Source organism: Amblyomma maculatum, chromosome 9, assembly GCF_055883805.1.
Source record: "Amblyomma maculatum isolate TAMU_Amacu chromosome 9, ASM5588380v1, whole genome shotgun sequence".
In the NCBI taxonomy this organism is placed as follows: Eukaryota; Metazoa; Arthropoda; class Arachnida; order Ixodida; family Ixodidae; genus Amblyomma; species Amblyomma maculatum.
The window spans coordinates 21,222,165-21,294,253 of record NC_139352.1 but is presented as its reverse complement, the minus strand read 5'-3'; the positions used below and the strand labels follow the sequence as shown (position 1 = coordinate 21,294,253).

General features: G+C 47.3%; 1 long non-coding RNA gene across 1 annotated transcript; it reads left to right on the top strand.

Moving 5' to 3' along the window:
* The first annotated feature begins 18,809 nt into the window (after positions 1 to 18,809).
* On the top strand, positions 18,810 to 56,885 carry LOC146178551 (uncharacterized). The gene is made up of 4 exons (XR_014700980.1): positions 18,810 to 18,912; positions 20,989 to 21,033; positions 24,095 to 24,154; positions 56,779 to 56,885. It is a non-coding gene; the product is annotated as an uncharacterized LOC146178551 (long non-coding RNA).
* The last annotated feature ends 15,204 nt before the right edge of the window (positions 56,886 to 72,089 follow it).

Below are 72,089 nucleotides of genomic sequence, written 5' to 3'. Positions count from 1 at the left end.
GAGCAAGCTAGCCTAAAACGGTTCTAAAAAAAAAAAAAATGCAGCCTTTCTATTATCACACTGTAAGATTAATTTAGAACCGGACATAAAATAGTATATTGGTTAGCGTTTGCAATTAGTAAACCCAAAGTAAACCTAAATCCTGCCAGTGGTGCGCATTTTCTCTGTCAGCCCTCTTTCATTCTTAAATTTAAACCTTCTTTATTGCGTGACTTACTTCATTGTATTTTAGTTTCTATGTGTTATTAAAGGTATTTTTTCTCCGGGAGACAAAATGCCACCAGGGGGGAGCGTGTCAGTATGCCGCGCGCCATATGCACGTTTCCAGCTAAATACTGGGGTCAATAAAGTACAGCGCTGGAACGCTGGAATCCAGCGGTATTTGGTTTTGCAGTCATTTGAAGTCTCCTAAGATTCAGAAATCTTCTCTTCTCAGAGGGTCTCAAATGATTGTGCGCTTTTTATACTTCTGGAAATAGCATTTATTGGCGCCTTCAAACAACCTTTCAGGTAAGCTAGTGACCTACTCGCATGACAGCCAGTATAACCTCTCTACCCAAATTGCAGGACATAAGCCTCTTTGACTGATGTTGCATTAGCATTACCTTGCACTATCTGCGCTAGGCTATATATTGATCGTACAATAACAATTCTCCTAATGGTAAAATCGCCATCGTGCACGGCCCAAAAACTGTGTGTCGGCTCAACGGTTTAACGTCGTTATGAATAGCAGCACATTGATATTTAAGGTGACCTCAAGCCCGTTCTGCGCTTTATGCAGCAGTAAAGCAAGTACTGTGGAAGTGTAGATGACAGTTGAGACATCGAAACTCATTTGTTAGCTACCGCTATCATGTGTAATATGAGTACTGGTTACGAACGGGTCTTCCGGTGTCGCCAGAAGCATAGGCTCTTGTTCCCATTTGTGCTTCGCAATAGTTCCTTCGTAAGATAATTACTCAGTTATATTTCACAGAAGAAAGCACAGAACATGTATAGGCGAAATGGAGCAGGATTGCCAACCTATTCAGACTTAGTCAATTTGTAATTTAATTGCACAATTCCTCGACATGAGTGTTTTTGCGACAATAGTTTAATTTATCCTCATATTGTTTCATTATAGACAGCTCATTTCGCGAGTTTTTCACACTTTTACTCGCATTGCTGCGAATTTAACAGCATGTTTGCCAAAACGTGTACTTTGTGTGGTGTTGTGTTTTGACAGGTTAACTGATCACTCATTTTCCTTTGTTTTTTTTTTCGTCAACCAGGCGAAATGTCTACGATGAGCACGACGGGTAAGTTTATGAATATTTGCTTTTTGCTGACACCACAGACCAGCTTAGGCTGTTATCAACCCAGACTATACTCTTTCGTTTTCTCTAATGTTGGATAACATAAATAAGGTAGAAACGATAGTCCATAAGCATAATTTGGTTTTCCATACAATAAATGAATGCATGACTGACTGACAGTGCAGATTATCCTGTATCGTCACGACTGGAGTGATATCCGCAACACCAATTTATTTTTACATAATGTCCTGAATATCTATGCAGGGCACCATTAATAAGGGGCTCTATAGATAAGAATCAAATTCGAACAAAATAGAAAAACAAGATATAAAAACAAGGAAGGATATGATTAAAGTTACAAACACTACATAAGCGTGAAGCACATGAAGCGCTTATTCATGTACAAAGAAAAATGTTGCATTGTAACAAAATAATAAACAATGTTAACAATGTGATTGGTTTTATTCAGTTTTCAGTTCAGTTATTTACTGAAAAGAACAATAAAATATGCGCGAAATGATACGACTTTTCCTTTAGAAAATGTCTATATTGGTTCACGTACATTAAATCTGCTGCCAGTGAGGTTGTGAAAGGGTTACTCGTCCCTTTATGTGTGCAGAGTAATTTTTACATCACCGTGAGGAAGGATCTTCGTCTGCTGTCGGCTGGAAATGCCCGCTTGTATGCGTAGCTGGGATGTTACTTTCGATATTACAAAGCGTAAAGTACTGATTCATGAAACTTAGTCACAAATGAAGAAAGGTAAAAATATTGTTGGAAATTTTTTCGAGTAAACAAATGGCGGTTACAGTGACGATAGAAAAACTGATCAGTCGCCACTTTGTAACCAAAATGCCTTTTAAGGAGTTTAAAAAAGCTGAGAGGGAATAGAGATCTAGTAGAACTTACAGAAGGCGCTAACGGACTTTCAGTTGTGCCAGATTAGCACAACATATTATAGAACTTTTAAGCGCTGCGATATATTATGTGTGTTGCGTATTATAACCAGCCAGCGGCCACGGTCATTTGTACCTCAGCGCCACCATAATGGTGCAAATAGCCTCCCCAGGTAGGGAGACGAATTCTTTGGTGTTCCGTGTGTATACCGACAAGCCATCGATAACAAAACCGCTCCCATCGGCGTCTCGACTCTAACAATGGCGTCGAGGATACCACGAACCTGCCGGCCCTGACTCAAGCAACAAAGTGCTGCAGCCGTCATGAACGCCGCCCAAGAATCAGCACCGTTCATCGGGCGTCTGTCAGAATTCTGCACCACGACAGGAAACATGCCTATCTACCTTGAGCGATTAGCACAACATATTATAGAACTTTTAAGCGCTGCGATATATTATGTGTGTTGCGTATTATAACCAGCCAGCGGCCACGGTCATTTGTACCTCAGCGCCACCATAATGGTGCAAATAGCCTCCCCAGGTAGGGAGACGAATTCTTTGGTGTTCCGTGTGTATACCGACAAGCCATCGATAACAAAACCGCTCCCATCGGCGTCTCGACTCTAACAATGGCGTCGAGGATACCACGAACCTGCCGGCCCTGACTCAAGCAAGGCCCTGACTTTACCTTCGCGAGAGTGAATAGGCTGGACGAGCAAAGCAAGACGGACGTGCTTATCACTATACCGGGTGACGGCGCATATACCACTTTGCGGAACTTGATGTTTCCGGACGCTCCCGATAAGAAGACTTACCAAGAGATAAAGCAGGCGCTTCTGAACCATTGCGCGCAGAAGCGTTCGGTAGTCAAGGAGCGGTATAACTTCCATAAACGCGCACAGGGACTCCGGGAAACAGTTGATGATCATTGTAGAACTGAAGCGGTTGGCGACAAACTGCTCGTTCGGAACCTGTTGGTCTGAGGCACTCAGGGACCAGCTTGTCGTGGGTGTGCGCAGCGAGGCTATTCGGTGCAAGACGACAAGGGCTTAGCGTGGGATTGTTATCGGAAGCTGCTAAGAGCCACGCGAGGGAGATTCTACCAGGACCCAGCGTGACACGAGAACCGGAGGAGGAGGTCAGGTGGCAACGTGGCTACAGTGCAGGGACTGTGAAGTCCACCAACCACAATCGGCGACGTGGGACGGCGGGCGCGAGGAAAGTGTCCACTGACAAGGGCAGGATACCGTCATTATTTCGTTGTGGAGGTCACCACCACCCGCAGGACTCGGCACATGAAGGCAAGTTGCTACCACTGCTCTCGGACAGGACATTTAGCTAGCATGTGTGCTACAAGGCGAAGAAATTTCACTGGGGAAGAGGTACCTAGTTTGGAGTTGTACGCGCTAGGAGAAAGAATTCATCAGTACAAAATTGACATGAACGAAACGGGAAAATCATTGCTATGGAAATAGATATAAGCTCAGCGATATCTATTATTCCTGAAGGTGAATTTGTGAAACATTTTGGACATCTGCCATATCCGCGTGTGCCATTTCGATTACGGACATACAACGGCTCAAGTGTGCCACAGAAGGGCAGGGTCACTGTAACTAACTCACGAGGGCACTTATTTTAGACTGTCCCTAGGGTTAGCTGCAAATGAACAAGGACGCACGGTACCGGCATTGCTTGGCCGAAACTGGTTGAATCACATTCGCCTAAACTGGTCACAGGTTTTCCGTGTGAACGCAGTCACTAAATAGGAAGGGCTGCTAGACAAGTAAAAGGCCGTATTCACGGGCCCAATTGGAACTATAAAAGGATTCGTGGGCTGTATTATTTTGAAGCAGGAAGCACAACCTGTATTCTGTAAAGACTTGCCAATGCCGTACGCCCTGAAAGACGAAGTTGAAAAAGAGTTGAAGGAATTGGAAGCAGCATGTGTGTTTTATCCGGTGAGCGAAAGGCAATGGGCAACGCCTGTTGTAGCAGTTCTGAAGAGTGAAGGAGAAGCCGTCAGGCTGGGTGGTGACTACCATGTGTCCCTAAACCCGTGTATAACCGTAGCTCATTACCCGCTGCCGTTGAGGGAAGATGTGTTCGCGTCATTGACAGGGGGGGGGGGGGGGGGGGCTTGTTTCAGTGTACTGGATTTATCGAAGGCGTACTTGCAACTTGATATGAATAGCCCTTCGCAAGAGTTGCTAATTATAAACACACATCTCGGCCTTTTTCGCTTCAAGCGTTTATCGTTCGGTGTCGCGAGCGCGCCTGCCATTTTCCAATCGGTAATGGATCGGATATTGGTTGGCTTGGAGGGTACAGTGGGGTATCTCGGTGATGTTATCATAACAAGAAAGCCCGAACACGAGTGCCTGAGACGTACTGAACAGGTGCTACAGAGACTACGAATGCATGGCATACGTGCCAACGCCAATATCTGTCAATTTATGAAATACTGCGTCCGCTACCTAGGTCACGAAATTGATGCAGCCGGCATTCATCCCACGATAGATAAAGTAGAAGCCATATTGAAGACCCCAACCCCGACTAGCGTCTCCGAGCTAAAGGCTTTCCTAGGACTGGTAAATTTTTACGCTAGGTTCCTTCCTCAAACAGCAACCATCTTAGAACCACTCTACAAGCTGCTCAGAAAAGATTCTTCGTGGGAGTGGACAAAACAGTATGAGAGCAGCTTTCAGAAATGCAAATTACTTCTAAGCGAGGAGTCAGTGCTAGCTTTGTACGATGGAAACAAACCTCTCCGCGTGACGTGTGACGCATCGGCTTATGGCCTCGTAGTGGTGCTCGCGCATACTGAGAGTCACGACGAGAGACCGATCGCTTTCGCGTCCCGCACCTTTACAGCGAGCGAAAGAAACAATGCACACATTGAGCGCCAAGCTTTAGCTATAATCTTTGGCATTAAGTTTCACAAGTAGTTGCTTGGGGGGGGGGGGGGGGCAGTTCGATATAGTGACTGATCATCAGCCGATGATGCAGTTGTTTGATCCGAGAAGCCACGGCCGTCAAGTAGTGATTGCAAAAGTGCAGCGATGGAAAAATTTATTTCTTGGCCTCTTATCAGGATGTGATCAAGCACAAGAAGGGTCAACGAGTAGGCCACGCAGACGGTTTATCAAGGCTTCCGTTGGAAACAACTGGTGGCGACGAACAGAAATAAATTTTTTCCCGCCACTATCGGAGGCTCCGTTCACAGCCGAGGAAGTAGCTCAAGAAACAAGCAAGGGTGAGGTTTTGAGAGCAGTAGTCGACATGACGTGGCAGGGTTGGTCGCAAGAAACAGAACAGTAATACTGCCTTTATTTTAATCGTCGACATGAGCTGTCGATAGAGCAGCGTTGTTTGTTGTGGAACAGCCGGGTTGTTATCCCGACAGCTCCGAGGCCAAATGTTCTGTTTTTAATGGATGAGAGCCCCCCTCCCCCAGGAATGACAAAAATAAAAAATCTGGCCCGAAGTTGGATTTGGTGCCCAAATATTGATACAGATTTGGAGGACATAGTACGAACATGTGAGGTCTATCAAAGTGTGCGGAATTCTGCGCAGCCAGTAACCGTTTCAACATTGGCCAATAGCTGCATATCTTTGGGAAAGGGTTCATTTGGAGATTGCGCAAGTAGAAGGAAAATCATTGCTTCTGCTGGTAGATGCCTGCTCTAAATGGCTCGAAATAAAAGTAATGCATGACACATCAGCCTTGGCCACGGTGCAGGCGGTAAGGAGCAACTTTGAGGCCTGTGGCCTACCCAATGTTGTGGTGATAGACAACGACCCGCAATTCAGATGCAGTGAATTTCAACACTTCTTAGAGCAGAATGGTGTAAAGTCAATTTTCACGCCACCATATCACCGTCAAACCAGCGTTGCAGTGGAAAGACTTCTGTAGACCACAAAGAGGGGCATCTTCAAATTGCAGCTCGATGATGAGAGAACCGGTCGAAGGCGGTCCTTACAGCACCGCATTGATAATTTTCTGTTTTCATAAAGGACGCCTCATTCATTCACAGAATCAGCGCCTTGCGAATCGTTTCTCGGACGAAAAATTCGAATCAGGCTGTCAATGCTAAAACCATGCAAAATGACAGTGTGGGAAAACAGAAGTGAGAAAACTAAGCTCATGGCAGATGCGAGAAGGGGAAACAGCCGCGAGGTTATGCCAGGTGAAGAGGTATTTGTCCGCACCGTTCGCAACGAAAGGGTGAACTGGTAGCATCGAAAAATTGTTAAGATGATGTTAAAAGTGACTTTTCTGGTCCGGGTAGGTTGAGTTCTTCGGTTTTGTCATGCAAATCACATAAGATGTAAAGTGCAATCGTCAAGAGTTCCCTGGTATGAGATGCCGCTGTCTGCGAACGCAGAGCCTCAAATCGAGACGGTACCCAAAATTTCCCCACCGAGTGAAGGTACATTAGACACCGGCACGTCCGTGCAGTCGTCGGTACCATCGGGAGAGGGATCAGCAGACGAGCAGACTGCCACACAGCAACCAGTAGGACCATGGTCCCTGCGGTGATACATTAGGACCCGCCGAGTGCCCTAAAGGTATGGGTACCAATTATTGCTTGGTAGCGATCCAAAATAAGGAGAGGGAAAGTGTTGCGTACTATAACCAGCAGGGGGCCACGGTCATCTGTACTTCAGCGCCACCACAATTGTATAAATGGCCTGCCCAGGAAGGGAGACGCGTTCTTTGGTTTTCCGTGTGTGTACTGACAAGCCGTCGACAATAAACCCGTCCCCACCGGCGTCTCTACTGTAACAATGTGCAATATAGCATGTCTCAAAATGAATCTTTGGATTCTATATTCCTGACACCGTCTGCTTTCTAGTAGCTCTGTATTCCCATTAAAAGCAGCCATTTTTAAGCAAATGTTTTCATACCGTCAGTAAAGGAAACTTGCAAGAGCACTGCAACGAATGCGCGGCAAGGAAAGGAAATTTCCACTGTACGGCAAGAGCTCTGACGTTGCTGGCAAAAGCTATACAAGGGGCGTGCGATGTAGCGTGTACAGCATCAAAGCTCAGGCTTGCGCATTTTTCCGATGCAGTCTCCGAAGTGCCATCGGAAGATTTTTTTTCGACGCGGTTCTCGCCATGTAGTGGTTGTTAAAGATCCCTACCGGCCGCCTTGCACGATAGAGCATGCGGTTTCAAGAATTCGACATCACAGTGGTCTACGAGTTCGGCCTCAAGCATTCTGATGCATACTGCTTGTCATGAGCCCCTGTTCATGAACCGCCGAAAGAAGACGAGGACGCCTTCGTGGGACCGGTGCGCGCCAGTAGCTTCGCGCAGCATCAGCGCTGGGATCCTGAGTTGAAAGACCTGGTTCATTACCTCGAAAAAAAGATCACTTCTCCTCCTGCTGTGTTCCGGCATCATTAATCGTCATGCATCTTGAACAATGACGTCGTCATGAAGAGCTTCGCAGCCAACAGAACCGTGCAGCTTTTTGTTGTGCCCAAAAACCTCGGACACGAGATTCTGCATGCCCTGCACGGTGAGCCGACAGCAGGGCATCTCGAGTTTGCGCGCATGCATTGCACAGGATAAAAGAGAAATATTACCGGTGTAAGGAAGATAATGATACAGCGCCCACGCAAACGACGAGCTCTATGTACAAGTACTGTTCAAGGCCAACTCCTGGGGTTTGAGGCCGCAGGCTCCTTTTCTAAGTCGTTTGCGTGGGTGCTGTTATCATCTTCTTCCTTACACTGACCTCGTGTGCGTTCGACGTTGCTCATTATGTGAAAACATACCGGTAGTGCCAGCGACGTAAGACACCCCTGAGGAGACCTGCTGGGCTACTGAACCCGATACCGCCCCAAACTAAGCCCTTTCAAACAATAGGGATGGACCTCCTCTGACCCTTCCCAACTTCATCGACGGGAAACAAGTGGATCATCGTGGCCACTGACTACCTTACCAGCTACCCCGAAGCGAAAGTCCTGCCTAACGGTGCAGCAGCGGAAGTCGCAAAGTTTTTTGTTGAACAAATGCTCATCCGACACAGCGCCCGAGAAGGACTCATCACGGAAAGGGGAACAGCATTTACGGCAGAGCTGACGCAATCTATCCTTATTTATAGTCCTACAAAACACTGTCGTATACAACGACCTGCCAACCCCAGACAAACGGACTACGCTTGTATGCGGCCTTATACATCTGATTCCAGCGTACGAATCAGCTCTATATTTTTTGCTTGTTCATGCTCGTTGTTGCGAGACGCAGCTTTATCATTTACTTTGTTGCGGAAAAAGATTCGAAATGCATCGCGAAGGATTCCAGCCATGCGCTTGTATTTCTACAATGTTCCAAGTTATTCTGGTCACCAACAGCAGTTTTATCTAAATGTTTCTTCATCGCTTTTAAATTGAGCGCTGACGAGTGAAACGGGCATTCTTTGTTCGATAACAGCCGGGCACGATTGTTGCTATAGACACTGCCGATTGCTCAATTCTTTTGCGGGCGCAAATCAGCGCAACGAACAGTTTATTGAAGTGAAGTATACAAGCCCCCTCATTTGTTGGCAACGGCATTGTCACCACTACGTGACAATATGAAACAGCTCTTAACTATGAGCGGAAGTTATTGGTTACTACAAACCGTTGGTGGTTAATGAGAAAGAAATCACCCCATTTGAGTAATTGACGATGAAGTTTGTTTGCTGCAGTTTGATTAAAAGCACTCTGTGACATGAGTTGTCAAATGCCTTTGGAAAATACAAGAATATGCAGTCTGCTTATGAATTTTAGCGAGAAAGGTATTTATGGATATCTTATGAATAAAACAAACTCTAGGCATCCCAGGAATACTGCCTGCTAAACCCTGCTTATGAGGAATTAAAAGATGATGTGCACTTCTGTGAGGCGGAAAATGTTTTATGTTCTAAAATCTTACAAGAATAGAAGTAAGAGAGATGATAGTTACTTTGCTGGACCTTCCAGATTTTTCAATAACATGGTGGGAATTCTGGAACTAGGTTATCATGCATTATTTAACAGAGAAATAACAAATGTGCTGTGTTAGCACCCTCATTAAATTTAACATCAATACCATCACTGCCGGGGCAAAGGAAAGTTTTAGCAAATGTACAAGATTCTGAATGGCTGCTGTGACCATTGCAATGCCGTGGGGCATGCTTACATTGTTTGGAGTGGAAAGCTCTGAAATGCCAAGCCACAAGCAGAAGTTTTTAGTGTAAATTGTATTTAGTGTCAATTGTAGAACTCTCTTCGAGGTTCAGAATAACGGCCTGACTCAGAATAACGAGTCATTAACGCTGGCGCATCATACCCTCAAAAAGCTGTCTTGCTGCTTTATTGTACTCTTTTGAGATATCGGCGAGGAATATCACATGTTTCCCAACTTCTCCATATCTTTGTCTATCACAATAAATAGTGTAAAGTTTAATACGACTTAATATATTTCAGAAAAAAAAGTCAAGCTAAGAAAAAAGTGTGTTGCGGCGCGTATTCGGGCATAAATTTGACAAAAAAGGCTTTCCTAATAACGGTATATTTTACATCTCAATTTATAGCTAGCTTCATTGAAACTTGCTTAACGATTTTCATCGCAGCCTTTTTTTGTTTAAAGGGGAAACATCGTTGCACCTTCACATACCCTAAGTTTTCGCAACCCATGCACTAATTCAAGTGCTTATTTCTGCCAGATTTTTGAAAGGTTTAAACTTTGATCAAGCAATATCTTTTTCTTTCATCGCAGGAAGCGTCGATGCTGGTAAGACATTTTTGACTAAGCTGATTCTCCTTCCTGCCTTTAACTCTTCGTCAGTTCTCTCCTTCAAATGCTGCTGCTTCCCATCAAGGTTACTTTAAAAATGAAGCGTGACATGAAATTATAGAGTGCCTCCTTATGCCTTAGAAATTTATTAATTTTCGATTCAGTGACGCATTACATGTATTAATTTCAAGCAGGCTAGTACTTCAACGCACAATTTATTGAACCTGGAAGAAAGTATTTTGTTGGGGCACTGAGCGTGAAAAATAACTGTGCTGCGAAATAGGCTCAGCCAGTAAATTTTGCCCTGTTTCTAAGCAGTCCAGAAACGCACTTTAGGGAACTTAATGTGCTGGCCGCACTATATTGAAGCGCATGACATCGATGCAGTTGCCAATAGGCTTATCATTGTGTCGTCAAGCAATGTCAAGGCAACACGTATCATGCATTGTGAAGCAGTAACCTGGATCATAAGCAGTGTTACTGATGCATATTGGTTTCAATGGTTTCTAACAGGTAGTACTAGCTATTTGAGATTCTGGTAGGAGAGGGATGCTTGATTGCGCAATATTAACGCGATAACAATAACTACTTCAGTTCAGGGGAAGACCCGGCGCCGTTGTTGTGGTAGTTCTCGGAGCTGTAAGAACAATATCGCGATCATGCCTGTACCACACAGACGTTGATCAGGTCATTATTTGTAGGCGAGTTGTGGGACGTTGCGATACCACAGGACATTACGCAGTTGGCAGGATCATTATGAACAATCAGATCAAGAATCGAACTAAAGACTCTTGGATCCTAAAAGAGAAAGGTTACCCAATGACACACGCGTAAGCCAGTGCAGCTCATTAAAGCGGGGATTTATGTTTATCTCGTGTGGTTTTGAACAGAATCTGCAAATGTATGGCTGCCTACTAATGAGTATGTGCGAATAATGTTAGGGCAAAAATACAGAATTATTGATTACGCGAGGAGCAAAGTGGCGGCATGGGAAAACGCAACCCGGACAGCCGCAGTGGAGAGCCACTAATGGTTTCGCGTCATGCCTTCAATGCTGGAGATTAAGTGTCGCCTGTTTTTAGATTACAACTTGGTCACTCAAGCCTTTAAATACAAATGATCTGGCGGGTGACAGCAGGATAGCATTGTTAGGAGATGTATAATAATGAAGATAAGGGAAAATAAAAGCGAGGACAATATAGAGGGGAGCCTCTGTTTTTATTTGGAATGTTGTTCCAATAAAAACTGTTAGTAAAACTGTTTCGTTTCTCAGTGCAGAGTCTAAAAAGCACATCAAAAATTTACCGCATGATGCGCGTGATATACGAACATAGGACATCCAGATAAACCACATAGTGGTTCAACTTCAGCCGGGCGTTCGAGAATTGTATTTTAACATTGAGAATCTTGAGAATATTCTATATGAAAATATTTGTCAATGGTCGCAAAGTGGTGCATAAAATGTCACGTAATAACGCGAGTGTCATGGGGCACGTGACCTATAAGGAGAGCAGTAGCAGTGCTGTAACCGTGGTATGGTACCTGTGTCGTGAAAGCAGCTTCAACCGAGGCGATTCTTCTTGCATTGTAGGCCAGGCGAGGGTAGCGCCTGAGGTGCTCGTTATTATCTACATAGAATATTAAAGGCAACAATCGATAAAAATCAGGAAAAGTGCAAAGAAAGGTACCGTGTTTTTAAGCTTCTGGAGTAAATAGTAAGCATATAACAGTTTACGCACTATTACAACAAAGAAAAGTTGTTAGAAGAAAAGAAGAAAACCGCTTGCGTTAGTGTAATCCGAGCTGACGAGATCGATGCTCTATCAACTGTACAATGGCGGACGATAAATTTCAGGGAAAAGCATAAACTGCCTTGTGAAGAAATTTTATAATGCAGCAGCGGCGCCGCCGTCGGGCTGTACTTCTAGAGAATGGCCATCGCGACAATGTCACATCCATGATTCCGGAGCAAGCGAAATTCGATGCAAGTACTGAAAACACCGGAGCAGATTTCCGAAAAGTGAATGAGGAACATTCACAAACTTAGAGCATGCTTATCAGTGGACCTTCGCTGCTTAATTATTCTAAAATCATCGAGGGTGACGTCTCCCGTTCACGTCTCAAAAATTATCAAGACCTTGTTACTGTTTTATAGCGTCACATAATAACCAAGGCTCCGTTAATGAGACCAAGTGCTAGACGGAGTTTGAAAAAGTACAAGCCTTCGCTTCGAGAACTGTCTCCGAATAGCATCGTATGCTGTAAGGCTAGAATTTTTGGTTGGTTTGCGGGGTTTAACGTCCCAACGCAACTCAGTCTATGATTAACAATAGTTGAGAGGCCCACTACATCACTGCATCCCTAGTGCAGTTTATGAAGCCTATAAATAGCAAGGGAAAATTTGTTGTCCTTAAGCCCGTAGCGACTTCTAAACCACTGGTAGTCTTGTTGCGTTGGCTTCACGTGACCGCAAATCATAACTTCATTGTTAAGCTAACTGTGAAGTCTTCACTGCGCCTCCAGTAAGTTAAAGCCGAGGCAATGACGTAGTGTACTGGTTAGGAAGGTAGGCTTCAGCACCTAGGACGTTCAAAAAATAGTTTAGGCATTTTTTCCAATAAAATATTTCTGCGGGTACGCATTCAGTTTACTCTCAACTTTTGCAGTAGCAAGTGTGAGGTGAATGAAGAAACTGGCCTGAAATGAAAGTTGTGATAAATCATTTCCTATGCAAACATAATAAAAGCCATTGGATACTTACTTGGCTAAGAATGGTGCGGAAAAAGATATGAGACTCCTGTTTGCACTGTGAGTACCAGTACTAGCCGACCGTGATTTGTTTGCTGATGGGCCCGGATAGATAGAAAATTAGACAAAAATTACTACTACCTGCAATATTTACAACGCTAAAGCGGGAAGTTTAATTTCCTTTCATTTAATTTCTAGCTGAGCGTCGGTAAGTAAACACCTCGTAAAGGGATTACAGAGGTTACATCTTTTATTCTCACTCTTCTGCGAAAGCTGCTCCTGGAATGGAGAGCTCATGATAACGGTCAGTTTTGTTACTTTGAATAAGAGATGGAGCGCGCACATCGTACTGCCAGCACCATAAGTTGCTGTTCCAACGTTGATTCAAGCCGCGATTCCATGGTCGACTGGTCGACCCTAAGCCATGTCGTATGTAGCGCATGATTAACTCTGCATTGCCTTTTACAGTCTGATATGGGTTTCGTGTTTTGATAGACAGGACACCGCAGTCATGCTGCATATTCATTTTGACCTTTCTCGTTGATTCAATGCGAATACCGGGAACTCGAAGAGGCCGTCTGGTGTGATGAATGCTGTCTTCCCGCGGACTCTTTCGTCGACTTTATTTGCCAGTTCCCGCTCTTCAAGCCCATGGAGGAGAAGCACTTAGCATTGCAAAGGTGGTCTAGAGGGTCATCGATGCGACGAAGCATTTAGACATCCTTTTTTGTTGCGTTGATCAAGCGGTGGTAATCAATGCGGAAGCGAAGTGTCGTCTTCTTCATCAAAACGACTAGTGCCGCCAAGGGGCTCTTTGACGACTGGATCACGTCATTACGAAGCATTTCCTCAACTTAATCGTGGATGGCTTGGCGTTCTCGCGACGGTACGTTGTAGGGGCTTTGGCTCAGAGGTCGGGCGTGTTCGTCCTTTATAATACGGTGCTTTAAATGGTGTTTGTCGCATCTTCGATGCTGGCGAGAGCACTCTTCGGAACTTTCAATAAGATCGCGAATCCGGTCTTGCCTTTCTCGGGTAGTGCTGCGTTGATATCGAACGGGGCTGCTTGGCTCGGCTGGGTGCATCGTCTTTAGGTTGGCTGGGGAGGGCGAAGAGATCTCGGGTGTCTGCTAGCTCATCGTGTAAAGCGATCGTCGTGCCCTTGTTCAGCTGCCGATGTTCATAAGTGAAGTTCGTGGCCAGCATTTCGCCTTGTCTATGGCTGAAATGGGTGACGCCTCTCGTGATTCAAAATCCACGCTCGAACACCAACTGGGTGTTTCTTTCGACTACACAACAGGTAACCACGAAAGCGCCGATGCTTGATCGGGGTGGTATGCTCATTACTTCGTCGAGGACCTTTAAAAAAAAACGTGATATGTCGAAGGTGCAACATCAGATATGGTTCTCCATCGCAAGGTTAATGAGCTTTGGTCGAAGGTCATGCGATGTACATTGGGAAAGTCCATACCCAAAATTACGTCGCGCGAGCGCGGCTGCAGGAGCATGAAACTGGTGGCATAAGTACTACGTTCATTTGATACCATTCTTGCAGTACATCATCCTGATGGCGTAATCAGATTACCTCCAGCGGTTCGTATCAGCTGGCCATCCCAAGTGGCCGTTACTTTCTTGAACTCGGCGACGAATGGTCCACTCATGACTAGTGCTCAACTCCAGTGTGCACTAAGGCAGTAACTGCACTTTCGTCGACCGTCACTTCAAGGTCACTTCTTCGTGTTCTCGCATTGCGCATCGGCCTTGCGATCTTTGACTTCGTCTTTTACTGAGGTCGTGGCCGGTGCATAGATATATATATGCATATATATATATATATATATATATATATATATATATATATATATATATATATATATATATATATATATATATGTATATATTTATATATATGTACATCGCCACTTCGCTGGTCGGCGTTATTAGTTTGAAGTCTGGTCGCGTCGTCGTCTGCAGCGGCGATGTAAACGTTGCAAAGGTATCATTCGTTGGCGTCGGCGGAAGATACTCATTAGTTTCCCGTGTAGCAACCTCACCTCCAAAGGTTTCTGTCTTTAGTTTCCCCTACGGGGTCTTGGTGACCTTTCTTGGCCGTAACTAGCCCGGCGACCCAAACTGGGCGCTGTACGGCGACGGGAGAGATACCCACGACTTGGTGACTGTGCCCTGCGCAAGTAGTTCTCGTTTTCATCTTCTCGTGCACCTAGACGTGGTCGTGGGGCGACGATGGCGAAGCCAGCCATGCTGACGCGCTTGTACAAGCAGTGGCGTAAAATGTGGTTTGCCTCACCGCAATGGAAACGGGCGATTGTTGGACGTCCTCCAGCCGTAGCTCTTGAAGGTTGTTCGTAGGCTTGGGGAGCGGGGCCCAAGAACGACCTTTAGAAAGAGCTTGTTCGCGTCAAGGGGGTTTGATGAGTCGCGCGTCGGGGTGCAGGATGGCATGCGGCAGCGGCGTCGTTTATTGACGGGGTTGGGTGCATTGTATGCGTCAAAGTAGGATTCCCAAGCGCTGCTGCACTTTATCACGGACGATGTTCGTGAGAGTCGCTACCTGGGACTGTTGGGACGACGGTAGACACCGGCGCAGTTCTAGAACGAATTCACGTATAATCTCACGGAGGTTATCCGCCTGTAGCTGCGGCGTAGGGATTGCTTGTGGAGAACATTTGAACAGGCCGGTTGTATTGTCGGGTACGGGCATCTAGGGTTCGTTCTATTGAGGACGCTTACCTTTCGGAGTCAGTCACGTTTTGGGCTAGGTTGCTAGCAAGGCCTGCAAAAAGGGATTGTTTGATGCCTCGCATCAACAATGTAACTTTCTTCCCTTCAGGGATGTTTGGGTTGGCCCGACGGAGAGGTGTTCATTTCCTCAATGTAGTCGCGGACGGGCCTGTTGGGGAGCTGGGCTTTGGACTGAAGGAGGCGTTCTGTCCACTCTTTCGCTCCTTACCACGCTCACGAACTTTTTCATTAGTTCCTTCAAAGTTGGCCCACGTCGTTACCAGAGACCCGTGGGTCCCATACAACGTCCGCGCTTTTCCATCAAGAGCGAAGATGTTTCGGAATTTAAAGACATCGTGCCAATCATTAAAAGCGCAACTCGTTCGTACTGTTCTAGCCAGTCCCCTTCATATTGTCCCAGGTTTCCTTTGAAAATAGGATCTTTCAGGACTGTTGGATGACACCCGGTACAGTATATTGGGCTATCGCTAATGTTGAGGACATCTTCCGGGGTCGATCGGGGTCCGGCAACATTTCGAGTTCTCGTTGGAGCCCTTGAAGTCGGCTGCTGCATCGGCGGCCTGTAGGCTGGTGCCACTAGGCGGCAAGGATAGGTCTGTGGTCTTGGCTTGAAGGGGAGACCGGAAAACAAAGTGCAGCATCTCCACCAGATATACCGTACTTGTGATAAGGCTGTTGACAACATATCATAGGCATGAAATTATTCACTGAATAAACTCTGTATTGGGCTGACTTGCGCCCACAAAGGAACTAAGTGAAGCAGCGGCGGCGATAACAGCTTACGAGAACTAAGAATGCTTGTTTCACTCGTCAGCGCCCCATTTAGAGGCAGCGAAGAAAAAAAATAGACCGACCGCGAACGGTGACTGGCATACCCTGGAACGGAGTAGAAGGATACGCGTGTGGCTGGAATCTTTCAAGATACATCTCGAAGCATCTTCTGCAACGCAGGAAATGATAAAGCCGCGTGTCGCGACGAGCATGCACAAAGAATACCGAATCAATTCGCGTACTAGAATCACACTGATAAGGCCGCATGCCTGCGGTTGTAGAAAAAGAACAATTAAAGACAAATAGTTTACGGCATTATCACTCATTTCGACGAAGTTCTGTTTTTAACTTTCTGTGCGCCAACAATTGCTCAGCACTGCAAGGACAAAGTGCAGCTAACAAGCAGGGCAAGCACTAACTGCCGGAACAAGCGTAACCACTCTGCTGCGGCGGATTGGCGGCTTCACGTAAGATGGCGATTGCCGTCCCAGTGTTCTTTCCGAACCGAATCCGAAACCGGAATTTCCCCACAGGTGGCTTATTTTGCAAAGGGTATTTTGTATTTAAATACCTTTTCCTGAAAAGCGTTGACTCACAATGGAGGAAAAGAATAAGTCAACTAACCAGTAAGTACGCTGGTCACAAGGATGAAGAAGTAAAGAGCATTAAGCAATAGATGAAAAACACAGAAAAATTGGATAAATTCTATGGAAAAGAAACAGTGTGGCACTATACCGAAAGAGGAAAAGGCAGATCAGGAAGGAAGCTTTCTTTGATAAGACAAGAAGCAGTGCCCTACTTTTTTGAAGCTAGATCAGGTTGCCTTAGAACACGCAGCGACAAAAAAATTTGACCATGAAGATGACACATGTGCAGTGTGTGGTGAATCCACAGAAACAATTACCCATCTAATACTCGAATGAGATGGTATCCATTCAGAATTCGATGCAGGCGCACTCAGTCTTCCTGAGGCCCTGGGGTTTGGAAATACCAGTAGCCGGGTGAATGAGCCTGCGGTGGAAGCTGGTGGCAAAAAACGATGGAAAGATTGGTGGCTTAAAAGCATAAAGATAACATAATGTTAGTAATGTAGAAACAAATATTCAAAAAATAAATTGAAGGTATCGTTACCTGATTAGAACAATAATTAGGATATAGGGGAAAAAACGAGCATGATAGCAACTGCTACCAACCCTTTTCAAGGGGTACGCTCCTATATTCTATCCATCTATCCATCCGTCCGTCTCGTCCGTCCGTCTCGTCCGTCCGTCTCGTCCGTCCGTCTCGTCCGTCCGTCTCGTCCGTCCGTCTCGTCCGTCCGTCTCGTCCGTCCGTCTCGTCCGTCCGTCTCGTCCGTCCGTCTCGTCCGTCCGTCTCGTCCGTCCGTCTCGTCCGTCCGTCTCGTCCGTCCGTCTCGTCCGTCCGTCTCGTCCGTCCGTCTCGTCCGTCCGTCTCGTCCGTCCGTCTCGTCCGTCCGTCTCGTCCGTCCGTCTCGTCCGTCCGTCTCGTCCGTCCGTCTCGTCCGTCCGTCTCGTCCGTCCGTCTCGTCCGTCCGTCTCGTCCGTCCGTCTCGTCCGTCCGTCTCGTCCGTCCGTCTCGTCCGTCCGTCTCGTCCGTCCGTCTCGTCCGTCCGTCTCGTCCGTCCGTCTCGTCCGTCCGTCTCGTCCGTCCGTCTCGTCCGTCCGTCTCGTCCGTCCGTCTCGTCCGTCCGTCTCGTCCGTCCGTCTCGTCCGTCCGTCTCGTCCGTCCGTCTCGTCCGTCCGTCTCGTCCGTCCGTCTCGTCCGTCCGTCTCGTCCGTCCGTCTCGTCCGTCCGTCTCGTCCGTCCGTCTCGTCCGTCCGTCTCGTCCGTCCGTCTCGTCCGTCCGTCTCGTCCGTCCGTCTCGTCCGTCCGTCTCGTCCGTCCGTCTCGTCCGTCCGTCTCGTCCGTCCGTCTCGTCCGTCCGTCTCGTCCGTCCGTCTCGTCCGTCCGTCTCGTCCGTCCGTCTCGTCCGTCCGTCTCGTCCGTCCGTCTCGTCCGTCCGTCTCGTCCGTCCGTCTCGTCCGTCCGTCTCGTCCGTCCGTCTCGTCCGTCCGTCTCGTCCGTCCGTCTCGTCCGTCCGTCTCGTCCGTCCGTCTCGTCCGTCCGTCTCGTCCGTCCCGTCCGTCGATCCATTCATTTTACTCAGACATTTACCTTCAGAGGCAAAAATGTTCAGGTTGAAACAAACAAAAAAAGGTGTGAATATGCTGCTGACCCCCGTCTGCAAGTTTCAGAGCCATGCGGGAAGATTAAATTGTGTAACTTCGGGTATTTCTATTACATAATGCACTCTGTAACAGCCTTTCTATATGAGCTGCTGATCGCAGTATATAATATATAAGCTACGTCTTATAGCGTTTATTGTGTGATTTTGATGATCCCCTATGCGTATAATGCCTATCGTGTATCTTCAGTGCCTGACACTAGCTTGCTGCGCAAAGCCGACATTTAGAGATTTTGCCTTTGTTCCTGCGATTAGTGAAGGTGGCTTAACAGTGATCTGGCTACTGTGCTGATAAAGCTAATTTTATCTCGTTTTTGTACACGCAGTGACGAGAATGATTCGAATCGGAAGCTTGCCGCTATGATGGCATGCTGTTGCCTTCTTATGGTGGCCGCAGTGGCCGCAGCAGCCAGTCACTTGCAAGGTGAGACACGCCACACTTCTTTAAAGCTGGCGAGCTACATTGTTTTGGTCAAGTGGTATTTCTGATGACAGCAGTGACGACTGTCAGAAGGTCGCGTGTATGTAACGTGAATTTGTTGCGTCCTTTGGTTTGAAAAAATAGCGCTAGATCGCCAGCCAAGCTGTCAAAGAGGAAGATATAAAATTTGTCAACTTCAACTAGCGCTATACAATATAACCATAGACACGGTACCTCTGCCAATGTAGGCTCTTGTGCCACTCCCGAAACAGGCATGATCTCGGAAGCATTTCTCACGTACTTTACCAAATCTTTTTCAGTGCACACAAAATAAATTAGAAAAAAAAACGTTGAAGTCGATTCTTGAGCAATAATTGACTTTCTTGAGGCCATTGTAGGGCGCATAATGCACCCTGTCCCAGATCGAGGTTTAGTATATGAGGATTGTCGCGACTTTACTGACTCTTCTTACAATGAATTCTCTAGTTAAAATTCTCTTGTAATCATATTCAGTTGTCTTTTCATGCAGAGTAATCAAATTGTGATTTAAATAGACAGCCGTCGAAAGCCGCCTAATCAGCTCCTTGCCCATTAAACTTAAGAAGGTTCACAAGTGTTAGGAATTTTGAGCTATCTAATGAGAAAACTGGTACCTTTCATCTGAATGTACATTCTTCTGCTAAGTCCTTGAGTTTTAGTTGTGCAGAAAATGTCATTGTTGATCTTTGATGGTGAATACGTTCATATTTGAGCACATATAATATTAAAGAAATATTTAATGACAATTTACGTTCCTGCGACCATAGTGCAGTGTCTTCGTTAAACCTGGCCTTACAGTGACATCACTGATGAAGTATATTGCAAAGTGGACATTCAACCAATATATTCTCTGTGTTACTGCGCTAACATGGCAGGCAAAACGCGGCAAGCTTAGCGTTTTGGCGTTTAACTGCTTTGTAAACGCGCTAGCGGCAGCATCAATAATTGCTCGTCGCCAGCGACGGGTGAGTACCGCGTTGCACAACCAGTTTCTGATATTTACCCCATTGTCTCATCTTGAAGGCTAAGACGCCCAGTACCTCAGAATCATATTGCTCCGCAGAGCTGTCCCACTTCTAAAGGGTGGCGTAGCTTGATTTGTTTCGGCGGTTAAAGTTTGCGTTGGTGTTCACTGAGGCTTTGGAGAAGCTCTTCCGTGTATTTCTTCGGGCCCTCATTACTCTCTGCCTGGGCTATGAGCTTCTTAGTTTCGGCACTAAAGGAACTACAAAAACTATACTCACACCGAGACTGTGCAAAGCTGAAGTGGCACGAGTGGCAAAACTATGTTATACCGAGAGTGTCTAAATAATCAGTTCAGGCTATTTGCACTCTACCGATTTCAACAAAATATATTTTGAGGACAAGAACGTATTATTGTTAAACAGGCCTTTTCCTGAAAACAACTTGATATTGCAATAAAGGGCAATGTTTCGATATGGTCTTCTCTGCGTGCATGCTATTGTCGAATCAACGCTGCCGTTTTGATCACGTGGCAGAGAATTGTTAGATTGTCGTTTTTACCGCAAGTGTTGTCAGAGAACACATTTTCACCAATAATTAAAGAGTCTGTTTAGGAGGTACAACAAGTTATTTGAATTTATTTTGTGTAATTCATAGTAATGTCTGGGTTTAGGACAATAGCGCTGAAGACGGGGACATGAAAGAACACGCATAAGCGCTAACCTCAAACTACATTTTGTTAGAAAGAACTACAGGCATATATGGATACAAAAAGGGTTACAAACAAAAGGTTGATAGCAAAAATGTCACGTCGAGTGGCACAGATGCTTCATCTCATTTTGCGAGAGAGCTAGCAATTCATGGCGTGCTGACAAGGTCCAAACTTATACTGCCAATTTCTGACACCTCTACAATCTCCTGTTGCATGTGGTTGCTGCCCGTAATTACAACGTTGTCAAGCTCTAAAGCATAGTTGGCGGCTCCTCGAAAGTTCAGTCCCAATAATGTATCCTCAGTGTTACACGATTCTGACAGACGTTCCTCACGCACCACTAATTTAGTTTTCTCTGAACGCAGATGAAGATCAACAAACCGGGGACACTTCTAATGCGCGGTATGCAGGTAAGCCACTTGAGACATCATAACTTGAATGCAATCCAAAGGTACATTTTCGGTCCTCATAATGCAATTTTGGGTGTTGCGGCAACGCCCGTCAAGGACTGCATGCGAAACCTGATGTCATGCCTGATCCGGAGAAAACAGCTGCGATCGCAGTTTCTACAGCCAGCCGACAAGAAAGCTGTACGCAGGTTCCTTGGGATGTCCGCTTACTATAGGCGATTGGTCAGGAATTTTTCTCTCATCGCCGAATCGTTGACATAGCTTACAAAGGCTGACGCACCTTTTAAATGGGATACGCCACAAGAACGAGCCTTCGACAAAATTAATCGCCGCCTACAACCCTCTCCGGTTCTGGGCAACTTTGATGAAAATGCCGAGACCGAAATTCACACCGACGCAAACAGTGTGAGCCTAGGTTCCGTTCTCGTTCAGAAGAGAGCCGGACAGCAAATTGTTATCGCGTACGCTAACATGTCCGTCTCCAAAGCCGAAGCTAATTATTCGACGACCGAGAAGGAGTGCCTCGCGATCATCTCGGCCACTTCGAAGTTTCGTTCATACCTATACGGTCGGCGGCCATTCAAAGCGGTACGCGATCGTCACGCGTTCTGTTGGCTCACCAACTTGCAAGATGGAGCTTACGCCTACAAGAATTTGACATCATGGTGGTCTACAAGTCTGGCCGCAAGCATTCTGATGGAGACTGCTTGTCACGGTCCCCTTTTGATGCGCCCCGAAGGGCTATGACGACAATGCCTTATCAGCACTCGGACACTGAGTTGAGAGAACTAGCAGACCACCTAGAAGGCAAGATCGCTTCTACTCCGAATGTGTCCAGGCTTGAGTTGTCGTCCTTCGCGTTGCACAACGACGTCCAAGTGATAAGAAACTTTACACCCAGCAAGACCACGTATACGTTTTTGTCAAGCCGAAAGAACTAAGAAAGGAAATTTTTCAGGCTTTCCATGATGAGCCGACAGCAGGGCACCTCGGGATGGCGCGCATGCTGCATCAGAACCAAGAGAGGTATTACTGGTCGTGATTACCTGCAGCCGTTGCCAATTAGGTGACAACGTGCCGTGAGTACCAGCGATACAAGACGCCGCCGACCAGACCATCTGGGCTACTGAACCCCATACCGTCCCCGGCAAACCATTTCAACAAACTGGGATGGATCTGCTCGGCCCCTTTCCGACTTCATAAGCAGCGAAGAAGTGGATCATCGTGGCCAGTGACTACCTCACCTGCTACGCCGAAGCGAAAGTCCTGCGTAATAGTACCGCGGCAGAAGTCGCCAAGTTCTTTGTCGAGCGTATTCTGCTGCGACATGGCGCTTCCGAAGTGCTCATCACGGACAGGGGAACATCCTTTACGGCAGAGCTGACGCAAACCATCCAGCAATACAGTCACAGAAGCTATCGATGAGCAACTGCGTACCATCCTCAAACAAATTGACTTATGGAGCGTCTAACAAAATTATTGCGGACATGATTGCCATGTACGTCGACGCCGAGCACAAGACATTGGATGCCATCCTGCTGTATGTGATCTTCGCGTATAATACGGCTGTCCAGCAGACAACCAAGTTGACCCCGTTCAAGCTTGTGTACGGCAGGAGGCCCACTAGAGCGCCCGACGCGATGCTGCAGCAAGTGACGGAAGGCAACCTCGACGTCGCCGCCTACGTTCAGCGTGCAGAGGAAGCCCGACAACTCGCCCGGCTGCATAAAAAGACTAGCAGCGCACCGATGGCCGACGATACAAGTTGCGACGACGGGACGCAGAGTACAGGCCGGGAGATCAAGTGTGGAATTGGACGCCGATACGCCGACGCGGACTGAGTGAAAAGCTCTTGCGGCGATACTTCGGACCATACAAAATCCTTCGGCGCATGGGACAGCTTAACTATCGTGCCTAGAATATTCTAGGCACTATAGCTTAACTATCAAGTCGTCCCCAACGGCACGACCCCATCGCAGCGGCTCCGATCGTGCCAACAAATCATCCATGTTGTGCACGTAAATCCTTATTACGCGCGCTAAAAGCCCTAGTTATTTAAGCTTTGCGTATTTTGTTTACCTTTCTCTGTTTACTTTTTAAGCATCGAGGCGATGCCTTTTTAGGGGCAGAACTATTTACATCCTTATGTGCTCTTTTTCGGCTTCTGTATTCTATGTTTGTTCATACCCGTTGTCGCGAGACGAAGCTTTATCATTTTCTTTGTCGCGCTAGCGTGTGTTTCTATAATGTTCCAGGTCGTGCGAGTCACAGTTTGCGGCTTTATCTAGATCTTTCCTCGACGTCTTTAAATGCACCGCTGACAAGTTAAATAGACAATCGTAGATCGACGACCGCTGCGCACAATTGATGCTTACGCAGCCGAAGATTGCTTTGTTCTTTTGCCGGCACAAGTCAGCCTAATAAAGAGTTGATTCCTGCGAAGATCGTCTCCTCATTTGTTGCCAACGGCATTGTCACCACCATGTGACAATATGTTGTATTATGACCAGACATCCTCATATTGCACTTTGATATTTATTTCCCTTTCCCATATTTGGCTCGAATGAAGTGCGTTATGTCGATCGATCTGCAGAGAGTGAATATTGAAGTTATTAGTTATTTTGCGGGAAATCACACAGTCATCCGTAAGTAAACAAACTGTGGAGATAACCGCAAAATAACCGTAGTTATTTTGCGGGAAATCACACAGTCATCCGTAAGTAAACAAACTGTGGAGATAACCGTATTAGGTAAGCCATTTAAGCAGATTAGAAATAGCAGGGGACAAGTTCTGATCATTGAGGTACACCAGAACCCACAGGTATAGTTGAAGAAATGGCGTCATTAGTACTGAAAATTTGAACGCAGGAAGAAAGAAATGCACGGGTCCAGGTAAAAACGGCCGGTTTAACATTCAGGATGCATGGTATATTATAATATTTTGCCAGACACGCGAAACAGACTTCTCTTTTGATGCCTTGATATCTTCGTTCAGCAAATTTTGAGAACAAGAAGCTGAGTGCTTACGTTTTCTGACCTGACCAAGATATTTTTTTCGCAGGAGGAACCTCGTCAGGAGGGGTAGGCGTTAAAAACAAGGAAGAAGTCAAGGTGACGGCAGGTGAGGGGCTTCTAATAATTAAAGCGTTTACTCTTGTGAGATGTGAGGTAAATAGAGCAATTCCAGTGCATGAAATTTCAGCCTGGTAAAAATACAAATCCTGGCATAGGGCAAGGAGAAGCTATCGCAAGTTTTTGTTATAAACGTGATTTTTAATTCACGGATGCATTTGGAGAACGTACTTTCACTCGAGCTTGGTCCGTCAATTTTATCTTTGCCATATCTGTAGACGTTCTGGTCTAGGATCCTCATAAAAGCTCAGGACTTACGTGGTTCGAAAATTGCGGTTAACAGTTTCTGGTATTCGCTCGTAATATTGTCGACGTAACCTGTGCCAACCACGCCAGGTTTTGGACTACCAACTACAATAATGACAGCGTGAAGGTGGATCCACATGAAATAACCAAAGGGATTGGTTTGTTCGAAACATCCAAGCACTGCAGAGCAAATTGCATATAAAAATCAGTGTTTACAGAAAGAAAGGTGCAATAACTATATGTTGTCGGTGGTGGTTTTGACGAAGTCGAAGACGCAGCAGCTCTTTCTCTTTTGGATGTAGGTATCAACCACATCGCCAGGCCAGGGAGGAGGCTTAGCATAAGGCCAGGAGAAAAATGTTTACTGAAGTTCGCCTTTAATAAGGAAATAGATAGTGTAGAAAAATGTGCACTCTTACCCTGATTGCTTTGCAGCATTGAATAATTTGTACATATTGTCGCGAACCCTAGTTATATTTATTTTTTTTTGCTGGCAGCAGCTGGCGTGCGGCGTTATCATTTTGCGTGTCCTCAGGTAAATATCTTGTATAATTTTATTCACGCTTAGTGTCGTCGAGGCGAGGCTTTATAATTTTATTCGTCGGGGAAAATGCACCGAGTCCAATCACGAATGACTCTGGCCTGTCACGCCTGTTTTCACAATGTTCCAGGTTGTTGCACTCATATTTTTGCATGCTTAGCTAGGTATTTATTCACCGACATTAAGAGCTGCAGAATGCTGCGGGCAATCTTAGTTTGACGACGAGCGAGCGCATTTTGATCTACCGCCGCTAACGGGTTGCTTAGCACCTTTGAGGGCCCTAGTGAGTGCAATAAAAGTTTTCAGTACTACTACGCCTCTCTGCTCTTTTGTGCCCAAGGCATTGTTACCACACGTGACCTTATTAACGGTCGCTTTTTGCCACACGTAAGAGGCCAAAAAAGGAACAACTATGTTTTATAGATAAAAGAAGATGGCGACAGGGTCGACGTGTATGAATTGAAGAATAAAAAAGATGGACTGTTCGGCGACATAACAACGGATAATTGGGGTAGAAACGACGACTAATATTGCGATCGTAGTATAGTGCCTTGCGCTTTTGCTATTCTAATGCAGCTGTGCGCTGTACATCTTCATAAATCCTGTCTCGAACATGCTTCAGCGTACACCGATCCTCAGAAAGGATAGGTACCCGAAGTTACACTAAATATGCCGTGTCTGCGTCTGAAATCAGTGCAGTCACAATTTCCTGGCTGTACTTGTGGTCTCTAAAGAAGATGCCCTGCAAAGAGTGGACTTTGAGAAAAAAATGCCATGAGAGGCAGCATCTCTTGCTCGTGGCATTGAAGCGTCAGCAGCCTGATATTAGGAGGAACAAATGCAGTGTAAATTTTCATAAACTGCATGATATGATGAAACGGTTAAAAATGAAATCTGTTCCAGTTCAATGTACTGTTATTATCCACCAAACTCTACCGTGTTCCTGAACATTGTAAATGACAGCGCGGGGTTCTTAGCCCTCTGCGACTACTTTAGCAGATCTTCGTATCATTGCGCGCATTTCACGGCAACTATGAAGCATTTAGGATATTCGCTCGTACCTGGCTAGGTCAGTGATATCGATTCCGTTCTTGATATATTAAATAGGTTTCAGCAAATCTCAGATGAAAAATTACACGGTCTCTCAGATGTCTTTTGAGAAGAGAATGGCGAAAGCCTACCCGTCCTCTTCTGTCTATTGCCTCTCATCGTTTTCCTCTTATTAAGGCGAAACCCTTTAATGGCTCATGCTGTCGTGGACAAAGTGTGCCCCACTTTTGCGGCTTTCTGACTGGCCGAGGCGGGATGCGTCCCTGCCATCGTCACTGCCACACTTGAATGCGCGCCAAGGAACGTCACGTGACAGGAGCGGTGGTGTACCGTCCGAACTCACATTGGCCGGAGAAAGTGTGAATGATACTGCGCCTTTGCTTTCCTGTAAACCAATTATCTTAAAGCGGCATCGTCTAGGGCACCAAAAAATACGCACATCTAATCACTAACACCTTACTTTTGCCAGTCTTCAATTTTTTTCCCGCGCACCATAACCGAATGGACTAACCTGCCATTATTATCACTTCAAGACGATTCTTTATAACAGGCCGTGCATTTATTTGCTGTTTTTCTACATCTCGCTTGTGCTTGTCTAAATTTTATCATGTTTTTGCACTTTATGGTTTTGTGTTTTCTTTTGGAATTTTTGCCCCTCCTGCCAGAACCCTTCACTGGGTCTGCAGTATGATCAAATAAATAAAAATAAATATAATATGTAGCACTGTAACGAACGTCGATAAAAGGAGTGTCATCTCGTCTACCTTCCTGGCATCTGCAATCCCACACTTGAACGCGCGCCAAGGAACGCCACGCGACAGGAGCGATGGCGTACCATCCAAACACACTTGCCGGAGAAAGTGTGATAGACGCTGCACCTTTCCTTTTCTGTAAACCAATTATGATTTGTAGAACTGTAACGAACGCCGATAAAAGGAATCTCATCTCGTCTAGCGTTCCTGCCACCTGCAATCCAACACTTGAACGCGCGCCAAGGAACGCCACGGGACAGGAGCGATGATGTACCATCCAAACACACTTGCCGGAGAAAGTGTAAAGATACTGCGCCTTTCCTTTCCTGTAAACCCATTATAATTTTATGTAGCACTGCAACGAACGCCGATAAAAGGAGTCTCATTTCGTCTAGCGTTCCTGCCACCTGCAGTCCCACACTTGAACGCGCGCCAAGGAACGCCACGCGACAGGAGCGATGATGTACCATCCAAACACACTTGCCGGAGAAAGTGTAAAGATACTGCGCCTTTCCTTTCCTGTAAACCCATTATAATTTTATGTAGCACTGCAACGAACGCCGATATAAGGAGTCTCATTTCGTCTAGCGTTCCTGCCACCTGCAGTCCCACACTTGAACGCGCGCCAAGGAACGCCACGCGACAGGAGCGATGGTGTACCGTCCAAACGCACACTTGTTGGAGAAAGCGTGACAGGTACTGCGCCTTTCCTTTACTGTAAACCAATTACAATTATATGTAGCACTGCAATGAATGCCGACAAGAGGCTAACGATGGGATGTATAAAATTATAATTGGTTTACAGCAAAGCAAAGGCGCAGTATCTCACTTTTTTCTGGCAAGTGCGAGTCTGGACGGTACACCTAGGCCCCGTATCCCGAGTTTGCTTCGTTATTGTTGTGACGCTATCTCACGTGACCTCGAATCATCTGAATGGTCGAAACGCTGAAACCAGATGTGACCACTTTTTCCGGTTCTGTAGTGGTACCATCTGGTTGCGGCGTTTCGACCAATCAGATGACTCGAGGTCACGTGAGATAGCGACACTTTTCGATAATAAAAATTAGCTGTGGCTTAGCTCTGGTTAAGCCTGAGTGATTGCGAAAGTAATACCTCCCTGGCTGCGCTTGGCTCTGCTGGTGGTTTGGCATGGCTTCGCCTTTTGTGCAACTAAAGCATTTATTCTGGACACAATATAGTTTACACTGTTTGTTTATTCCAATGAACACGCTCTTCTACACGGTGCTTTCGTCTGTGGTAATTATATCGCTCTGCACTACTCATAGACGATTCTTCGGCATTCAGAGAGTCCATGAAACTACTCTCGCTCACTGAACTTGCAGAACGCAGAACGCCGCCGGGCTCACCATTCTGCGGCATAGGCGCGTTGCTTAGCCAACCGCTCTTGCCTTTCTTCATCTGTCTCATCGGCACGGCGCCGGCGCTTAAGAGCAGCACGTCGCTCCAGCGACGCCTTGTACGACTCCTCAGACATGACAAAGCGGAGCGCGCATGCGGCGCCTTTTATCCTCTCCTAGCGCGCGCCCTCACGCGGCGGGCCGAGGAGGCCGTCACGTGGTAGCCGCCGCGCCGAGCGAAGGAACGACTACGGCCGAAGAGACAAGTTGGGGCTGGGGCCCCTGCTCTCCTCTGGTCGTGACGTCACGCTGTCTCGTGGTAGCCGCCGCGCCGAGCGGAGGAACGACCACGGCCGAAGAGACAATGGATGGATGGGAAAACATTTATTTCATCCGCTTTAACAAATTGGGGCCCCAGCACTCCTCTGGTCGTGACGTCACGCTCTCACGTGGTCGTGCGCCACGTGACAGCATGGCGTCACGAAGCGAAGGAACGACCTCCACCGACGGTAGAAAAGTGCTAGCAGTATTGCTTTCGCAATAAAAAATTAGAGGGTCTCTTAGGTGTATCTTAAGAGGAGAATAGCGAAAGCCTAACCTTGCTATCCTATAATTTGCCTCCCATCGTTAGCCTCTTGACGGCATTCGTTGCAGTGCTACATATCATTGCTGTACAGGAAAAGGAAAGGCGCTGTATCTATCACACTTTCTCCGGCAAGTTTGAGCTTGGACGGTAAACCATCGCTCCTGTCGCATGGCGTTCCTTGGCACGCGTTGAAGTGTGGCGTTGCAGACGGCAGGGACGCATCCCACCTCGGCCAATCAGAGTGCCGCAAAAGCGGGGCACTGTCTACGGCAGCATGAGCAATTTAAGGCTTTCGCCGCAATAATTCAGAGGAAGGGAAAGGTGCAGTATGTGTCACACTTGTTTCTGTGGACACCTGAATCGGGCCTTGAGGGAAGGGAGGAAGATGAGAGTGAACGTGGAGAGGGAGAGAAAGAGGAGCCGTAGCGGAGGGCTACAGAGTAATTTCGACCACCTGTGCACTGATATATCACAGCACGCGGACGCCTCTCCGTTTCGCCTCCATCGAAACGCAGCCGCCAGCGGCCGGGATCGAATCCGGGAACTCCGGCACACTCGGCGGCTGCGTTTCGATGGAGGCGAAACGAAGTGGCGTCCGTGTGCTGTGCGATGTCAGCGCACGTTAAAGATCCCCAGGTGGTCGAAATTATTCCGTAGCCCTCCACTACGGCTCCTCTTCCTCTCTTTCCACTTTCATTCCCACCTTCCTCCCTTCCCTTACGGCGCGGTTCGGGTGTCCACAGAGCAAGTGTGACAGTGACTGCGCCTTTCCCTTCCTGTGAACCAATTTTTTTCAATTTACTCCGGCACAGTAGTCGGGCGTCTTACCACTGTACCACTTCGGCGGGGCCTTCGATAACGAAGCAAACTTGGAATACGAGCCCTAGTCTCGTAGCGTTCTTTGGTGCGCGTTAAAGTGTGGGATTGCAGATGGTAGGAACACTGGACAAAACACATCTCGCGAAATATGACGGATCTCGCGCACAAATGTCGCGCACCACGCTTGCGCACGAAATTTCGTTCCATGAGCCTAGAAAGGCTTTCGCCCTAAAATGTCCATCTGATGGCTTTACTGACCTTTTAGTATAGTGAACTAGGATTCTAGTTCAGTATACCTCTTAGTAAACCTCTTTCGAAGATCGAGCAAACCATGCGCGAAAACAAAAATGCTGATTGGATTTTGAGTCAACAAGAGGGAACGTAACAAGGCGGCGGATGTTGCAAAAACCGACACGAAAGATCACAAATTTAAGAGATTGGTTTTGTTTGGTTTGTGGGGATTAACGTCCCAAAGCGACTTAGGCTATGAGGGACGCCTTAGTGGAGGACTCCAGGAATTTCGACTACCTGGGGTTCTTTAACGTGCACTGACATCGCACAGCACACGGGCGCCTTGCTTTCCGCCTCCATCGAAAAGGGGTCGCCGAGGCCGAGATTCGATCCCGCGTCCTTGGGAACAGTAGTCGAGCGCTGTAACCAGTGCGCCACCCCGGCGGGGCAAATTCAAATCTTAGTTATTCATAACTGTTACTGCTATTTATGTAGATTTCAATTGTATTGTGCTTGTCTAAATGTGAATAAATTCACGCCACCAAATGTATGGAGCGCGCTTTATCAGTATCAAAACTTGTTTCCTGACTCAGTAGCGCTTACAACAAGCAGCAGTCTATAAAAAATAATTTATGGCCATAAAAGATTTTATTTAGCCATGCGAACGCTTTCGACAAAGCATGCAGCAGACTTGCCGAGTAGAAACGTTCGAAGCAGCGCGGCGGCGTCGGACAGCCAGCAATGACGTGGCTGACGATTACGTTCGAGCGAAATGAATAACAAAACAATTGGTTCCATTAGACAGAGGAAAAAAAATTTCGGTTGGAAGCAAAACGTAGGCTTCTGCATTTCCCTAATGCAGATTCTGCAGTGCCCTCGGAACGTTTTGAATTATTGACGCTCATTACACACTTCTGATCACTGTCACGCGTTTATTTGGCTCAACAAGTCGGAGGAGGAGGAGGAGGAAAAACTTTATTTAGTCCTATATTATTTGGCGGTTTTTGGACGTCTTCAGAGATGTCTGCTTGTTGTATCCACAAGAGTCTTCTCCGTCGACTTTGTCCACTTTTTTACAATGGTCGGTTGCCCTCAGTCCAGGGCTCCGCTGGCTGCTGCCGCCCGTTGGGCTCGCTGTACCAGACCTTTCTGGTCTTCGCAGCGGTCGCTGGACAGCAGAGTCTCCCATTGCTCCGCACTCGGGTTTCGAATTTTGGGGACCACATCTATGTTTTGACATGCCCATGTGATGTGATATAGTGTTGGTTTTTCATAGCACCACGGACATCTGTCAGCGTATATGGTAGGGTGCATTTTGTTTAGTATGTGTAGGTTTCGGTATGAACCCGTCTGTAATTGTCTCCATATGACAGTTTCCTCTCTGGTGAGAGAACTGTGCGGTGGGGGGGATATCGCATTCTTCTTCCTCTATAGTTTTCTAGTATGGCCGAGTATGCCTTCGGTGCTGGCAAAAGTTCCGCGGACCCGTCGGATGCTCGGAAAGTAGTGTATGCTCGAGCTATCCTGTCAGCCTCTTGGTTCCCTGCCACCCCCATGTGCCCCGGTACCCATATAATTTTGTGTCTGGTCTTGTTTTCTTCGTGGTTTTTAAATCTGTCGCTCGCTTCGAGGAGTATACGAAGCGCGTGACGACCAATCCTACCATTCATGAAATTTCGACAGGCTGTTTGAGAGTCCGTGAGTATCGTTAGCGACCGCCCAGCTCTATAGCCCTCCGCCACCGCTAGAGAAATGGCTACTTCCTCGGCCTCTGCTGCTGTGCAGTGTCGGATAGAGGCGCTGGTCACTTCGCGTAGAGACGAATTGACCACCGTGGCCACTGCAATTTTGTTCTGTCCTCCTCTCGAGGACGCGTCTGCATACACAGTCGTGTCTTCAGGAGCGTATGTTTTTTGAATAAAATTGGCCCTTGCTTCTCTTCTACCTTGGTGGAGGTTAGGGTCCATGTTTCTCGGGATTGGAGCTACCTTGAGGGACTTGCGAAGTTCGTCGGGAATCGTTACCGTCCTCGCTATTTCTCGCATCCTCTTCCAGTCGTTGTCTGCAGCAGCCTGAGTTTTTGCGACTCGAGCTGCGCCTCGCGTAGTTCTTCGAATGTGTTTTGCAATCCAAGCGCCATGAGCTTTTCTGTAGACGTGTTGCGCGGTAATCGGAGCGCCGTCTTATACGCTTTGCGTAGCAGGGCATCAGCTTGTTGTATTTCACTCTTGTTGAGGCAGTGGTATTGCAGGCTGTACATAATTCGGCTCACTACCAGGTTTCTAACTAGTTTTAGTGTGTCCTCTTCGCGCATGCCATGCCGCCTGTTGGTGATGCGGGTGATCATGCGTGTCACTTGTAGCGTTGTAGTTTTGAGCATGGTAAAAGTGTGACTACTGCGTTGGTTCGATTGAACCCACATACCTAATATTCTTATTTTTGTCTTTTCAGGAATGGGCATTCCTTCCAGGTAGATGTTGAGTTTCAGGCTCTCACTGGTTGGGACGGTCCGGTTTTGTTTGCCTCTCCACACTCGAAGCAGTTCCGATTTCTCGGTCGAGCATGCGAGTCCTCTTTCTCCGAGATATTTCTGTACACAGGAGGCCGCTTCCTGTAGTTTTTCTTCCTTCTCCCCGAGGGAACCGGTGTTCGTCCAGACTGTTATGTCGTCTGCATACATGGCGTGCCTGATGCCTTCGATCTTCTCTAGTTTTCGTGCTAGACCTATCATAGCTATATTGAAGAGGATAGGTGAGATGACTGAACCTTGTGGTGTTCCTTTGTTTGGCGCGTGAATTTTGTTCGATCGAAGGTCTCCCATGCCGATGGTGGCAGTTTATCTGACAGGAAGGCTTTGACGTACCCGTGGATTCTGCGTCCGCAGTCCAGGTCGTCTAGGCCTCTAAGGATCGCTTCGTGACTGACGTTATCAAATGCTCCCTTGATGTCAAGGGCCATTATGACATTTTCACCTGTTCGGGGTACGTTGCGGAGCACATCTTGTATTTGAAGCAGCACGTCCTGCGTCGAGAGTTTTGCTCTGAAGCCGAACATGGTATGGGGTACACGTTCATTATCTTCCATGAAATTTTGCAGTCTGAGCATCACCACCCGCTCGTAAAGCTTGCCGAGGCACGACGTGAGCGATATGGGCCTGAGATTTTCAATTTGGAGCTGTTTGCCAGTCTTAGGTATCATAATTACTTCGGCGTGTTTCCAGTCTTCGGGAACCGTCTCCGCCTCCCAGTGTTTGTTTAGAAAACTTACAAGCTCTTGTATGAGGTCGTCACTCAGGTTTCGGATCAGGGCATTGTCGATTCTGTCGGCTCCTGCTGCCGTGTTTCTGGTCGTATTCCTTATGGCCGCATAAACTTCTTCCACAGTTATTGGGCGGTCGAGTCTTTCGTTTTCGGCTCCGCGATAGTTTCCTTGGTATCGTGAGGGGTTGCGATCACCGAAACATTTTTTTCGTGCCTTCTCTAAAAGGTCGGTGTCCGAGCCCTTGAAGGAGTGGATGAATCTGTGGATGCTTTTATTGTTTTCTGATTTTGTTTTGGTCGGATCGATTAGTGCTCTTAGGAGATTCCAGGTTCTGGCCGTACCTAAGGTTCCCTTAAGCGAGTCGCTGAATTGTTCCCAATTTTGTCTCGCGAGTTGCGCTACGTATTCTTCAGCTTTTGCCGTAACTTCTGCTATCTTTAGTTTTAGTTTCCTGTTGTGTTTTTGCTTCCGCCATCTTTTGGTGAGACAGCGTCTGGCTTCCCATAGTCGCAGAAGGTGCCCGTCTACTTCGGGCGTTGTTGTTGTTCGTCTTACACTTTTTGTGCATTTGTCTCGCGTTTCTGTCAACATGCCGCTCCAGTCTTCTAGTGATTGAATGCCGCCTTCAGATTTTTTGCAAGCCCCGCGGAACGCGTTCCAGTCCGTGAGTTTTGCTTGTCCGATCCGGCATCTTACCCTTTCCGATGGTATTCGCGTCCGGAGGATAAAATGATCGCTACCTAGGTTTTCCATCATGTTTTCCCACTGTGACTCCTTGCTCTTCCTTACGAACGTGAGGTCCGGGCAAGTGTCCGTGCTCACACTATTACCGATTCTCGTGGGGGTCGCGGGATCTGTGATTAGCTTACAGCCAAAATATTCGGCTACGTCCGCTAATGTTCTTCCCTTGATATCTTGTTTCCGGGATCCCCAAATCGTGTCCATGGCGTTGAAATCTCCCACGATAATGAGTGCATTTTCTTTGGCCAGCTTGTGCGCTCCGTGGAAGAGTTCGAAGAATTTGGCTTTTCTTTGTCTTGGCGGGCTGTACACGTTTAGTACGAATGTGCTCCTTTCCTTTCGCTTTTTCGGAATGATTTCGACAAGCGCGTGCTCGATGTCCGTGTCGGCGATGGTATCGTGCCTGATTGCGGTGATGGCTTTGATGACTAGAACGGCTGCTTTACCTCCGTTTTGGCTCTCGTAAACATCGTACCCCTGTAAAGAGGGCCTGGTTCCAGTCTCTTGGAGCGCAATCACATCGGGGGGTGTAAGCTGTGTGTTTATGTATTGTTTTAGTAGGGCCTGTTTTTTGCGGTAGCCTCTGCAGTTCCATTGCCAAATTTCTAAGTTTTCTTGGTCTTGCTGACGCGTCTTGGTCATGTTTACGTGTTCGTGCTGTTGCCTTGTTCGACAGCGAACGCCGTTAACGCTGGACGGTTGTACGCTCTTTCCCTAATGTTTTCGTTATGTCTTTGTTTTCGAAAAGCACTTTTGATTTCTGAGATCTGCCCCTGGAATTGTGCTTGCATCTGTTGCATTTGAGATTGGATTTGCCGCATCATATCCTGCATCGTCTGCTGCATCATCTGTTGCATTCGTGTTTCAAGTTCTCCATTGTTGGATGCTTGTGGCTGTTTTGGAAAGGCTCTAGTGATTTCAAGCTCCCGCTGTTGTGCCTTTAGTGTTTTTGTTAGTTCCTCGACCTTGCGTTCGAGCTCATTTTGTTTGAGTCGAGCGAGTTCAAGCTCGCGTCTGATTGCATCACTGCTCGCGTCTTTAGCTTCTTTGACAGGAATATTTTTGTTGTTTGTATTGTTTGTGTTACTATTTTCTACCGAGTTCGGATCAATGGTAGATGCCCAGCTTACCTTGCTGCCGCCTTTCTGGGAAAGCTTCGTTTTCTGCTTTTCTTGTTTGTTCCCCTCCTGTGAACCGGCCGGCGACAGAGGTGGGAAGGAATTGGACCTTGATCGGCTCCTCGAGGTCTCTCCTTCTGAGCTGAACCATCGCTTGCGTGGTCGCCCGCGTTGGCCACTGCGCCCTCTTTCCCCGCTGGGCTTTGGTCTTGCTTTTTTCAGTCTCTCGGGGCACTCTTTGGATCCGGTGCGATGTGCCTCACCGCATATTAGGCACTTGAGCTCGCACACATGGTCTTTCGTCGGATTTTTATCTCCGCACAGTCCGCACACAATAATGTCCGGTGTGGGGCACACGTCGGAGCGGTGTCCTTGCTGGAAACAGACGTAGCACACTTGCCTCGTGGGGCGGTATTGGTAGCACGGTAGTTCACCTCCGTAGTATATTACGAATTTCGGCAAGATCGGGCCGTCGAACGTGATCACGGCGGTCTTGGATTTTCCAAGCATCCTTGCCTGGAGAATGGTTACTCCTTGAGTTATGACTCGTAGGTGTGCTTTCAGCTCTTCGGGAGACGTACCTGGGTCAACACCGTGAATTACGCCGCGAAAGACGTCCTCCGGAGCTGCCACGTAAGCGTTGACCTCGTACGACTTTCCGGCGAATTTAAGGCGGGTAATGCGCCGCACCAGGTGAGCCGTTTCTTCATGTGGGGTGCTAACGATAAGGATATTTGATCCTGTGCGAAGCCTTACAAGTATGTCCTCGTCCTTGCATTGTTGGCCGCACGCCATGATAACGGCGCGCGCTGCTTGGTGTGTGGTGAGTGATTTCACCATGAGTCCTTTCTTGGGTCGAAAAATTATTTTGATGTCATTTTTGGGGAGTGGCGGCAGTCTTCGCCTAGGCCTCCTCTGCTCCACCTCTCCGGTCTTGTTGCAGCCGGTCGCATTACCCAGTGATTTTCGATCATGAGGTTGGGCGTCCGGGCCGGTTCCCGTGCCTTTCCGTTGTCCTTGTCTCTGAAGTTTTTTTTTCTGGCGCTTGGATTGAACAAGCTCCCAACTGGCATCGTTGTTGTACCCGACGCGCTCCGATGAGGAATCTGACGGCATTCCGTCTTCGCTTCCTGACTCGGCGTCTCCAAAGTCGTCTTCATCCATCCCTTGGAATTCGTCAAGGAGGGCATTTGGTGGTTGTGGCGACGCACTTGGGGCTTGGCTTGGCCCTGCCATATGGTCTCTCTTTGAAGAAGCGTCGGTGCTAGGCGCCGCCGTGGTCGGAAACACATCCAGTACTGGTTGGTACGATGTTACAGCCCTTACACTTCAACATCACAATAAAATGTTTGATCCTAACTCTTCTGAGAACGACACAGCGGCTTCGACACGTTCTATAATACACAAGACCCTACCGATATAGCTTACTAAGGCTTTCGCCTTAATAACTGAACAGATGAGTTGAACTATATTTGCTTAAATGTGAATAACGTACTCTTACGATCACCGTAAATCAATGCGTAGAAGTGCGGGACAGACTTGCGTTCTGGCTGATCTTACGACAGATGCCCCACTCTCTCGTCCCTCGTAGGCAGCTCTGTACGATCCGCCTTGCCTTATGCGAGTCGCTCATAGATAAGAACCCGCGTTGTTGTTGTGGCTGTAGGAAGAAGGAAAAGAAAATGCACGCGCCAGCTTCTAGCTAAAGTGATTGATTTAGAGGAAGGGAACGGCGCGGTAACTATCTCACTTGTTTTCTGTGAACACCTCAACCGCACCGTAAGGGAAGGGAGGAAGGTGGGAGTGAAAGTGAAAAGTGAGAAAGAGGAGCCGTAGTGGAGGGCTACGGAGTAATTTTGACCACCTGGGGATCTTTAACGTGCACTGACATCGCACAGCACACGGACGCTTCTTCGTTTCGCCTCCATCGAAACGCAGCCGCCGAGGTCGGGTACGAACCCGGGTACGCCGGCACAGTAGTCGGGCGTCTTACCACTGCACCACCCCGGCGGGACCTTGCTAAACCACCTCCGCTGCCTGGTGCAGACGGAAGAAAGTAGAGAAGAAAAAAAAGAGAGAGAGAAAGACGCGCGCCGGAACAGCCGCCGTCCACCGCCTAAGCGGTGGCGAGTGCAATGACGGCCTACAGCAGATAAAAAATCGGTGGCAGGCTAGCCCCCGCCGCAAGCGGTTTTGACCTACCAGTCCCAGCTCCGTAGGACCAGGAACAGCCACCCTTCACCACCTCCCCAAGAACGCGCGTCAGGTGCCACTTCGATCAATCAATTGCACACCAGACATACTAAGCTGAGCGTGCGCGCCAGCCATTCAGATCCCTGAAGGAGAAGTCGTGTCACCTTCAATGGAAGGCGATTCGCGGAAAGAGGAAGGCGTGTACTCAGCATTATTCTGTTTCTGCTTCCTCTTGCTGCCCTCACAGACATGACTGCAATTTTCGCTGATTTTGAGCTAAACAGTTGAAAGATCCGAATGCTGCGATAGTGAACAATTCTTATTACTAAAGTTGATTGGAATGACAAAGAAAACAGATGGCACAATGTTGGAAAACGTAAACATCAATATCAGTCCTGCATGGGCTATTGCGGAAAATACACTTCCTTCGCTGGACCATCGTTCATGTCAAGACTGGTGCAACGTATGAGCCAGTTTGGCACTACCAACACGGGTTTACTAGGGACCTGTTCATTCATAGCCCTTGTTTGACAATCTGCCTAATCTACCGCCATTTCAAAAGTTGGTAAACCAGTGAGTTTGCCAGCATGGGAATATCACTGGCGTTTGGCTTCAGTGCTATTTTAACTTGCGCTTTTAAATGAACTGTCAAGCCTTCCAGCAACTTATACTGGCTGCGGTAAGGCTTGGAGATTGTGTATTTTTGTATTTTAGTTTTTTAAATGAGATTCGCAATCAAATTTTCACTCACTGATAAAGCCGGTATGTTCCTATCTGTCTGTAGCAAATGGTTTGATGAACCTTCAAGTAAAAGCACGTATTCATAAAGTGATGCTTGGCTTGGTTTGATGTGCGGGGGTTTAACGTCCCAAAGTAACTCAGGCTATGAGAGACGCCGTAGGGGGGACTTCGAAAATTTCGACCACCTGGGGTTCTTTAACGTGCACGGACATCGCGCGGCACACGGGCGCCTTGCTTTTCGCCTCCGGATTCCATCCCGCGTCCTTGAGAATAGACCGCCGTTACCAGTGCGCCACCCCGGCGGGGCCATAAAGTGATGCAGCAAAGGGATTCAAAGGGATTAAGAAAAATATTTGTCTCTTATATACATACCTTCAGTACCTGCCGTCACAATACCGAGGGGAGCGTTTAGCTTCTGGCTATTGCATTAGACGTAAACGGTCTTTCAATATTTAGCGTATATTTATTGAATAAATGACCTATCTTGTACCACTCATTCAGCTGGCTGCATTTTAAAGTAATATTGTTACGGGGGTGGTTCAGCTTGAGGGTTCCGAGAGCGGAGACCGGAGACAAGGCTTTCACAGAACAGGCCTTTCCTGCAGGCACCCGCCGACACTGCTCGAACGTCGTCGTCTTCGCCCAAACTACGCAGATTCTTCTTTTTGCTTCTTATGCGCATATCAGCGCATATGCATCGCCCAACGTAACACTACCCCGCCGGCTGAAAAGCACCGTCCCGGTGCGTACTAGCGTCCAAACTAGGGTCCGTGTAGTACGGCTTTAGGCGTGCAACATGGACCGTCTCGGTGCGTGGTGTAGAGTTATGGCGTGCGGGATGCAAGGGCGCAATTTTGTATGTCACTGGTGTCACTTGTCGTAAAATACGGTAGGGTCCTGTATAACGGGGAAAAAGTTTTTCCGAGAGGCCAACGCGGCGAGCTGGGGTCCAAATCAGCACGAGAGACCCGCAAGAATACTGGGTGTTGCGATGACAGGAATCATAGCGACCTTTCTGGGAGTGCTGGGAGGCTGCGAGTCGATTTGTGAGCAACAACGCGGGCAGCATCATCTCGTGCTATGGCGTCACGAGCATATGAGCTGGCAGTGGCAACAGAACGAAGCAGGCTGTCAAAAGGAAGTAAAGGTTCACGGCCATATAGAAGATAGAAGGGGAAGTCGCCGATAGTGCCGTGACGCGACGAATTGTATGCAAATGTCACAAACGGCAGTGTTATATCCCAGTCGCGGTGGTCATCAGAAACGTACATTGACAGCATGTCAGTTAGTGTCCGGTTAAGGCGTTCGGTAAGCCCGTTCGTCTGTGGATGGTAAGCAGTCGTGAAAGAATGACGAACGTTGCACAACCGTAGGATCTCGTCGATTATACGCGCAAGAAAGCAACGGCCACGGTCGGTGAGCAGTTGGCGGGGAGCTCCATGGACAAGTATAACGTCGTTGAGGAGGAAAGCAGCGACGTCAGTTGCACAACTGGTTGGTATTGCGCGTTTGACCGCGTAGCGTGTGGTGTATCAGTGGCCACCGCTATCCATTTGTTCCCCGATGCGGACAGTGGAAAAGGCCCTAAAAGATCCAGACCCACTCGAGAAAATGGGTCCATGGAGATGTCGATCAGCTGCAGATGTCCAGCTGGTAAAACTGATGGCTTTTTCCGGCATTGACAGCGGTCACAGGCAGCCACGTAGCGGCGGACTGCGTGGTATAGGCCTGGCCAAAAGAACCGACGGCGCACACTGTCGTATGTGCGAGAGACGCCTAGATGACCCGCTGTGGGAACGTCGTGAAGCTGTTCAAGGACGTCTGTGCGTAGGTGCTGAGGGACTACTAGTAGAAGGTTGGGGCCATCAGGTCGCATATTGTGCCGGTATAAGGTGCCGTCGTGGAGAACAAACGAAGGGAAGGGTCATGGTGATCGACGCTGAGGCGATTGATAATTTCGCGAAGCTGAGGGTCCTGGCGTTGCTCACGGCGAATGTTGGAAAAGTCAGAAATAGAGAGCACGCAAGCGTCGTTGTCACATGCAGGTTGGCTTGGCGAGTCGACTGGATGACGGGACAGGCAGTCCGCATCTCGATGCAACTGGCCAGACTTATAGACCACTGAAAAATTGTACTCCTGAAGGCGCAAGGCTCAATGTCCTAAGCGGCCAGTAGGGTCTTTGAGTGTAGAAAGCCAACACAATGCGGGGTGGTCAGTGACTACTGTGAATGGCCGGCCATACAAGTAAGGGTGGAACTTCGTAATGGCCCAAACTAGGGATAAGCACTCACGTTCAGTTATGGAATAATTTGTTCGGCGGCAGAGAGGAGTCGGCTGGCATAGGCGATGACGCGACAGGAACCGAGCTGACGTTGTGCGAGAACGGCACCAATCCCATTGCGACTTGCGTCGGTGCGTAATTCTGTGGGTGCTGACGAATTGAAGTGAGCCAACACTGGCGGGCCGGTGAGGTGGCCAATAAGAGCGGCGAAGGCGGCCGATTGTTCGTGGCCCCAGGAAAAGGAGACCTCTTTTTGCAGAAGCTGCGTAAGTGGACGGGCGATCTCCGCGAAGTTTGGTACAAATCGCCGGAAATACGAGCAAAGTCCGAGGAAGCTACGCACGTCTCTGCGAGATTTCGGTGTAGGAAAACCACTTACAGCGCAATTTTGTCGAGGTCCGGCTGGATGCCATGGGTGTTGACCAAATGTCCTAGGACCTTGAGTTCCCGGCACCCAAAGCTACACTTCTTGGAGTTAAACTGAAGGTCAGCTCTTCGGAAGATGTCAAGAATAGCCGAAGCACGATGGAGGTGGCCCTCAAAGGATGATGAAAATACGATGACGTGATACATGTGGTCCATTTGAACCCGCGTAGTAAGGAGTCCATCATGCGCTCGAAGGTCGCAGGAGCATTACATAAGCCGAAAGGCATTACCTTGAATTGGTAGAGGCCATCCGGGGTGACAAAAGCCGTCTTTTCACGATCTCTTTCGTCAACAGAGATCGGGCAATATCCAGAACGGAGATCAGTGGAGGAGAAGCATTTGGCACCAGTCAGGCAGTCGAGGGCGTCATCGATCCTTGGAAGAGGGTACACGTCTTTCTTTGTTATTTTGTTTAGGTGTTGATAATCTACGCAAAACCTCCAGCTGTTGTCTTTCTTTTTGACGAGTACCACCGGAGACGCCCAGGGGCTGCTCGACGGCTCAATAATGTTGCTGCCCAACATTTTCTCCACTTCTTCCTGAATGATCCGGCGTTCGGAAAGAGCAACTCTGTAAGGCCGTCGGTGAATAGGGCGGGCATTTCCAGTATCGATGCGATGTGTGACGACGGACGTTTGGCCCAGGGATTCGTGACCGAAATCAAACATGTCGCTGTATGACCGCAAAAGTCCGACAAGGGCACTGGCATATTCGGGGAGTAGGTCAGAGGCAACCATGGCTGAGATGCGGTCCTCCGGACTATGTGGCGGGACAGGTTGGGCAGGTACCTCGGCATGACGGTCGAACAGCACTGCAGATATAGCAAAGCTGGACAAAGGTGACAGCTCGGCAAGAACAATGCCCTCCGAGAGAACTTGCGAAGACATGCTGAAGTTGAGTACGGGAATGTAGGTGAGGTTATTCGCGACATGTACAATGTTATGAAGTAGGGTGATGTTGCGCTGTAGAGTGACGTCGGTGATGGGGTTGACAACGTAGTCGCCGTCAGGCAGGGAAGGAGAGGGTGACATGGGCACGTGTACTGCCGCATCGGGAGGTAGGCGAGTAAATGTCTGGAGCGGAGGCGAGGCTGAGAATGGTCAGCACTGGGGTCGTGAACACAATAGGGCAGGGCTAGGCGCAGAAGTTCGGAGGAACAGTCAATGAGAGCGAAATGGGCTGTTAAAAAGTCTAGGCCTAAACTCACGTCTTGAGGACAAGTAGTAAGGACGGCGAAGAGTACAGGGACGTGGTGGCCGGCGTTACTAACGTGCGCAGTGCACATTCTGATGATGGTAGCAGTGTTTCCATCAGCAACACGAACTATAGGGGTGCTAGCGGACGTAAGGACGTTTTTGAGGCGCTGGCGGAACGACGAACTAAGGACTGAAATATGGGCTCCAGTGTCAATGAGAGCGGGCACAGGGACTCTATCTACGAGGACATTGATCAGGTTGCGGCGTGGTGCTATGGTCGAAACACAGTTGGCTGTCCGGGTTGGTAACGCAGCGTCACGTCCGGGCACTGCGTTGCCTAGTTTCCCGAGTAAGGGCCTTGGTACGTCGGGGACAAGCTGCGGCGAGAAGTAGGTGATCGGGAACGGTGGGCTTGAGGCGATGGCGAACGGCTGGGACGACGGGCTTGCTCAATGTTATCGGTACGAAGCTGTGCTGGGGTGAGAGAAACTCGCCGTGGTGCATAGTTGTCATGGCGAACAGGGCTGTAATAGGGGTGAGAGGGGGGAGCCAGGCAGCTCCGGCAATAGCGGGACGTATGGCCAGCCCGACAGCAGACAAAGCAGGTAGGCCTGTCATCAGAAGTGCACCACTCCGCAGGATTGCGGGTTGGGTAGCGCGGTGTGTAGGGCGGTCTTGTGGCAACAGCAGCAACCACTGGTATTGGCTGTGGTGCAGGGGGTAGCGTGGTAGGATTGGAGACGAGGCCCACATTCGCAAATTCTTGGCGGACGACAGCCTTTATCATAGCTATTGTTGGCTCTGGAGGAGGTGATGTAAGTGTAACAGGAGTCAAGGCCTCGATTTCCCTGCGGACGATAGTAGTGAGGTTGTTCTGACTTGAAGGCTGCTGCAAAGTGGGCAGATCGTCACATGAGGATGTAGTTGCCGTGTTGGGAAGGCGCTCAAACCGATGGACGATGCGGCGCTGCTTCGCCTGTTCGAAACAGCAACCGACTTGTAGGACTGAGTCCACCGTAGAGCAATCTTTGCAGAGAAGTATGTTGAATGCATCATCAGCGATACCCTTAAGTGTATGGCCCACTTTATCATCTTTGGTCATAGAGGTGTTCACCTTTCGACACAGGGCGAGGACGTCCTGTATGTAGGCGAGGTATGTTTCGGTTGACAATTGAGCACGAGTAGCCAGGTCTTTTTGGCTGCTAGAGCTCGCCCAATCGGCTTTCCGAACAAATCGTGAAGTTTTTGTTTGCAGATGTCCCAAGTAGGCATCTCCTGTTCGTGGTTGGTAAACCAGGTCTTCGCCGTTACCGCTAGGTAGAAGGTGATGTTGGCAAGCATTATGCTAGCATCCCACTGGTTGTTCTTGCTGCACCTTTCGTATTCATCGAGCCAATCTTCAACATCCGTCTTGTCTTCGCCGTTAAAAATAGGCGGCTGGCAGATTTTGGTTAAGACCATTGGGGAAGGTGGAGTTTGCGTAGCTGGTGATGCGTCCTGGGATGCCATGCTTACAGTGGCAGTCGGTGGGGTGAGTTCGGGGAGATGGCGTCCACTGCGTAAGTCCAGGTTTCTGGCGCGGAAATACGAGGAGCTGTGGCAAGGGGATCGAAAGCACCTCCACCAAGATGTTACGGAGGGGGTTCAGTTTGAGGGTTTCGAGCGCGGAGACGGGAGACAAGGCTTTCACAGAACAGGTCTTTCCTGCAGGCACCAGCCGACACTGCTCGAACGTCGTCGTCTTCGCCCAAACTACGCAGATTCTTCTTTTTCCTTCTTATGCGCATATCAGCGCATGCATCGCCCAACGTAACAGTATAATACGTTTTAAAGTGATATAATATAATAGAATATAACATATTGTTACGTGGTGGCATGACAAGCGATGGAACACGGCGACACAACAGAAACAGAACGACGCGATGACATGACGATGAAATATGATTTAATGGCCAGCGGGCCTGGCGCGAGCGCTCCGCCTCGTGCCACTACCCGCTTCGTCATCTTAGTAGCACTACCCAGGGCCACCGAGCGATCGTCCCGATCGATTGCTAGAAATCCAATGCATGAAGTGAAGATGAACACAGAAACATGATTAGGACATGAAACGCTGGACACCACAATGAATACGAAGATGGGTAGAATGCTTGCACCGGAGCATCAAGTCCAATGTTCACCGTTTGCCGAAGACCAAGGCACATCTCAGTCGAAAAAAAAACCACAGAACTGTGTCAAAAATACGACAAAATATCCTGTAGTTCTGTCGTAACCATCAAATTTTTCTGTAGTTCTGTAGCACTTCTCTGTAGTTCTGTAGCTTTTCTGCAGTATATTTCTGTTCTCTGTAGCTTTGTAGCACTTTTCTGTTGTAACTATAAAAATTTCTGAAGTTACTACAGAATGTTCTTTTGTCACAACAGGTTTCCCGTCAAAAACCGTACAGAAATTTTGTCGTAACATCAGAAAATTTTCTGTAGTTTTTTCCGACTGGGATGGACACTCCGAACGGCTTGGGCGGGGGTGCTGTCTTCGCTCGAGGGGTCATGAATGAGGTCGCTTCGTCGTGGGTCGGTAGCGTCGCTAGGGTCGGCTTTGGGCTCTTCCTGGTCGTCGTGTGTTGTGGTGAGGGCTGAGGACGAGGCTGGGGACAGCGGCTGGTCGGGTCTGAGCAAAAAGGGCTGTGGCAGAGCAGGGCGGCGATCTCCACGGGCTTTCGGCAGATGGACCCGACGTACAGCTGGCTTCAACGGTGCAAGGCGAGGATGGGGATGAACCGCACCTCCAACCAAATGGTACGTGGTGGCATGACAAGCGATGGAACATGGCGACACAACAGAATCAGAACGACGCGATGACATGACGATGAAATATGCTTTAATGGCCAGCGGGCCTGGCGCGAGCGCTCTGCCCCGCGTCACTACCCGCTTCGTCATCTTCGTAGTAATATTATAATAAATATAATATAATATATTTAATATAATACTTCGATATGCGATATGTACAAAATGAACAGAGGAGGAGCTCTTCGTAGGTACGCGGCTTGGGTTTCCAAGTAGTTGAGGCTACGCCGCGTTGAGATACCCAACGAATCAGAGGTTGTTTTGTGATTGGTGCAGTGATTAGAGGAGAGGGTGGTCTGGCTTAGGGAACCGCTTATTCCTTCTGACCTCTCGATGTGACCACCGCTGCAAGCATTTTCAGATGAAATCTTCGGCATCAGAAAATACCATTCCGCTGTTCACATGTATCAAACCTGTAAAAAATAAAATCAAAACACAGGCCTTACTGTGCCAAGTAGAAATCGGTGGATTATGCAAAGAGACTAGCAATAGAAATAAAAAAAAATCAGCAGCATAGATGGCATTGCGCGCAATCCTTCACTGCAATTATTTCATAGTAGTCAATTGTAAGTTTTAAAATTTGACAAATATTCTCCTAAACCAACCTGCTTTGAGTTATTGCAGTGACGTCGCGGTAAGCACTAATAATGCAGTTTGTTATGCTAATTGGGCATGCTGTTTTTAATTAACTCGAGGTGGCAACGTGGGTAGCTGACAGGTGAAAGTCATCCACTGCAGCGTCTTTGACAACAATTCCGACCGAATGGTTGTGGATCCCTGTTTTGCCTGAAGGGCATATGTTCTTTCACATTTGAGTTGTATCCAGCCATAAATTCTCAGTACCTAACTGCATAATTGCTTGCACCATGGTCATATTTATCATCTTATATAAATTGTAACAAGACAAATGAAAGAGAACAGAAAAATGAACTTCAGCAAATTGTGCGAAATGTTATAAAAAAGTGTATTTCTTGGGAGCTTTTCAAATTCAAACATAGGGTAGTAAAGCCAACATTTAAAATAAAATCCTTTTCTTGTATCTTATCAAACTGATTTAATATCCCCATGCCTTGTGCCACACACTAAAATCAACATATTAAAACTAAATTTCAGAACTTGGTTCCTGTAAAGTATAGCACCTCTTATGTTCGGATTTGTAAATGAAATTTTTTTATCTGCTTAGTGAAAAGATACTATCAGAGGTTGCTAAAATGCTGAACGCATGGCATATACAGCGGATGTTTTAATAAGTAAAAGTAAACACTCTACGCCCCTGCGCATGCAGCATGGGAGAAGATACCAGAACTTGAAAAAAACATTACAAGGGTTCAGGCTGCCGAACTAAATATTGAGCGAAAGCAATAGCTGCGGGTGACCGAGCGTTCTTCTTCTTCTCTTTTTCTTCTTCCTCAGCCCACATATAAAGCCCTGCTTTAACCAAGCCGTATGAACGTGCCTTAGTGGCCTATATGGGTAACGTGAATGCCAGGGTCCTAGCAGGCTGATTCTGACATAACCGTCCCATGTGAAACGAGAGACCCAAGTTGGCAGCTCCTGCCAGCCCCCGCTTTAACCAAGCCGTATGAACGTGCTCATCTCTCACCCTAGTGTAACGTGGGTGCGGCCGCGCCACACTAAAGGCTCGAAACTTATAGTAGTATTGCTTTCGCAATAAAAGTACGCTATGCCACACGGCTAACTTACCGCCGTTATAGGTTTCTCTAAGAGAGAAAGCTTCGGAAGAATCAGCTAGCACTAAATAGCGCACCTGAAAATAATTCATGAGCGCCATAATGTGGGCATGCAAAAAAGGTATGATAAGAAGTCTTAACACGCTTCCTTAAGGCTATTTCACATGCAAATGAAAACACTCGCCCATTTCTGCCGCACCGTTGAAAAAAGTGTTCCGAAAGGTTGTGGCGGCTTCCTCCGCAGTGCCGCCGCTTGTGGTGAAAATTGTTGGATTGCATGTTAACTATATATGTTACTGACTTGCTGCATTAGATGAGGAAGAACTTCTCATTTTTCTTGAGAAAGAACGGTACATGTTCAACGTATTCGCTCCAGCAACAGACGGCAGACGACGTCACAAATCTGATCAACATTTGGCGGATATACCTATATTACCAAAGACAGAAGCTGAAGTTTTAGCATTCAGTCAGCGTTTCTGTGCGCACACGAAGTCAAGCTGGACATTTTGCAAAGCTAGATGTTATTAAGAAGTTGTCCCAGGGTTTTTATTTCATTCTAAACAAAACACCAAACAAAAGCTGACACTACATTTATTTCAGAACGTGTGACAAGACAAAAATACGAAATGAAGGTGTTCCTCTCAAATGGGGTCTTCCAGGCCAGGTTTTGGAGCTACACTAAAGCTGTCACGTCGTATCAAATGTGGGTTTCGCTTCCGCGGACTACGGAGGGCTCTATATATGCTGAGTTGAATCTTTGGATGATGACTCGTGCTTAAAGATGCACTGACGACACGGAGACGCACTTCTTACCCTGATAAATCTAGGAAAACTAACGTTTGAACTACATAGAGGGCGGTCGTCCAGAGACATGAGGTGCACGTCGTCCTTCTCCAAATTCCAAGTATACAAAGAGCCAAAGAGGGCCTCAGTGTTTTGGCGGGCAGATCTATTTCACAACCTCTCTAGCCCCGCAGGCACCGTCAAAGAAGCCGGCGCCAAGTGACAAGCGAAACATGATGGTGGTTTTTCCTGTGCCTCAAAACCAATAAAACCGCACGAGGCTAACACTAGTGTCCCTATCCTCGAAGCCTGGGATCATCTGCGCTGAACTGACAAGAGTGATCTTCTAATCGACAATTGTACCTGGCACAGGTGTCATGATGTGTTCATTTCAAGCCGTTTGTTATCGTCTTGAGCATCAACCGGGGTCGCGACGTATGAAAGCGTTTCTAATGCCCAGTCAGCCCAATATAAAGGTACTTTCTTTGCCTCTTCAGTTTCTGTTTCGGATTCTGACAGCATTGTCTCTACCGTGTGACAATACACTGCAGTCTGGAAGCAGCGCGCAGGGGACTCGCCACAAAGCATTGCTGATTGTATCAATGTGCGCAAATATATAGTTATTGTAGCACATGTCGATAAAGAGTAAGTTTAGTCCTCATAGAGCATGCTAAGAGCAGTGGTGAGTGGTCTGAAATTTATCCTTGTGGTACTGTAAATCAGGCTGCGCACTCTCTGGCATTCCACGAGTTTTGGCGTCACCGAACTCACCGTCTGCAGAGTGCGCGACGACTATGGACTTTTGCACAATGTACTATGTACACGCTCCGTTTCTTATGTAATTTTAAATATGTACATGCGTCAATAAGTGTCTTTTGTAGATGATCCACGTAAAAGTTCTTGGAATATTTACACAAAGACTGAAAATTTTATTTTACTCTCGCAACTATCTACCCTGAGCAGTATGGCTGAAAATATGCAGCATTAACTGCGCTGCCTGACCAGTATGTATTGAGGCTACCTCCAACTCTTACGCTCGTCAATAATATTCCGACAGAAAGCGCCAAAATAAACATTTCCCGACGTGCTTCTTTTTGAACAACCCATATTAATTTAGTCCTAGGAATCAATTTCAGGTATGATGGTCAGTTTATAATGATGTACGTAAAAATGTAATCCACGACACATCGTGCCTGACGGTGACTGGAACCGGAGCAGCCCCGAAAGTACGAATGTCGAACCATGATAGCAGTCCGATATTGGGCTCGAGCCTGTAGAACTAGCATGAGAACCATTGTGATATGGGAGGGGTTAACAAGCAAGAGCATCAAACGTTCATGCCCAGGGGCTGCCTTCCTCCCCAGGCTCTGTACAAGGTAGCACCTATTGGAAAGTTTGGTGGGCTATTCATTAGTTATAATCACGGCCAATTGTGTGTGTGTGTGTGGGGGGGGGGGGGTGGGCTGCCCTCTATGGGCTGCCCGCATGAGTACAAAACGGGACAGGTCGAAGCTTATGTGGACAGCCCATAAGGGCACCTCCTTTGGCACCAGTTGCAAAACCCACATGTTCCCCTCATGAGCTAACGACATGGGCCCATCGGGGGCCCAGACCTCCAAATCACAACCCACTTTGCCTTACTTGGAAGAGAAAAGCCCGAACGCCAAACTAGATGTCAAAAACGTATGTTGAAAAATTCTTGGCAGAACTACGTTATTTAGTGTTGAAAGAAACAGAGCATAGTAAGCTAGCAAAACAAGTTGCCTTCGGTCGGCATGACTGTTAACAAAAACCGCGTCACTATATTGCCGCGAACTGCTTAAATCGTTATTTGTTCCTGTTCGACAGCCGCTGGCATGCGGCCATATCATAGTGATTCTGGCGCGCTTATCAATTCTGTATCCCGTGTTTGATTATGATCGTTGTCGCGATACGACGCATTATCATTTTCTTTGTCGTTAACGATGCACCGAGATCTATCTCGAAGATTCCGATCACTCGCGTATGTTTCTACAGTGTTCCAGGTTGTGCTAGTGGCAGTTTACGACGTTATCTAGATTTTTTCTGAGCAGCCTTTAAATTGAGCGTTGACGAGTGCGACGGGCATTCTCAGTTCGACGATCGACGAGCACGTTTGTTTCTATCGCCGCCGCCGAGTTGCTTAGTTCTTTTACGGGCGCAAGTCTGCCCAGTAAAGAATTAATTTCAGTACCATCACGCCTGTGTCTTCTTTTGGGGTGTACGGCCTTGTCACCACTACGTGACATCTGGTGGAGGTTCTGGGTATTCTTCGGTGAAGTTCGTGACGAGCGCCTGAGCTTGCCCATGAAGGAAACGGGTGATCCCTCTTGCGACTCCAAGTCCTCCATCCAGTAACAGTTGAGTGTTTCCTTCGACAACCCCCTCCGCGCGTTCGACTTCTTTTGTACCCACAGGGACGATGACGCTTGATCGGGGCGGTACGGTCAATTCTCCGTCGAGAACGTTGAGAGCGCCGTGATGTATCGAAGTTCTCGTAACAGGTATGATTTTCTCCGTCGAGAGCTTGATGAGCTTGGATCGGAGGTCGATGATCGCCCTATGTTCGTTCAGAAAATTCATGCCCAGAATCACGTCGCGGGAACACTGCTGTAGGACGGCGAAGCTGGTTGGGTAGGTACGTCCATTTACCGTAACCCTTGCTTTGCATCGCCCCGACGGTGTAATAAGGTTACCACCAGCTGTGCGGAGTAGCGGGCCGTCCCAAGTGGTCAACACTTTCTTAAGCTGGGCGGCCAAAGATCCACTGATGACTGAGTAGTCGGCTTCGGTGTCCACTAGGATGTAATCATGCGTCCGTCGACAGCAACCTCAAGGTCGCTTGTTCGCGTTCTTGTATTGCACGTTGGCTTCGGTGTTCGATCTCTGCTGCGTCTCGTGCTGAGGTCGCGGCCGGGGCACACCGTCGTCACTTCGCTGAGCGGCAGTGGTAGCTTGAAGTTTGGTCGCGTCGTCTTGGATGTTGACGTCGGGCGTAGCGGCGGTGTCACTTTGGAGTCTGGGCGTGTTGAGGGCATCTTCACGAGTAATGTCGACGTCATAGCGGCGTCGTCGTTACTCGTCGTCGGCGGCGGAGGATATTCGTTAGTTCGCCGTATAGCAACCTCACTTCCAAAGGTTGCTACTTTTAATTTCCCCCTACGGGGGCTTAGGGACCTTCCTTGCAGACTGTCATCGTAGTTGCGGCCTGGTGACGAAAAGCGGGCCCTGTACGGTGACGGGGGCTGAATCGACAGGTTGGCGGCGCCAACTCACCGCTACGCAGGTAGTCCTCGATTTCTTGCGGTCGTTGACCGGGGCGGGGTCGTGGGGCGTCGACTGCAAATCAGCGGCGGCCGATTCGTCGGTACGGGCAGTGACTTAGAATATGGCCCGCCTCACCGCACTGGAAGCATAATGGCCTGTTGTTCGCAGTCCTCCAGACGTCGCATTTCCTGAGTCATGGGGTTCGATGGTAGGCTTGGTGGGCGGGGGCCATAGGGCAGCTTTCAGGAACAGGACGGTAGCGGCGAGGGCTTGGAAAGTCACGTCTGGGCGCAGGACGACGTAGTGAAGCAGCGTAATTCATCACTCGTTTCTTCCGCTGGAGCCGTCGGAGCTGTGGCTTGAGGAACACCCAGGCCTGCTGGACTTCTTCACGGACGACGTCCGCGAGCGTCGCCACCTATAGGTTGTTGGAATGATGGCAGCAGCCGGCGAAGTTCCTCTCGGACGATCTCACGGGTGAGGTCCTGAAAGCTTTTTCCACTGGCAAATGCACTGCTGCAGGGGCTTGCGCTGACTGGTTGCTGTGGTCTATCATAGGGGCTCCTCCGGATGTCCATCGTCTTTTCGATTGTCGATGCTTCACTTTCAAATTCGTCCACAGTTTTCGCCGGATTCCTTGCAAGTCCTGCAAAAAGCGACTCTTTAATGCCTCGCATTAAAAATTTCACTCTCTCACCTTCGGTCATGTTGGGATCCGCGCGGCGAAACAGGCGCTTCATCTCCTCAACGTAACCAGGACAGGCTCATTTGGGAGTTGAAGTCTTGATTGAAAGAGGGCCTGAGCTCTTTCTTTTAGGACAGAACTTGCAAAGGCCATCAAAAACTGCTTTGCAATGCTTATGTTAATTCATGTCTGTTTATTTTGAAACAACGAGGTGATGCTTTTTTTTTTTTTAAAGAACTGAGTTGAGCTAGTTGGTGCATCATTTTTTAAAAATACACAGCTCAACAAACATAGGACAAGCGAGTAGCCGGGGACAGCGCTGTTGAAGTAATGCCGCGAACTGTTTAAATCATTATTTGTTCCTGTTCGACAGCCGCTGGTATGCGTCCATATCATTGTGTATCTGGCGCGCTGATCAATTCTTTATCCCGTGTTTGATCATGCTCTTTGTCGCGATACGACGCGTTATCCTTTTCTTTGTCGCGAACGATGCACCGAGATCTATCTGTAAGATTCCGATCACTCGCGTATATTTCTGCAATGTTCCAGGTTGCGCTAGTGGTAGTTTGCGATGTTATCTAAAAATTTCTGAACAGCCTTTAAATGAGCGTTGACGAGTGCAACGGGCATTCTCAGTTCGACGATCGACGAGCACATTTGTTGCTATCGCCACCACCGTGTTGCTTAGTTCTTTTGCGGGCGCAAGTCAGCCCAATAATGACTTAATTTCAGTACCATCATGCCTGTGTCTTCTTTTGGTGTGTAGGGCCTTGTCACCACTACGTGACAATATGTTCTTACGTATCTGTTGGAATGGGATTTAATTATTATTGCTGGTACAAAACAACATTAAAACTGCAATATCAGTAATGGGGGCCAGAGCTGTAGCGCCGGGATATATGTAGTAAACTGCCACCACTGCTTTTATGAGGTCGTTTTTATTAATTTGAGGAAAATAACAAATTATTGGACAGGTTTTCTTATGAGCATATATGATCTCTAATGTGTGAGCCTTGTTACCACTACGTGAAATAGGCTAGTTCGTACGTGTCTGATGGAATGGGATTGAATTATTGTTGCTGGTACAGAACAGCTGCCCCGGCCAGCGCACCTCCACCAAGTGTTAAGCGGGGATCCAGGCACTGGTAGTGGGCACTGGTAGCGAGTAAGACCGGAGCGGGGGTGGCTCAGCTTGTAGACAGCTTGTCCGCAAAAGGCACTTCCTCTTTCTCGGCGATCTGTCCGCCTCATTGGAACTTCCTCTTTACACAGCATTAAAACTGTAATATTAGTAATGGGGGCTAGAGCTGTAGCGCCGGGATATAGTTAACTGCCACCACGGCTTTTATGAGGTCATTTTTATTGGTTTGAGAAAAAGAACACAAATTATTCGACAGGTTTTCTTATGAGCATTTGCGATCTCTAATGTGTGAGCCTGACGTAAAATAAATGGATGTTCAAACGTATCATAATAAATATTTCATGTGATCCTCCATTAGATAGCTCAACAATACTTTAGGACCCAACAAGAATAACTGACGTGATCCATGGGAACTATTACTAAAACGTGCTTTAATGTCATATCGATATAGCTCTATTCAATTTTTTCACATTATCAACATGGTGTGAAGAAAAGCAAAACATTGTGGCTGGGAGAGAGACAGTGCTAGAGCAGTTTAAACTTGTGCCACGTATGAATGCTGTTCAGCACCGTCTGATTTATCCTCACAAACTGAAAAGGAATGCAAAAATTGGTGACTTTCAACAAAAGTTTCAAGTCCAGAGAGATAGGCAGAGAGGGCTAATGAACAAATATGAAACGAAGTCAGCAAGTACTGCTACCTTTGTCGGGGACAAAAGCGGACAAAAACCAGATCAGAGGGACGTGTCAGGAGACGGTTGTTTTGTTCCCCTGATCGTCGGCCGAGCGGCCACTCGCGGTGTGTGTGTGTGTGTGTGTGTGTGTGTGTGTGTGTGTGTGTGTGTGTGTGTGTGTGTGTGTGTGTGTGTGTGTGTGTGTGTGTGTGTGTGTGTGTGTGTGTGTGTGTGTGTGTGTGTGTGTGTGTGTGTGTGTGTGTGTGTGTGTGTGTGTGTGTGTGTGTGTGTGTGTGTGTGTGTGTGTGTGTGTGTGTGTGTGTGTGTGTGTGTGTGTGTGTGTGTGTGTGTGTGTGTGTGTGTGTGTGTGTGTGTGTGTGTGTGTGTGTGTGTGTGTGTGTGTGTGTGTGTGTGTGTGTGTGTGTGTGTGTGTGTGTGTGTGTGTGTGTGTGTGTGTGTGTGTGTGTGTGTGTGTGTGTGTGTGTGTGTGTGTGTGTGTGTGTGTGTGTGTGTGTGTGTGTGTGTGTGTGTGTGTGTGTGTGTGTGTGTGTGTGTGTGTGTGTGTGTGTGTGTGTGTGTGTGTGTGTGTGTGTGTGTGTGTGTGTGTGTGTGTGTGTGTGTGTGTGTGTGTGTGTGTGTGTGGACGCGCCGCAGTGCTTTTTGGGAAAGGGCACGGCTGCTCCTTGCCACTCCCGGCCAGTCGACCAGCGGCTCGTCGCCCCTCAAAGCGTCCCTCCCGCTTCACTGGCGCCGTTGAAGACAAACGCGGCCAACCGTGTTCGGAGTAGCTTGCAAGACGCCGAAGGAAACGGTCGTCAGTTTGAATTTCTGTAAAGTTTCTTCCATGTAGCCATTAAATCAGTTTGTTAAGTTTCACCGGAGTTTTATTCTGTGACCAAATTATCTCAACGCAGACGCGATGACCACAGCGATTAAGACAGACAACCTTCATTTTCCCAACTGTAGTTTCTGTATTTATTATTCTGTAATTTAACATCTATTTGCCACTTTTACCTAAGCCCCGTCTCGGTGGCGCAGTGGTTACGGCGCTCGACAGCTGCTTCCAAGGATGCGGAATCGAATCCCGGCACGGCGGCGGCTTTTCGATGGAGGCGAAAAGTAAGACGATCGTGTGCTGGGCAATGTCAGTGCACGCTAAAAAAACCCCATTTGGTCGAAATTTCCAGAGCCCTCCACTGTGGCGTGATTCCTAGCCTGAGTCGCTTTTGGATGTTAAAACCCACAAAATAAAACCAAACCTCTTACCTAAATTTTGCACTTATTATTTCTCAGAGTTTCCATTATTTCTAGTTCGTCGCGCCTTTTCATTCTAGTTGCAGCCTTGTATTGTGCAATTTCTTCAATACCTTATTTAGCGTAATGTTTAGTGTTTTAGTTTCCAAACCTATTTGACCTTGCACAGATGAACGGAGTTGTCAAAATAATTCCTGTGCTGGCCTTTTCTTGGTTGTAGCTCGCGAGCAGTCCGTTTACTCGTTTCCATACTGTAGTTATACAATAATTACGCTGCAGTGGAAACTCGTCTTCCGTGACGGAGGGATAAATTTGTAGTTGTTCTTGGGTAATGTGATTATTCCGCCATCAATCTTGAAAGCCTTTCACCTGAGATAGTCTGGTTTTGCGTTACGGTGGACTGAATCCCATCACACAGATGTGGCCACGTCACACGGGCAAGTTTAGTTAGATTTTCAAGAAGCGCACAACAATTTGAAGATTGGCATTTTCGGATGGGATGTCACAGGACAAAAATAATGTCATTTTTGAATATTGCCAGATGCAATATGGATGTTGTAGCACCCTGTGGAAATTAATTTGTTTTTGCATAATTACTTTAAAAGGTGAATATATCGGCATCACTATTATTTGAGGGTAATAGTCAAAGTTTATTTGTGCAAGAAAACACGTTTTTTACAACAAGCATCGTAAAATCACGGAGACATGCTTGACCACGCTTTTCGCTAATGTGGTTATTGTTGTTCAGGTTGAAACCAGCCGAGTTTACGCTATACATTTACATTGCTAACTGCATTTATCGCGAACCTAGCTTTGCGACTTTGGCTTGCATCGTTAACTATGAAAATGGCAGTGTCCATTGACGGAGTGCGATCACCGGTGTTCAAGTGCGAAAAGTGCATGAGCTGGTCTGATTCGTAGAAATTTGCATTTTCACACGAAATTGCGTTTTGATAGCAACAAATTATTATAAGCAGTGTCTCTCTGCCTGTCCGACCGCGCTTCTTGCAGCCTCAGCTGTCGATCGGTGCAGCAGCCATACAATGCAGCATCGTCACGTCTACACAAGGTTTGCTTCGCGTGACGTTGAATTAAGATTACACAAAAAAACTTCCGGTCCCTGCTGCATAATAAAACTAGACGAGGTGCTCGCAACCTTCACAGTACTGGATGCCACTAGCATACCGCAGTAGTGCCACCCTTGAGCGCCCGCGGCCGGCAGAGCAACGTAGCCTGTTGAGCTTACCGTGCACTATTCTGCTGGATGCCACTAGCATACCGCAGTAGTGCCACCCTTGAGCGCCCGCGGCCGGCAGAGCAACGTAGCCTGTTGAGCTTACCGTGCACTATTCTGCTGGATGCCACTAGCATACCGCAGTAGTGCCACTCTTGAGCGCCCGCGGCCGGCAGAGCAACGTATAACCTGTGGAGCTTACCGTGCACTATTCTGCTGTCGTCGACAGGCCTAATTTTGTATCGCATATTGGCCAGCTTAATAGTACATTACTTATTCGCAGCATTAGCTATTGTCAGCCTGACTTCCGGATATTAAGAGATAGGTGTGATTCAAGGCACAAGCGTACTAGTATACAAGCTGATTGTGTGAGCTGCGTGCCGCACCGGCTGCGACGGCTATGGAATTGTGCGCGGAAATATGCTTGCATAGCAGCTACTGCTCATATAAACTCCGTACGTATCTAGGATCCCAAAGAAGGATTCATTCTTGGCAGCGTTTTACTCCAGAGCCTATTATCTACCTGAAAAGAAAATAATTATAGTACGATTCGTTGACGCTTGTGACAGCAGAGATGCGCAATTAATTCTCTAGCATAGTACGGACGGCTTCCAGGAGGCAAAGCTGGGCTGCCTCTGGTCGGCGCTTGAGCGCACTAATTTGTGTCCTCGGATGACTTTTTAGACATTGAGCAGCAAATTGCTCCAACTTTATACTGTTACCGCTTGAGGTTGAGCCCCAGATACGTAATGTGTATGCATCGAAGAGCAGCTGCAGATGAACGCCTTCACCATAGCGCAGACACTGAGATCAAGAGTAGCGTTTTGATTTTAGTTGGTGACAGCTTAAATCTGGTGCCTGTTGAAAGTCACACTCCTGAAATTAAGATACAAAGTTCGGAACATTGTAATCCTCAAAATTGCATAAATAATATGTGGATGCGCTGCTGTCGAGACTATATACTCGCCAGCTGTACAAACTCTGGGAGCTCGGAAAACTTGCTGCGGAGCTAGTGCGTTCTGGTGCGTCAGTAGAAAACATCGTGTGACACTACACAAATGACACTAAAGGCGAATACCACTCGTTGAAAGTGACACTAAATATCCTTGTGTGAAAGGAGCATTATTCAGTGGGTGATCATGCCGGTGTTGCAGTCAATTCATTGGGGCAAGACATTCTTGAGCATTTTATGCCGAGGAAAGTGCTGTCTGTGATGATATTTGTGTAGTTTTCTTCAATGAATGGGATTGGCTGAATACTGGTGGGAAGACGTGTGGTTCTGCCTATTGTTACTGTACCTATTATAAAAGCCATATCTGATTTGTGAATTAATGAGTCTGCGACTGATGCTGAGATAATTTTATTTATATTCACTGGAGTAACTCTCGTTCTCGTCTTGTCGTTTGACAGTTTCCCGGATTCTATATGGCGAAAAGCTAAATACTGTCATTATAACCAACTCCTAAACTAGATTCGTCTTTTTCAGTGGATCCGAAGACGACACCCGACAACGTGGCAGTACAGACGCAAGTAACGATGACAACTGAACAAGCAATTGAGAGCGCAACTGCAAAACCACGTGAGGGGCCTTGAAGTTTACTCTGACCCTTTATTCACTGGCCTGAGCTGGAGAATCGGCCCTGTTCTCTCATTTCGAACAGGTGGTTTACTGATGAAGGCTGGGAGATTTGTAGCGCTCCTAGATCAAAACTAAGGTAGCGCTAAAGTTTGTTTTGCTGCTATATCCTATTCAGTGCTCACGTTAAGATTATAAACGTGTAGATACATCCACGAAAAGCATGTATATGGAGTAATCATTATAAGCTGCTGTGCAAAAACAAGTGGTTTACTGATGAAGGCATGGGGCATTTGTAGGGCTCCGGGATCAAAACTCCGGTAGCGCTAAAGATTGTTTTGCTGGTATGACATATTGCTAGAATGACTAATATCTTATAATTGCCCTTGAAGCATCGACGCAGAATGAAATTGCGGATACTGAATCTCCTTTATACATTGAAATATTCAGCACTCACCTTAAGAATATAAATGTGTAGAATACATCCAGCAACAGAATATATATAGAATTATCATTATAAGCTACTGTACAGAAACAGCAAATGGTTAACTGATGAAGGCTTTGGGCATTTCTAGCAATCCTAGAACAAAACTCTGGTAGCGCTAAAGTTGGTTTTGCTGCTATAACTTATCACTAGAATGACTAATATCTTCTTAGCAAAAAGAGATAATTTTCAGTACATATCTTTCTTCAACAAACTTTTCCTAGCTCAAACTGTGAGGAAAAGGTTAATTCTGTAGCTGTAACAAGGTAGTATTTATATTGATTAACGATGTGACAGCTGCAGAATCAACCCTTTCCTCAGCTCAGACTGTGAGGAAAGGGTTGATTCTTTAGCGGTCGCAAGGTAGTATTTATATTGACTAACGAAGCGCCCCATGTTTGTGCGTGTAGCTCCATACACCAGTAGAGTGCGTGTAGGTAGCTTTTACGGTCTCACAGGATATGCCCTTGATATGCGTGACGAACTGAGCCTGAAACCAGCGCCCTGTATTGAGAGAAGGGGTGACCGCTTGGTGCCTAGCTTCCACCGGTTCAAGCCAGGGAAAGCATCGCAGTCAGAGTTAACAACGAAACAACCTTATATAGAAAGTGACGTTGTAGAACATTTCATACTGATATTAGGAACACATTATCCAGGCTCATAACAAGTAACACATGCAACTAAAGTGGCTCTGATACAAGCACACAGGCTTCGCAATAATTGATATAAAATAGAGTCGGAACTAATAAACACGACAAATTTTTACTGGACATTGTCATAAACTGGCGTCTGGAGATTCACGCTGTGGCCGTCCCATAAACGCGCGCTGCCCTCTTGTAGATCTCTGGGTGCGCCGAACAGTGGGTTGATCCTGGGAGCCGAGTAATAGCACTTCACTAACTGCAACACTAGCTTAACTGCCGGAACGACGCGACCTCAAATTATAGGTCACAAACATGATGCACACATGAATGACATGCGCTATAGAAGTTCAAGGGCTAGGGCTAAATGCAAATTCCTCTCGAACATTTAGCATGCCAGTTTGTTCCTTGAAGAAATACTGGTTTACCTTCATGTCACGAATTCGGCTGTTGCCTAGTTTTGGTAATGATTTTCTTGCGAACGCGGTTCTCCCTCCTCACTTGTTTTTTGTTCGTGCTCCAGTGGGGAGCCCACGCTAGTCTACGGCTCTTCTTGCCTTCTTTTTGACCTTAATGTGGTGCTCTTCGGGTTCGGTAGTGCTATCACCGACATTCTCAAAACGTAACTCCTTTCTCTCCCTGATACTGCATCTGATATTCATGGCATCAAACTCCCATTTGGGACTAACCACCAAACTTGTCCCTCATGATCTTTAATATGTTTACATGCCTGCTAATGTATTCGCATTAGTAGGTTTACATTAAAGGCAAGCGCGCTACGCGGCACACTTTCTCTGTAGATGCCTGCACCACGCCCGTAGAAAAGGAAACTGATTGAAGAAAATGAAATGCGGAGTATCTTTAAGTAAATAATAAAAATAAATAGTTCAGAGGAAAGGGCACGCGCTGTATCTGTCAGAGCTGTTCCCTGGACACCAACACGTGCCGTAAAGTAAGGGAGCCTGAGCTGAAGCAGCAGTATGGTGAACCGCTACACTCACTCACTCACTCACTCACTCACTCACTCACTCACTCACTCACTCACTCACTCACTCACTCACTCACTCACTCACTCACTCACTCACTCACTCACTCACTCACTCACTCACTCACTCACTCACTCACTCACTCACTCACTCACTCACTCACTCACTCACTCACTCACTCACTCACTCACTCTGTAAGGGCAGAGGGGGGTGGCTGTTCCTAGCTTTACGGGGCTGGAAATGGTAGGCCCCCGCCGTCTGCGGCGCGGACTCCTGTCCCCGGTTGTTGTACCGGTTGTAGGTCGTCACTGCACTCGCCAACATTTCAGTGGCTGATGACGGCTGTTCCAACGCGCGTCTTTCACGCTCCCTCTAAATATTTTTCTTTCTTCTCTATTTTCGCTTCTATCCGCATGATGCAGCGGAGGTAGCTCAGCTACAGAGCCAGTAGCAGGCCCGCACGCTTTCTTTTCCATCTTCCTTCAGTCGCAACAACAACGACTCTGTAAGTTGGTTAAAAGGGAAGAAAAGGCGCAGCATCGGGCGACAGACAGAGAAAAATTTCAATACTGTCATGTTGTGGTGACAAGCCCGGAGCCACAAAAGAAGACATTGGCGTTGCACATGAATGAAAGCCAGGGCGATTGCTACCTCCTCCGCGTGGCTTGCGCCAGCGGCCTTAAAAGTAAGGACATCCACCTGTCTTTCCTCGTGAACGATTGCAGCCGTGTACCATCCTCCCCTGGAATTGTGCGGGCCCGCTACGTCGACATAGAAAACATTGTGTTTAGAGCCATATTGGCGGTGCAGGGCATTTGCCCGCGCCAGACGCCGTTCATTGTGGTCTTCTGTGTTCATTTTGGTAGGAAGGGCAGCTCTCCATAGCTCTAGCACTCGTATCCTTTCCTCATTGTGATGGTTGTGTTGTATATTTAGACGGTCCAAAAGGCGACGACCGGGCACGGTCTGGGCAAGACGCGTGTATTGATTAGTGAGGTGCGCCTTGCGCAGCTCCCGATAGGTGTTCACCACCCCCAATGCAAGGAGCCTCGCATTGGAGTTAGAGATCGGGAGGATGAGCGCCCTCTTGATCATCTTGCGGAAAGTTACCTCCAGGATGTCTTCATCATGCTTGCGCAAGTGCAGGTATGGATTTGAATAAAGAATTCGACTCGTTACAAAAGCATAGGCGAGTCGCATGGCATCCCTATTTCTGAGGCCCCCACGCTTGTTGGAGACGCGGCGGACCATGCGGCCCCCTTGGTCGCCAACCTTGCGAAGCTTGGCTAGTGTTGTGTCAGCGCGACGATTTTGGTGAATAAAGAGTCAGAAAACTCTAATCTGCGTATGGGTCCACTAGCCAGAGAGTATTGGTGTCTTGCACCTCGGCGAGGGGCGTAGATGCACGAATTCTGATTTTTGAGCCCTCAATCTAAATTCATCCTATTCGACTCGCGAGGGGCCTGTCGAAATTATGAGCTGGGCTGGATAACGCCTACAGCACAAAGAATATTTGGGAGAGCAGCTTGCCCGCCCCCCCCAGCCCGATTTCTCATTTGGACTCCAGGCCACCAGAGCCTACCAGGGAATGAGGCCCCCAACTCGGCCGCCCGTGCACTCACTAACCGAGCCCCCGGCGTTAGACCCTACCGATCTGGACCAGGACACTTATCCTCTCTTAACTTTTCAAGAATCTGTGCCTATTACCAGGACTCGTACAGTCAGTACCCGGCTCCTCTCAAGGGGCTAGGGAAAGCGGGCAAAAGAATACTTCTTAGACGTTTTACTAACACTCTACTTTGCCCACCACCACCACCACCACCACCACCACCACCACCACCACCACCACCACCACCACCACCACCACCATCATCATCATCATCATCATCATCGTCATCATCCTGATTATACCCACTGCAGGGCTAAGGCCTCTCCCATATTTCTCCACTTAACCCGGTTCTGTGCTAGCTGCATCCACTTGACCCCTGCGAACTTCCTAATCTCATCCGCCCACCTAACTTTCTGGCGCCCCCTGCTACGCTTTCCTTCCCTTGGAATCCAGTTTGTTACCCTCAGCGACCATCGGTTATCCTCTCTTCGCACTACATGTCCTGCCCATGTCCATTTCTTCTTAATTTCCCCTAGAATGTCGGTAACTTGAGTTATTTCTTTGACCCACTCTGCACGCTTTCTATCTCTTAATGTTACCCCTACCATTTTTCGTTCCATAGCCCTCTGGGTTGTCCTCAACTTAAGTAGAAGTCTCTTGGTCAGCCTCCACGTTTCAGCCCCATAGGTGAGTACAGGCAAGATGCAACTGTTGTATTCTTTCCTCTTGAGCGATACCGGTAAGCTGCTAGTCATAATCTGCGAGTGCTTGCCAAATGCGCTCCATCCCAATCTTATTCTTCTTGTTATTTCCTTTTCATGGTCCGGATCTGCGGTTACTACCTGTCCTAAGTAGACATATTCGCCTACTAATTTCGCTACCTAATGTAAACTGCTGTTCCTTCCCGAGGCTGTTGAACATTACCTTAGTCTTCTGCATATTGATTTTCAAGCCTACCTTTCTACTTTTTCTGTCTAGGTCATCAATCATTATTTGCAGTTCATCCCCCGAGTTGCTTAGCAAGGCAATGTCATCAGCAAATCGCAGATTACTGAGGTATTCTCCATCTACCCTTATCCCTAACTGCTCCCATTCCAAGTCTCTGAATACTTCCTCTAAACAAGCTGTGAATAGTACTGGGGAGATTGTGTCTCCTTGCCTAACACCTTGCCCGGCAGTACTCAAACATTTCGACCCTTCCTTTTCTGGCCTCTGCCCTTACTGCGGAGATGTGGCTGACACCTTTCACATGGTCTGGGCATGCCAGCTAAATCCTTCTTTTACCCATAACCCCTTCCCCTACCCTAGAGGACTGGGAGGTGGCCTTGCTCGGCTGCCTGGATCTAGCGGCACAACAAGCGCTGGTCCAGCGAGCTCGTGTGGTGGCCCAGACCAATGGAGTCTCGGAATAAGGGACTCCACCTAGTATTGTAAGGGGAGCAGCCCACTAGGGGTGGCTCTCCAAGAAACCTCTCCTTTTGTAATAAATGCTTTCCACCACCACCACCCGCAAAAATACCAAGCTAACCTGCGGCAGAGATAAGAGCAAACATGTTCTTCGGTCGTCGAACTAAGAATTCCGGTTTTAATCGTGAGCGCTCGATTAAAGGCGGCAAAGAAATATCGAGATAAAACCGCAAACGGCGGATAGCCTACCGAGGAACATTGTAGTAAGACAATCGTGTGGCTAGAATCTTTATGGCATGCAGCTCGAGCCATCTTCTGCAACACAGAAGTGATAAAACCGCGTCTCATGACAACGAGCATGAACAAAGTACCTAGTCGATTCATGTGCTACAATCGCAGCGATAAGGCCGCATGCCGGTGGCTGGTAAATACAACCAATAGAGAGAGTTGAATGGTTCGCCGGTATTAATCTTCCTTAAAGAACATCGCCTAGATGTTCCAAAACAAACAGAAAAGGTAAACAAACATTAACAAGCGTAAACACGTATTCTTTAACGCGCGTAATACGGTTTCAGACGTACATGGGAAGTCAAAAGTTACCAGGCCACAAGCTGACACTTGAGATCCCATTCATCATCATCATCATCATCATCATCATCATCATCATCATCATCATCATCATCATCATCCTGATTATACCCACTGCAGGGCGAAGGCCTCTCCCATATTTCTCCACTTAACCCGGTTCTGTGCTAGCTGCATCCACTTGACCCCTGCGAACTTCTTAATCTCATCCGCCCACCTAACTTTCTGCCGCCCCCTGCTACGCTTTCCTTCCCTTGGAATCCAGTTTGTTACCCTCAGCGACCATCGGTTATCCTCTCCGCACTACATGTCCTGCCCATGTCCATTTCTTCTTCTTAATTTCTACTAGAATGTCGGTAACTTGAGTTATTTCTCTGACCCACTCTGCACGCTTTCTATCTCTTAATGTTACCCCTACCATTTTTCGCTCCATAGCCCTCTCGGTTGTCCTCAACTTAAGTAGAACTCTCTTGGTTAGCCTCCACGTTTCAGCCCCATAGGTGAGTACAGGCAAGATGCGACTGTTGTATACTTTCCTCTTGAGCGATACCGGTAAGCTGCTAGTCATAATCTGCGAGTGCTTGCCAAATGCGCTCCATCCCAATCGTATTCTTCTTGTTATTTCCTTTTCGTGGTCCGGATCTGCGGTTACTACCTGTCCTAAGTAGACATATTCGCCTACTACTTCCAGTATTTCGCTACCTAATGTAAACTGCTGTTCCTTCCCGAGGCTGTTGAACATTACCTTAGTCTTCTGCATATTGATTTTCAAGCCTACCTTTCTACTTTTCCTGTCTAGGTCATCAATCATTATTTGCAGTTCATCCCCCGAGTTGCTTAGCAAGGCAATGTCATCCCATTAAAGCTATCAATTATCTCAGAAGTTAGAATAATGTTTCTTCTATCCTCCACAGATAATCTGAGATAGGGGGCCGTCGTAGCTGCCTGACTATACTGCTCAGAAGCAGAACCTATGGCCTGGGAACTTTTGACTACCCCAGTGCATGTACGAGTTCTGGCCGCGCCCGGCGCCGCTGAGGTGTGGTCGGGACATCGAAGTTTTCCTGACAGTCAAGTTGTCCGATGTGTCGAGCGACTCTGCATGGGCCGCAGCACCGCCACAAGAGCTTTTCACTCAGTTCTCGGTGGATTATCGGCGCCCAATCAAACACTTGGTCTCCCGGCATGTACTCTGCATCGTGTCTATACACAATGTATCGTCGGTCGTCGGTATGTTGCTGGTATTTAATGCGTAGGCGGGCGAGTCGGCTGGGTTTCTCTTGTGGAGCCTGTTATATAGGACAAACAGGACGCTGTATTAACAAGAGACTACTGGAACACCGGAACAACTTGGAAAGTGGCAAGGACAAAACATTTCTGGTCTCACATTGCCATTCATGTGAAACAATGAAGAAAAAGAAGTGTACTCCTATGTTTGACCAGGTTAGGATTTTGTATCGCCACAAAGAGAAGATGACGAGAGAAATAGTTGAATTATATTTTATTTCAAGGGACAATAAGTGTGTCAGCAAGATTTCTTTTGCTCTTTCAAGCAAAGAGACGTCTTTTTTGAGGGACGTTTTGTGCAGCAGATGAACCCAGGGGTTGTTTCACGTGATTGTTTCGTTTTTGTCATATTTGTTTTTATCTGGGCCTTGGAGTAAAGGCTTAGGCATAGTTGTGAGTCAGCGCTTGTACTGTGGCTTCCTTTTATCTTGTCCTTTGTCTTCTTGTTCGCGCTGTTTAAATTAATAATGAATGTCTATTCGGAATGCCAGCATGTTTCTGCGGGCCCTTCGTAGACGCGCACGGAATTAAGGTATACGCGTGTATGCGACCGCTCGTTTGCAATCCTAATCCGCTTTACAGGTGTCACTTTCATCATGTCAAGCATTACTGCACGTCCCTCTGACTGGGAGCTAGCTCACAGAACGTAATATCACCTAAACCAGCAAGGTTGTTTTGCGTGCTATGGGGCCTTGTGAACTTGAAGGATAAGCTTATGTTGCGGATGACACGGGAGAAGGAGCAATGCATCTATAACGAACGTATAGTGCAAATAGGTTCGTTTGAAAACCTTTGTACGTAGATTGCATTCGCCATTCTGTATTTCACTTATGATAAGGGCATGGCTATCGAAGCTACTGTTCACCGTCGAACAAAATGGTGGTGCTTGGTGCAGAGAGCATGCGGTTGTCTAGGGCGTCCGAGCTGCGTGTTTCACTCTGAAAAAGCGGCTTCAAAATCCACGGCGTCTTGTAAAGCAGGAAAAGATGACATCTCACTAGCGTGCCGTAATAGGCTCACTTCCAGCCCGTTTCGAAAAGTATTATCACCTGATGATGTGTGCGAAATCCGATACGTGTCCAGAGCGCGCAGCTCAGGCTTGTATTCTGTGCCTATAAATACCTGCCAGCGCGGCCGATAAAGTAACGAAGTTTGCGTTTCACTTTTGTGCGGTTCGCTAATTGACAGTCACCTGAAATTCAGTTGATTTTGTAAATATGCCGATTTCTGGTTTACTTCTGTCAGATAGTAGACATCTGAAGCCTTAACCTCATATGCAAGCGCTGACATGGGAAGGTTCGGTAAAGAGGAACTCGACTGAAGCGAAAAGAAATTTGAAAAGTCAACTCACATTACTGCGCATTATTTGTGGTTGGTGCAACTGGCTGTGTTCATAAAATCAGATTTATATTCTATTGTTATAAAAAAATGAGGGCGATACTTAAGTTCTGCTGTTAAGAATGTGACGCGATAGCGTCTGTCCGCACTCACACGCTGCACGCACGCACCCCCCCCCCCCACACACACACACGATGCTTTCTTCACGTTTTAAATTTTTAGTATTTAGTCTTGTTTTTTTATTTTATTCATTTCATCTATTTTTTATTTTTATTTTACTTAATATTTTACATTTATACACTAATACTCAGCATCAGCAAACACTGCCTTTCTATTCTGAGCCATTTCACACCTTTGAACACCTTCTTCAATTATTGCAATTAATAAATTACACAGAAGACAACTTCGGTTCGTCGGAGTTGTAGCACGGACAGTCAAAGAGCGCAAAACCGACCCGGAAAGCCAACAGACATTCACTGATAAGTTTCGCTTTCTTCTCCGAGGCGACGGTGATGCGCAAACAAAGCAAACAAATTCGTGATCGTCTCTCATAGGCTTCCAAGTAAATAGGAAAGGCACACAGACAAAAAAAAAAGATTCCCCATTATAAAACTGCATCTGGATAGGGATGACGCTTCGCGGATCAACGAAGGGTCCGTGTGCGACTCGCAGAACAATTTGCAACTGCACTCAGCAGTCCATCCGGTGGGCCTCGCCACGCCTCGGCTATCAAAATAAGTATCAAGGCATCGCTGACTGAAACCGTCAGGAAAAGGGGAGAGGTCCCTTGACCAGGTAGTGTCTTCTCTTGACATCGAACGGTCGGTCCAAGCACAGCACGCTAGGTTACAATGTGACAGGCACGGAGAGAGCGGCGGGCACTGACGGACGGACACGGAGCTGACGGATGTAGTGATCAAAATTTGGTCGCCAGGGCGGGATCAGCATGCCGCACACGGTTGCTAGACTTACTTTTGTAAACCCTCTGTAAACCCTCTATTGTGAGCTTGCATCCCGCAGTACATGTCACATACTACACTGTAGGCATTTCTTACATATATTGTATTAAATACCCACTCGTACTCGTAAGGTACTATAAATAAATGTAAATAAAGAAGTCTCAGAAAAAAATTGAAAACAATAAAGTAGGTCAAATACGTTATAAAAAGGAGCGACGAAAACATTTTGCAGCGGGCAGGATTCGAACCAGGACCTTCTAGTATGCCATCTGCGTGTGCAAGCCACAACACCACACCTGGTACTTGAACACGTCATTTTTTATGCATCTTCAGTCCTCTGAGATCTTAGCGTTTGGACGCCATGTTTCGAAGTATAGAAGCTATGACTGCTTCTACTACGATTACAAGTTCTTGAACATGGGAGCCTTCTAGATGATCTATAGATTTGCCACTAAACTTCCGGATGTCCATAGGTGTTTCGAAGTATGAAAACTGCGGCTGCTGCTACTACGATTAAAGTTCTTGAACATGGGAGCCTTCTAGATGATCTATAGACTTGCCACTAAACTTCCGGATGTCCATAGATGTTTAGAAGTCTAGAAACTACGGCTGCTGCTACTACGATTACAAGTTTTTGAACATGGGAGCCTTCTAGATGATTTATAGACTTGCCACTAAATTTCCGGATGTCCATGGATGATTCGAAGTATAGAAACTACGACTGCTGCTACTACGATTACAAGTTCTTGAACATGGGAGCCTTCTAGATGATCTATAGACTTGCCACTAAACTTCCCGAGATTCACACCAACCACGAAACTCTTGAAAATGGGCATCCATAACACGCTCGAAGAGCTAATCGAAGCGCACAGGGTCGGCCAATACGAGAGGTTGTCCAACATACCTACAGGGAGACACATTCTCCGGGAACTAAAAACATGTTTCGAAACAACTAAAATGAATGAAACGTCCGTACCCTGTGATATATTCGTAACGCACCCGATCCCAAAAAATATGCACCCGGAGTACCACAAGGAGAGAAGACAGGCCAGAGCCAAATCTCTTCACAAGCATTATGGGAACTGCCAGGAGGCAGTCTACGTAGATGCGGCCGAACACGAAGAGCGGGACGCCTTCGCGGTCGCCATCGTAGACCAAACATTTAAACACCTCTCCGCCGCTACCGTCCTCGGCAGACGCGCGGAAGAAGCGGAGGAAACCGCGATAGCAATTGCAGTCACCAATACTGCCTGTGGAATTATTTTCAGCGACTCAAAAACGGCCGTGGGTAACTTTGGAAAAGGCAAAATTCACGAAACGGCATATAGAATCCTAAAAAAATCATATTTCTCTCCCCGCCAGATTAAAATTATCTGGGTCCCTGCGCACTCGTCCCACCCGGGGAACGAAGCGGCCCACAATATAGCCCGAGGATTCGTCAACCGGGCAGTGGACCAATCGTGCCTGCGAGGGGGGAAGGAACGCATGATAACATACCAAGAAATCACCATGTATTACAGGAATAGCAGACGAATACCCAGGCCCGGATAAATCCCTCAGTAAAATCCAGCAAGTGACGTGGAGGCAGCTCCAATCGGATACCTTCCCTAACCCTTTCAAACTATCACTGGTCAACCCAGGTCTGTACACCCCCGAATGCACGCTTTGCGATGCCAAAAAGGCCGACCTAGCTCATATCTTACACATGTGCCCTGAGCTCCAACCCAAAGCCGAATGGCTATTATCTAACCCACTACAATGGGAGGCTGCGGTGACCAGCTCCGAACCTGCGGTACAACTGCGGGCGGTGAACTGGGCTTTGGAAGTCGCCGAAAGACACGGTCTGACGGCCACATCACGAAGCCAATGGCAAGAAGCCCATTGATCATTTGACAAATATCTTTCTTTTTTTCTCCCTCTCTCTCTCTCTTTACGGAAATAAAGTTTTCACCACCACCACCACCATCCGGATGTCCATAGATGTTTCGAAGTATAGAAACTACGACTGCGGCTACTACGATTACAAGTTCTTGAACATCTGAGCCTTCTAGATGATCTATAGACTTGCCACTAAACTTCCGGATGTCCATAGATGTTTCGAAGTATAGAAACTACGACTGCTGCTACTACGACTACAATTTCTTGAACATGGGAGCCTTCTAAATGATCTATAGACTTGCCACTAAACTTCCGGATGTCCATGGATGTTTCGAGGTATAGAAACTATGACTGCTGCTACTACGATTAAAAGTTCTTGAACATGGGAGCCTTCTAAATGATCTATAGACTTGCCACTAAACTTCTGGATGTTCATGGGTACAAAATTATGCATTGAAAGCATTCTGACATGTGAAGCTGCTCTCGCTGGACGTTTTCACAGCGCTGGCGGTTCTGTAATTCCTGCGGTTCTGTAGCGTATGTAATTGCATCTAAACACGGACCCCTGCGAATGTCACACGAAATTTCACAACTGGTACCCAGAGCAGCTGGAACAATATTTTACATTTAAATAAAACTTGGTATATATAACACCCCAGAAGGCGTTTGATGACTGAGGTTTGCGCTGGTTCATACATGAAGCAGGAAAGAGTGCTAAAAGTGGAAATAGCTGAAGTATTATACATTACAAGCGCTGTATATGCTATGGCCCATCGCATGGTAGACTATTCTTTCCCTCATTTTGTTTGTTTCATTCTGCTGCTTCTACTTGGTCCGTGGGGATCCGCTCGCCAGTGCGTAGATCTTGTTTGAGGTCCACTAGAGCGAGCAGTGAGTGAATATTTTGGCGGTAATCAGTCTTTCAGAGCATTTCAGCAAATATTTAATTTTGTTTTATATTGACACGCCGCATTCCTCGTCGGCGCTTTCGGCTTTCGCGAGCGCTTGGGTCACACTTCATTATATACATTATTTTTCAGTCTTTAACATGCTTCAGAGTATGACGTGAGGATCAGTGCTGCACAGAACGCTTAGTCTTTAGAAAGACTCGCTCTTTAAACGCTCGCAATACAAAGACTGCTCTGATATTCTCTTTAGGTGAGCAATAAGTTCCAAGGAAACATCGCTAACGGGGACAATATTTTTATTTGTCCGGTGTCTCGACTTCCATTTTCCACGCTACAAGCTATTTCCATAATGATAAGAGACCAGTGCTGTCGCAGAGCACACACAGTACTTCTCCCAGTGCCAGGGAGATAGCAGCGTAGAGAAACAAATGATAGCGTTTCCTCCCATCGTACAGAGCAAGCAGTGTCTTCCCGTCAGAGTTCTCGTCAGCGGATTATCAGCTACCCAATATAGAGCAGTGCAAAACATAATAGTTTTGCACTATTCAAATGTTTCCGTATTCATATGGTTCCAGGCTGTTTCTTCGCTGTCTTCGTGTGTTTTTTTTTCGCTGATTTTGAATGCTGCTGCAGTGCTGCCTTATTTATTGGGGGGGGGGGGGGGGGGGGTGTTATCAGCTTATAAAATGTTCTTTTCATTGCCACTCCAGTCTTTGTGTTGGTTGCCGACAGCATTGTCACTACAGTGTGAAAATACAGTCTGGAAGCAGCGCGTAGGAGACTTACCTCAAAACGTTGCTGATTGTATCAAGGTGCACAAATATACCTATTGTATCACATGTGGATAAAGAGAAAGTTTAGTCTTCACAGAGAGCAGTATTGAGTGGTGTGGAATTATTCATTGTACTACTGCGAATCTGGCTGCACACTGTCTGGCATTCCACGAGTTTTGACGTCACCAAACTCGCTGTCAGCATTATGGACTTGTGCAGTATGGCGAATTGTTTGTTTCGAGAGTGGGGTAGCACTCGTGTTGAGGTAACATAGTTTATGTGCCTGAGCGGAGCATATAGAAATTTGACGTCCGTGGCGGTAGATATAGCAGGGTGCATGCACGTGGAGCCCTCCTATGAGAATGAATATGGGAATCAGTTTTCATTGTAATAATTTTTGTGAGAACAGTTCGCAGCGCCAGCGAAAGGCTGCAGCCAAATCCTTAGTAATGCTTATTGCAAGCTTTCTGGAGCTCACCACTGATCTTTTGAGCCCCGACTTTCAGTGAAAAATATGAAATAAAACTTGTTTTTGTGGTATACATTTCAAATCTGAGGCGCTTACTCAGCTCCTCTTGCGCCCAACACTTGATGCTGAACCATTTCTTATCATCCGTAACTTATCATGATAGCGGAGAAGAGTAGCTCCACGGAAATTTATTTGCTACACTCTTAATCTGACGTGATGAATAAACAGCGCTACAGACCAGGACGAAGATCAAGAAGCAAGCAGGATGGGCGCTGACTCGCAACTGAAGTTTATTGAAAAAAGCACAGTATAAATATCCAAGCGAAGCCGCACTAAACCACACATTAAACAAAAACCAAATCCCGATAACCCAGCACACAAACCACGTTCAAGAAACCCAACCTCATTATCTGTTAAAGCTTCTCTTCTCTTCTCTGGTTCTCTTAATCTGTTTCCACATACGTGTCAGAAAAGTTCCAGTTATAAGTTGAACTTCCACTTAAAACTGGAACTTTTTTAACGCGTATGTGAAGCTAGATTAAGAGTGGTATACATATTTCTGGCTACTATTCCCAGTATGAAAGGTATACTACGACATGAATCATCCCACGTAGCACACAATATGGGGCGCCTGTGAGGCCCCCTTTGGGAAATTTAACAGGCGCAGCCACACTAATACCTGTTGGGTCCCTTTCTAAACAGGCTGGCAAGCCCAAATCGGATTTGCCCCTGTGCATCTCACCCTGCAGTGGCCAACTCAGCGTAAATTCATACTTTCTGCCGACATGCGCTCCTTGTAGAGAACGTTAGGGCAGAGGCGAAGTAAGTGTGCGTTTTATATAGAAAAATCATTGAGTTAATCCAATTGCGCCTATCCACTAAAACCCCAATAGTTCCCACATGGATAGTACGGGGCTAAAAATGAGCACGCCCAAATATTGCGCAAAATTGTCCATTGCGGGGAACGTAAGGAAACTTGTGGCGGAATTGTTGGCTGTATGCAGAAAAAAACCTTCATGAACCGGCATGAGGCCGCGCATCTTAAATCGCATCAGGTTCCTCACGAGGCGCGGCGGTAATAACAAGCGGTCATAACTCCTTGACTCTCATGGGTGGCTTGCAACCTACTTTATGACACATACAACCTAGTTATTAGATTTACGCAGGAAAATTCTAGGTTAGCTCAAATAGAGCTGCGCACATAATTGGAATGGAACTCTCATGGGCTGCGATGGCACTGCAAAGCTGAAATTCTCGCATGCTGCTCAATTCGAGCCCTTTCCGGGCACCATGTAATTTGAAATATGTACATGTGCCCGCAAACGCCTTTTCTCGAAGGGTCACGTAAAGGTTCTTGGCATATTTACAAAAAAACTGAAGATTGCATTTTTTTTTAATCTCGCAACTATGTACAGAGTGTAGTATGGCAAAAAAAAAAAGAAAAAAACATGTGCAGCTATAATTGCGCTGTCTGACCAGTACGTATCGGGCTAGCTCCAGCTCTTACCTTCGTCAATATTATTCGACAGAGAGCGTGAAAAGAAACATTTTCCACCATGCATCTTTGTGGCAAGGCTGGACAACCCATATTAATTGAGTCCTAGGAATCAATTTCAGGCATGCTGGTCAGCGTCAATATTATTCGCCAGAGAGCGTCAAAAGAAACATTTTCCAGCATGCATCTTTGTGGATGCAGGATAACCCATATGAATTGAGTCCTATGAATCAATTTCAGGCATGCTGGTCAGTTTGGAATGGTGTACTTAGAAATTTAGTCCACACTGGTTCGCACCTGACGGTGACTAGAACCTGTGCCGCTCCAAAAGTACGAATGTCCAACCGTGAGGGCAATCTGATATCGGGTTCGCGACGGTTGAACCAACATGAGTACCATGCT